Source organism: Pyrgilauda ruficollis, unplaced genomic scaffold (genome assembly GCF_017590135.1).
Source record: "Pyrgilauda ruficollis isolate IOZ18807 unplaced genomic scaffold, ASM1759013v1 scaffold23, whole genome shotgun sequence".
Lineage (NCBI taxonomy): Eukaryota > Metazoa > Chordata > Aves > Passeriformes > Passeridae > Pyrgilauda > Pyrgilauda ruficollis.
The window spans coordinates 11,100,200-11,171,471 of record NW_024522539.1 but is presented as its reverse complement, the minus strand read 5'-3'; the positions used below and the strand labels follow the sequence as shown (position 1 = coordinate 11,171,471).

General features: G+C 43.7%; 2 protein-coding genes across 6 annotated transcripts; both read right to left on the bottom strand.

Moving 5' to 3' along the window:
* Positions 1 to 30,781: 30,781 nt before the first annotated feature.
* Positions 30,782 to 41,234, bottom strand: LEO1 (LEO1 homolog, Paf1/RNA polymerase II complex component). Of its 2 annotated transcripts, XR_005955253.1 has the most exons (13): positions 41,085 to 41,234; positions 39,562 to 40,287; positions 39,223 to 39,327; positions 38,613 to 38,707; positions 37,801 to 37,946; positions 36,306 to 36,390; positions 35,899 to 35,993; positions 35,488 to 35,622; positions 34,669 to 34,804; positions 34,188 to 34,374; positions 33,818 to 33,915; positions 32,210 to 32,397; positions 30,926 to 31,067 (listed from the first exon to the last, which is right to left on the bottom strand). XR_005955253.1 is itself a non-coding variant. In XM_041468734.1 (12 exons), exons 1-12 carry the CDS (start codon positions 41,140 to 41,142, stop codon positions 30,963 to 30,965), a joined length of 1,971 nt encoding a protein of 656 aa, XP_041324668.1. In that variant the 5' UTR covers positions 41,143 to 41,234; the 3' UTR covers positions 30,782 to 30,962. The 2 variants fall into 2 exon arrangements, 1 of the variants encoding a protein (XP_041324668.1); XM_041468734.1 differs by lacking the exon at positions 32,210 to 32,397 and having other exon boundaries at positions 30,782 to 31,067.
* A 358-nt stretch (positions 41,235 to 41,592) lies between these two features.
* Positions 41,593 to 66,254, bottom strand: LOC121354278 (tropomodulin-3-like). Of its 4 annotated transcripts, none has more exons than XR_005955255.1 (12): positions 66,195 to 66,254; positions 65,203 to 65,376; positions 59,797 to 59,995; positions 58,291 to 58,447; positions 51,137 to 51,259; positions 50,465 to 50,554; positions 49,822 to 49,952; positions 48,774 to 48,881; positions 47,189 to 47,332; positions 46,707 to 46,851; positions 45,489 to 45,628; positions 41,593 to 44,595 (listed from the first exon to the last, which is right to left on the bottom strand). XR_005955255.1 is itself a non-coding variant. In XM_041468735.1 (11 exons), the coding sequence occupies exons 3-11, from the start codon at positions 59,920 to 59,922 to the stop codon at positions 44,564 to 44,566; spliced, it is 1,056 nt and encodes a 351-aa protein (XP_041324669.1). In that variant the 5' UTR covers positions 59,923 to 59,995; positions 65,203 to 65,376; positions 65,616 to 65,752; the 3' UTR covers positions 41,593 to 44,563. The 4 variants fall into 4 exon arrangements, 1 of the variants encoding a protein (XP_041324669.1); XR_005955254.1 differs by lacking the exon at positions 66,195 to 66,254 and adding an exon at positions 65,616 to 65,752; XR_005955256.1 differs by lacking the exon at positions 65,203 to 65,376 and having other exon boundaries at positions 66,195 to 66,251.
* Positions 66,255 to 71,272: the final 5,018 nt, after the last annotated feature.

The following is a 71,272-nucleotide window of genomic DNA, read 5'->3' as shown; positions in this document are numbered from 1 at the left end:
GTAATTTTTTCCAGTTGTTCAGCACAGGAACCACATGGTCGGGCAAGTCTTCCCAGGCAGTGCTGGCCAGGCTGAATCAGCTCTCCCAGCCAGGCTGCCGGCAGCCAGCTTACTCCAAACTGGACCAAAGTTACTCCTTCTACTCTAGGATTCAAGTCCTTGTGAAAACCAGTCCTTATGACAAGGACTTCCAGCCAACTGAATACTGAAGCCACCCTGGCAATGCAATTCCACCCCCTAGCAGCCCTCTCCAGAGCAGGCTGCTGCCTTTCCATGCCAATGGAGTGCCAAAAGGAGGGAGTTTCTTAATGTGCCCAGCTGGCAGGCTCCAAACATGGTCTGGAAAACAACAGAGGAGGCTGTGAGGCTCTGTGGGGTCCAAGGGGCAGTACAGCTCCTGCACACCATCGTACTCCAGAGCCAGGGCAGACACATTAACTCGACTTTTCCCCCTCTGTATCATGTCTTGGACTTTCATCGCCTCACAGACAATTTCACACAAATATTTTCCTTTTGAGACACACTAAGTCATAGTACTAAAAAATTTTCAAATGCTTGTAAAACCTACAGCTGGTGGAACAGCTCTGAAATGTGTTCTCCTTGATGACTGCTGAGCTTTTTGCTGTCCATGAAATGATGCAGTCTCCAGCCAGCACGTGGTTTGTGCCATTCTGCATCTATGTCATCCAGAGGAGATGCTAGACAGAAACAGTCATCAGCTGGGAGATTTCAAGCAGGACTTCTTAAGAAAAGAACATATTTTTAACACATTTCCCTAGGAATTCAAAGACCACAAGTAAATTAGGAATTGAATTCCCATCAGAAAGGATAGGTGATAGGAACTGCGCCTTTGGCAGACTGGCTGCCTTTGAAAATGTGTCCTTTAGTCATGTAGCTCAAGGCACAGTTGCTTTTAATTTAGCTTGGGAGGATTTGACTGGCAATTACTACTGACGTATATACTGCTCTCTGAACTGAGGCACACTGAATTGTGAGTTTTGGTAACAATAGGATAAACATTAACTGGGTAACCATTTTGCAATTGTTAAGCAAAGTCTAGAGATATGGGAGTTTGCTTAATGAAACTGCTCAGAGGAGTTTGCCATAGCCCTGGACATACTTTTACTTAAAAGTCATTACCAGATTGCACTGGAATCACATGAAGATGATGATGGTAGAATTACCAAACTGTTTGAGGATTTGACCTCTGAAGCAGACTGATGAATGGTTGTGGATTGAAAAAGAAGGCTTTTCTGCCCTGTGAAACACCTACGTGCTGGAAACATGAGGAGTCGTGTATCTGATAGTGCCAAATCTGATAGAGAGTGCAGAGCTGATGCAGACACTGGCACATGCAGGGTGATTTCTGTGCTCTGACACAGCTTCAAATGTTAACCATGAAGCTCTGGATGACCCTTGGGTGTTGGGCCAACTACAAACCTTTAGAGCAGCCCAAAATGTCCCTCTCACTTTCATGGGGCTCAGCCTCCATACCTACAGATTTCTGCTGCTTTTTTTTTTTTTTTTCTATTTTCTTTCACATTTGAGAGTTACCAAAAACACCCATGTGACAAACGCCACAGGCATTTCTGTACTGCTTACACAGTTCCCTGAAAGCACCAGCCCTGGCCCGATGCTGCACTTCTGCTCGTGTGCTCAGGTGTTGTTTCCTTCCCTGGCAACTGTGCAGTTCCCATGCCAGAGAAAAAACTTAAACACTGTGTTTGGGTGCATTTTGTTTTTGCCAGATTATGATGTTTTGAATGTGGATAGTATCACGTTACAGAACAGTGTCTGATCTAGATAATCTGAAGCCAGAGCAGTGCTAATCTTGCACAGATCCATGTCAACATGCTTATTCATGTCTGCTGGGTTAAGGAATGAGGCACTTTCCCTTCAGCCTGAGGCTGCACCAAAAATACCAAAGGGGCGCAGGCAGAAACTGCAATTATAAATGAAGACGTCAAAAAAGCAGCACTGCATAAAACCAAGATCATGCTCCAGGGTTGAGCTGACTGCTGCATTTAGAATTACTGAATAAAACAAGTACAAAATTTCCCAATTTATCACTGGGAGATATTAGCCCTACCACAAGACATTATAACAAAGCTATAAAGTGTTACAGTATGTGGAAGACCATGACACAGTTTAAAAAAAACCAACAAACCAAAATAAAGAAAACTTCAAAAAGTCATACACACCCAGGATTTTTTACTGAAAGAAATTGAAAACTTGGTTTTACCAATTTTCTGGAAGAGGATAGGAAGTTTTTAGCCCATGTGAAAATGCACATTTAAAATTTTAGCTATGAACTACATAACATTTAAAAACTGACATAAAAAGTGAATAATCTCAGATATTTTTTTTCCTTCAAACTAAGTATGTATTTTGGAGATGGGCCACTGGCTATCCAGTAAACAGTGTACTTCAGTAAATGACCCATTTCCTCAGCCAGACCATTTAGAGGAGATATTCATTTGCTTCCTGTAAGTAACACTTGTGGAAGAATTTTCCACTGTGAAGCAGGTCAAGAGCCAGCAAACAGCCCTGAAGCTCTGTGCAAAACTCACAGGACAGAGAATGCTTGCACTGAAGCAGCAGAAATGGGAAAGCTGGAGTGGCACAGCCTCCCCTGGCTGGATCCATCTTTTCTGACAGGAGGCAGGAGGAGAAGTGTGACAGAAGGGTGTTGAGAGAAGCCAGTTTTTCCCCAAAGCTCAGAGGGTTGCGTGACTGCAGAGACTCTCCTGCAGCAGCAGGCTCTGACTCAGGCACAGGCAGGGTGTGCTGCACGGTGCTGTCCCACCAGGACACCTCCTGCTCCTGCTCCTGCTCCTGCTCCTCGCAGAGCCCTCACACTCTGCTCTCTCCATGGGGCCATCGGCACCCTTCAGTTCCTGTGGGGTTAGGTTCACCTTAAAGACAAAACCAACAAAAAGCCAACCTCAAATCCTTCCAGCTCTCCAGTGTTACAGTACTGATGAGCAAGGACTCCCAGCACAGGAGCAAGAGCTGCAGTCTTCACAGCACTGCGAGGAGAACCACTGCTGCGGGTCAGGCTGGATCAGAGCAGCAGCCAGTCTACCCCAGCCCTGCCCCTGACACTGGCCAGCACAGGAGAGCAAGGAAAGAGCAGGAGAAGGGGGTGAAATCAGGAGGAATTCAGTTTCATGTTTCTTCATTTCCTTGGAGATGTAGAGAAGAGCAGGAGTGGGCACAGATGAAGGTACATGACAGAACTCTCTCTGCTGTCATGTCAAATTTCCATTTCCACTTTGCCTATATCCAGTGTTCTTTCTGCCACAGACAGCAAGGCTCCTGCAGCTCACTGTCCTTGGCCCCTGAAACACTGAAACCCTGGGGAGCCCTCGCACGTCCTGGATTTCCAGACATTCCAGATTCCCAACAAATGTGCAGTGTCCAGCTTGCCCTTGGCTAAGACCTATAGGTGGAAGAATGGATACACCTAGAGGGAGATCTACTTAGAGCAGGGTGGAATCTTGCTGTTGGACCTGACTGAAAAATGCACAGCAGACATTGAACAATATCACCTCAGAGCCCATTTATGGAAAAGTTTTGACAAAATAATATGGCACAAGACTTTTAGCCAATCTCAGGTATAGGGAAAAGTGACAAGTGGGTGCTACTCTGAGAAAGCTTAGGAACACTGTGAAATTCAATAGTACTCCTAAACTGCAGATGAAATTGGACAATTACAGCTTTCTACTTTCAGCCAAGGACTCTGTAGACTTTTCAGAGTGCTTTCTTCTGTCCCCAAAAAGCTGGTTTTCCTCCATAAGCTGATCTCATGCAAGCTGTAACCTCACCGGGGTGGTGATGCGGTTAAAAATAATGAAAAACAGCCACAGAAGGCTCTCACTGTGATCCCACTGGCATTTGGGTGAAGATGTCCATGCCAGTCCAGCTAGTGGCTGATGGGAAAGCTAAAAAGTAATAGCTTCTAGAGTCATTGTTGTGAGAAGGAGCTGGCAGGTACCTTTACAACATTTTGAAGCCATATATGCTGACTGTTAAAGTTTCTTTTTAAAAGAAACATATCATAAAAAAAAGAGATAAGCAGTCATTAATGGCAATCCCCACAGCAAGGAATTGGAACTAGATGATCACTAAGGTGCCTTACAACCCAAATCATTCTATGATTCTATGAAAATAAAAGAGAAGAAAGCTTTTAAAAACTGCTTGTATTCCACTGTAGTTAGTGCTGAAGACCAGAGCTCTTTCACAGCTTTGTTGTTTCAAACCCAACGAGGTAAAGGTTATGCTGTGCTGTGTTTGTTCTTTGGGACATTATACTTTCTTTGAAAGATATAATCTTGAATGCTTATGAGGTGTTACTTACTTAAGAGGAGAAAGCACATATAGTAGAGGCAGTCATGTGTTACAAATAATAAATAAAGGAGATAGAGCTGAAGTGTTAGCAAAGACTTTCAGTACTACAGGAAAAAGGGCTTAAGTATTAAAGTAATTTCTGAAAGACTCCTAGAAGTATGCCTATGGAAAAATCATTCAGGAATCTTATTCTCTGACTGTTTCCTTAGATTTTGCTTCTAACCTCCTCTTTACTGCCTTTTCCAAGTATGTTTTCTATCTAAAGTGTATTTCTGGGCAGTCTCCTTCTATATTTCTTTAAAATCAAACTTCAGGTAACCATTCAAAGCCTCTGAAAGATCTATGATTTGGAGATAATCCATCTTTTTTGATCATCACAGGAGCAGTTCTAGTCAAAAGAAAATAGAAACAGAGCCCACCAATGTCTGACTGAAGTAAGATCCAGAGTCACATTCACTGCACAGATGAGTTTTATCACTTTTCTATGTAGACCATTGTTGCCTGGTTTATTCACTCATATTGCCTTCTGGAACAGGACTAATCTGGAATATTTTTACAAAAATGCAGTGTTTACATAGGGCTTCTTGATAGAGTCTTTGAAGCCAGAGGATGGAGCTGGAAGTGTGCTGTGTGTGACATTTGCCATCCGTGGTTTGAGAGCCCCACACCAGGGACAATAACCTGCAGCTCCCAGCATCTCGTGTGGCCCTGGCTGAGCTGAAGGGCTCTGTCAGCTGGCAGGGCTTCAAAGCACTGCTTGAGCAGCTTTATAGCAAAACTAGCTAATTACCACAGCCTGCAGCCAAGATGGGCTCTCATATATTATTATATTGTCAAGTAAGAAACTGTGGCATCCCTAAAGATCTGAAGAAATTCCCGAACTAATCACTGTTGTATATACCCAGTTACATAGCAGAACATTAAAACACTATGATATTTCAAAGCTGGGGAAAAAAAATTTAAAAAAAGAGAACCACTAAATACCTGACATCACAAAAATTCATTATAAGGGATCAAAAGCAGCTTTCAATTTGACACCACTTCACTGTCCTCCCACACACCCACCAAGCAGGAGCAGCCCCTCCACTGCCACCCATTGCTCCAGATCCCATCCACCAACATTTCCAGCCCCCTTTGTCCTGTGGCCAAGGCTTTGCTGAGGGAACACACTGCCAGCTGTGGGGTGTAGCATTTGCCCCAAGGTAATTCCCTTTTGGGGAGTTATTGAGTTATTCCATTTATGGCAGTAGTGAGAACAGCACTGGGGGAAGACATCCTCACCTCAGCCCTGACCATGCACAATCCAGAATCAAACTTGAGCTGGCAGTTTGGGTGATGACCCAGCTCCATGGAAGCACAGAGCCTCTCTGCTGCTCTGTCACCATCGAGCACACACAGTACACACATCAACAGGACCCAACAAATCCTTCCCACCAACGTGCCCCAGTTTTTGTGTGCTGATGGCTGTTAGGGTCCTACTTCACAAGTTCTGTTTCAACTTTCTCAGTGGGCAGTGCCATCCAGCCCACCAGGGATTCTCAGGAACCACAGCAGTAACAGTGCCCCAGCATTAACAGAAGGAAGCAGAGACAGCAGAAACTCAATTTAGATAAAGTGATGAAACAAATTGACATCAAGCAGGGCCAGCACATTTGCGACTTGGTTCCTTGGTAAATACTTTTAAGCCAACATGTTCCTTGCCCTAATTTCCATCTTTCTGAAAATATTAATTTATTGTTGCTTTCAAATCAACTTTCATGTGAGATTTTGAAGCACTTGGCAATAATTCCTAATGAAATTAATTTAATATGGTGCAAATCCTGGAGTATACACCAGGTTACAGAATGAGTTATCTGCCAGTACCTGAAAGCACCTAGCTCAGCACAACTTAAAATGGGACACATGCAGCTGGGCAGACAGCACACAGCCGAGTGTGAACTCCTGCACACTCAGCCTTAGAAGAGTGCAGAGCTGAAGCCATGGAGCCAGCTCATCTGGCAGAGGATGGCAAGGAAAATGCTGCCCAGACCTGATGACCCAGAGCTGCCTGGGAGAAGGCTGGTGGTGCTGCAGACACGCAGGTTTCTTCTTGCTTTTTCAATTTCATTCACAAGGTTAAGGATGCTTGGTACTCGTATTTACTGAGAATTTTGCCCAATCACTCCCTACCCAAGTGGTGAAATGTTATTCTGTATATCCAAATCAATCCTTCTTAGGAAGAAGCTGGAACAAGTTTGTTATGTAAGGGACTTGCATTGCTACTTGCATTTCATGTAAAATGGGGCAAATTTATTTATGCTTTTAAAAAGAAACAGAAAATGCCCCATAGTCCCAGTCTAAAAGCAAAGCAATACCAAATTGAAAAATTTGCTGTGCAGATTAGGGAATCCCCATAACTTATTCTACTGGAGAGCAGAGTCAGGGATTTGCATAGAGACCCAGCAAAGTCACAGAGCTAGGAAGAAATACTCCCTCTTTCACTGGAAGAAATACCAGCTATCGGTGCATACCTGTGAGATGCAAATGAGTCCTGAAGGACTGTGAGCCCTGTGGGACAATTCAAGGTACCCTGTGCAGGAAGGGACTTGCAGCAGCATTTGCTCTTCTGAGGTGAAGAACAACTCACAGTACAACCATGTAATAACAGTTATTTCTTCAATATTCCTTCAAAACAAACCCAGTCCCCCACCAGGCTCAGACCTGCAGTGAAAGGGCTCTAATCTCACCTGTGCATGCCAGAGAAGGCTGGGACACAAACAGGGCACCAGTTGGTTCCAGCACAGTACTTGGTGGGGTACAGCTTCTTTTGGAAGGAACTCGGAACACTCTGGCAGCTTTCACATGGCAAATACAGCACCAAGCCCAAGGACAATGGGACAATGGGATATTAATTTACATCCTGACATGCTGCAGCCAAGCAAGAAGGGCAGTGAAAGCAGGCAGAGGGAAGAGCTGCACAAGGATGACTTGGAGATGTTAAGACTTGAAAGTCCAGAGAGAGCCTCACCACTGAGTGGCCATTCCCATCTGCACAGGGAACTGGAGGAGAAACAAACCCTGGGAGTTAACCCAGGGTACCCTGGGTACAGGGGTAAGGCAGAGAACTGAAACAAGCTGCCTACAGCAGAAACCAGTCTGCCCAATTAAAGCCCAGACGAGGCTGAGTCTTGGCTTTAAACTAAGATTTACACAGCTTTTCCTCGTGTTTCTGAGCCTATGGAAATCTTACCCCATTGCATTCTGTTATTTCTTTATAAAGTGATTAATACAGCTTAGCTTGCCTGAAAGTAGGGAGGAAGACCAGTCTAGTTAGTTCAGAGAACATGAAGGCTGATGCAAGGCCAAATCACATCAGCATTTCTCTCCTCAATTCTCTCATAAAATACTGGAAAGCTGCGTTGACTTTAACAGCCACGGGCTTTTATCTTGGCCACAGCTGTATCAGGTTGCTAAGGCCACAGGAGAGTGAGGAGGAAGGCAACGTGATGCCTGGTGTCACATTGTGCTGCAGTTCAAAGAAAATCAGCTTCTGTACAGGAGAAAGCAATTAGCTGGGAACAATGTGGATGTCTGTAATTGTGGTGTGGGGTAGGAGCCTTGGGCTGCACCCAGTTGTGGCTGGGAGGGCTGACTGAGCAGGCTATTGCTAGGACAGGAAAAACAAACTGCCTCATTTTGTACTTCTACCTCTCACAGTGTCTAAATAACCTGTCTGCTCATCTGTTTTCTGCTTAAACACAGATAAAATAAGAAGAAAAAAAAAAAAGTAAAACAGCTACCAGAAAAAAACCCATAGTGAATGAATCAGAATTGTTCAAGAATATTTTCAGGCACCCATTTAACTGGATGCCAAGACAAGTGCAAGAGCAGCAATCTCAAAATAGCAATGTTTTACAGGTCATGATGCAGTAGAGCTCACTTACACGGCTGTCACCTCTCAGTGAAGCACAGCTGCTGGGGTTACAGCACAAATTCACCTGCACAATGTAAGGTCTTACCATGGGCTAAGTGTGTGTGTCCATTTCTCCAGCTGCCGTGGGCTGTGCAGCCCCGCTGGACCGGGGTGCTGTCTTACCTGCACTAACCAGCACAGAGCTGCCTGAGGTATGCCTGACATACCTACCTGCCAGGCTTCACATCTGCTGGCTTCCCAGAATACCAGTCCTTTTTTTTTCTTTTGCCTGCTCAGACATGTTTTAAGCAACTCGCTGCATTTCGTACCACTTTGTACTTCTACCTCTCACAGTGTCTAAATAACCTGTCTGCTCATCTGTTTTCTGCTTAAACACAGATAAAATAAGAAGAAAAAAAAAAGTAAAACAGCTACCAGAAAAAAACCCATAGTGAATGAATCAGAATTGTTCAAGAATATTTTCAGGCACCCATTTAACTGGATGCCAAGACAAGTGCAAGAGCAGCAATCTCAAAATAGCAATGTTTTACAGGTCATGATGCAGTAGAGCTCACTTACACGGCTGTCACCTCTCAGTGAAGCACAGCTGCTGGGGTTACAGCACAAATTTACCTGCACAATGTAAGGTCTTACCATGGACTAAGTGTGTGTGTCCATTTCTCCAGCTGCCGTGGGCTGTGCAGCCCCGCTGGACCGGGGTGCTGTCTTACCTGCACTAACCAGCACAGAGCTGCCTGAGGTATGCCTGACATACCTACCTGCCAGGCTTCACATCTGCTGGCTTCCCAGAATACCAGTCCTTTTTTTTTCTTTTGCCTGCTCAGACATGTTTTAAGGCTGCATTTCATACCATTTCAGATGGGTCTATAACAGCAGAAGGAAGAACTTGAGTAATACCTGGGAGCAAAGACTACTCTGTAATCTCAGCGCAAAACTCCTTGCCTCATGTATTATCTAAAAAGGTTGTTCACAATGGAGGAGTGAGAGATGAAGTGATTTTCCTTTTCTTTCCATTTTTCTGAAGAGCTTCATGTGACTGCATCCCACAATGACAGTCTGTGCTCTGTGCGTCATCCTCTCCCAGATGGATGCGGTGCCACAGCGAGGGAGGCATCACCAACCATGGTTTAGGGAAAGGCAAACCAGAACATGGAGTCATAAGGTCCCTTCCCCAAGGCCATCTACTGAAACCAGCGGCTGCTCTCCTGGCAGGAGTGGAGCTCCCAGCACACGCTGAGTCCCAGAGACAGCACAGGAAAAGCCACGCTGACAGCCCTGCTCTCAGACGGGACAACTCCCTCAACAAACGTTTTGTCAGAAAGCCTCTCCCCTCTGCTCTGTCCCTGAGGATGCTGCCCTGCAGATGGCTGCAGCAGGGAGCTGGGTGCCAGGGCTGGGCTCCTGAGCAGCACCAGCAGGGCTTGGGGCTCAAGGCTGGCTTTGATCAGCAGGTCAAACACAAGCTCTGATTGTTCCTGCAGCACCGAGCAGGAAACCTCACTCCAGCAGCCAGAAACCAGACATTAAAGCACAGATTACAAAACCTGTTGCCACAGGAGAGGCCTCCAACATGTGGCCCTCCAAGCTGTGATATGATTAGAGGGCTGTGAAACACTTGTCAAGGGTTGGTCTTTGTTAGAAAAGCTTGCAAGCAACATTTATAGCAAAACAGCTGCTGTAAGCTTTGCAAGTCCAGCTGCACACGAAAGATATAGGTATGAAGATATAAACAGTAGCTCTAATACCAATTCATTTTGACTGGAGGAGGTTGTGCAGCTGCAGTGGCAGATCTGAGGCAGCTCTGGAAAAGCAGATGGTTCTGCTATGAAGGCAGGAGCTGGAAGAAGGCATTTGTCCAAGCCCCTCCCAGGAGGAGCCAAACACAGCTATACCAGTTCCCAACAGATGAGCAGCCAGAGAGGATTGGTGCTCTATTGGTTTAAAACCCATTCTTTGGCTGCACTGGTGCAAAGCTGTTTGCAGGTCAAGCCTCAGAAAAAACATTCCTGAAGTGCAGTTTCACTGGGAGAGCCAGAAAACGGACACAACTCGCTGCTCTCACTTGGAAGGTGGTACTCCTAACCCCTGAATCTCTGCTGCCTTATTTCTGTTATCCAGAGCTGCCAAGCAGCCCCTGGGCTGCCGCTCCTCCACAGCAGCTCCCCCAAAGGCAGCCAGGGCTGTGTGACACCGTGCAGGGACAGAGCTGGCACAGGACCGTGGCTCCTGCCCGGAGCTCAGGCGCACCACGGAACTCATCCAGACTCACGAGGGTGAACTCATCCAGACTCTGCCTGCCTCCACTGCCAGGATTTCTTCTAATCTCAGACATCTGAATACCTGTGTCAAGCACATATGTGCAAGACAATGAACAAGACAAGCAGTTGTTGCTGATGTCAAGGTCATCCCAAGCCGCATGATTTACGTCTGTTAGCTAGAAAGCCTGCAGGTCATGTTTGCCCGGGGAGAAAAAGAGGCAAGAATGAGGATGCATTGTGGGAAGGATTGCTGGCCTGGCAGAGAAGAAAGTGCAATTCAGTGCTAAAAATAATGGAGATCTTTGGAAAGGTTCTCCTGTTATGCCAGTGGACACCAGAGAGGTGTCAGGAGACAGATTCCTACAGGAGCAAAGCATGTCAGCACATTATAGAAATTGATCCTATGGGCACAAACACAGCTACTAAATGCAAAATGTTTGCAAAAACACAAGCTGTGGCCCACAGGCTGACCACAACCTGTGCCAGACCTACCCAGGGTGTCACCCGGCACTGCCAGGCTGGTTCACAGGCTGGATTTGTGCTGACAGCCTCAGCAGAGAGGTGACAGGTTAAGGACCTGCCCCACCTGATGTGCTTGGGAGGGCATTCCCTGAAGCATCTCCTCAAACACTGGGAGATCTACAGCTGAAACACACACCTCTGTGGGCTTCTGCTGAAGGTGGAGGAGGCTGAGGAGAGGAACTTCAGTGGAAAGCTGTAACTTTCTGTGATCAGTAGCACTCTTAGTCCAAAAGCAAGAATAAACCTGGACTAGAATATCCTCTTGGACCACCATCTATCACCAGCATCCCTCTGCACCATTCTCTTCTCCAGGTCCCAGTTCATCAGCTGAATTTGCACCTTTACTGAGTCATTTTTCACCCTTTGCATAAAGCAGCACCAGCTCCAGTGGCTCCTTGCTCAGAGGGAGAAGGCCTTTCCTTTTGTAAGGCTCTGCACAATCCTTTCCAGAGCTCAAATAGGTCAGGGTTTTTTCTGAGCTCTAAACAGAAATGAAAACATAGACAAACTGCTATTTGGCCAGCTATGCAAAACAAAACCTCCTTCAGCAGGGTATGATTTGTGGATTAAAGTTTTTTTCCCTGGAGCTCAATACAGCCCAAAAATCTCTTCCGGCAGCTTATCACAGTTTAGCTAACTCCAGTCCTTAAAAGACTTCTCTATCTCAGCACACCAAGGAAGGTCTTTGTCAGGGGCTTTCCAAGAGCCCTTGGCAAACCTGCTGCTCACAGGGCACAGTGCAGGCTACTGAGCTTCACAAAATGTCTGAGATGCCAGAGAGAGAACTCAGGGGGTTGATGTCAGGAACAGAACAAGCCTGGGCATTATTTCACTTTGAAACCCTTTGCCTGTCATCTGGAAACTCAGTGTGTTGTTCCAGAGGCATGGAAAACAGGGGCCTCCAGTTGGAGCATGCTGCTCCTCACATCCAGGCTTTGTGAGGTCCTGGAGAGGTGGCAGCAGCTCCCTTGGGACTGGAACTGGTCAGTGAAACAAAAATGACAGAAAACAACTCATAACATCTCTCCTGATCCAGTTGCTCCTGCACAGACGAGACTTCGTTTACTCTCCAAGACATGCATGAACATGAGACTGAACTGTGTGCTGTGAATTTACTGGGAGAAAGCAGACTACAAGCCTGCAGTAATAAAAGACACAGACATTGCTATTATACACTGTCACAGGCTTTTTTGGTAATTTTTGTCTGTTCATAATAGTGCCATGTCATAACCCTCTTAAAACCCAGAAAATATTTTCATGATGTAATCTTACCAATTTCACAAACAGGAATGAAAATACCCACAAGTCTGGATAGGCAAACAGAATATTTTCATTATAATTAATCTAAAGAAGAAGATAAACTCCACAACCAGCAGAAAATGCATTTACATTAACTTATTTGCAATGGAGCTACACATTGTTAAACAACCCAGAATTAGGAGCTCGAGTTCAATGAAAACATACCTAAAGCTCCTTGAAAAAGCAAAATATCACATAAAAGTACTCATAGCACACACAGAGTTAACATTTGTGTGCTGCCCTCTTAAAGAGAACTGGTTTTGAGATGTATTTGTTTAAACAAGTTAAGAGAAATGTCAGAGGCCATTTCACCAACGGCACATGACGACAGCCTCCTTCCTCCCCTGTCAGCAGAGAACAATCACACACTGGGCACTGAGGGCTCGCTCGTGTTGAGTCAGAGCAGGAAAATCCATCCAGAAAATCCATGCAAATGAAAGAAAGAAAAGACAGACATTGTATTCTGTTTTCCCCCTCTTCCTCCTCTCTTCCAACACGAGCTAAGCAGAGGCTGCCTGTCCTGCTCCTGCTGGAAGAGGCCCATGGCAGAATTTGGCACATCAACAGCCTCCTCAGTTCCCACTGCTCCCATGGGGGTACTGCTGGGGAATCGGATGTGGGGACAAATCCTAGCGAAAGTGAATGGCTCCTGCTTATCTCAGGGCAGAAAATTGTTCTCCAGGAGTGGCAGGAAACTGCTTTCCAGGAGCATCAGGAAACAGCACACCATTCCTAGGACAGGCTTGTGCATAAAGCAGGAAAAGAGCAGAGCACAACAAGGGCCCTTACGTCTATTCCAAGAAGAGATTTCCTCTGAACACATGGACAAAGCATTCTGGTGCTTCCCCCCAGCCACAGGGGACTTGGGAGGCCACCTTTCTTCAGCTCATAGGGGACCTGGGGCCACAGAGCTTGTTTGCTGTACAGCATGATAAGGGCCTGCAGGGAATTAATTTTTTTTTCCACTGCTGCAACTTAGACTCCTGTGGCTTTGCTCCTGTGGCTTTGCTCTGCCATCCCTTCACAGCTGGATCCATTGCCTGCCACAGGGGCTCTGCAGCACCTCTCCAGAGTGCAGATGACAAACCACTCTAAGAACACCACCAGCCTCCTAACTCTCCAGTTTTTAAGAGCAATGCTTACTCAAAACCAGCTAACAAAAGAAACACTACTTTTGAACTTTCTGATTACATGTTTAACTTTTTATTTGCATGACAGGATAAATACCAGGTGAGATGCAATGAGTTATTCTGATGCAGTACCATTTAATTTCTTTCAAAAGACTTAGCCATAAATAACTGAATCCTCCCACCTCTTCCAGGAACACCAGCCTGGCTCGAGCCTCAAGAAGAGATGTCATGGGTAGGTCACTGCTAAAGTCAGGAGAGTTCACCTGTTCTCATTAGGGAGAGTAGAGGGTTCTATTGAGTGGTAATCAGAGAAGCCTATTAAAACATCTTTTTTCTCCCTGCCACTGCAAGACTGTCTCCTGTTAGTCTTTTTTATAGTCAACCCCACTTTCCCATTATTTTTTTTTTTCATTTGCTCTCATAAAATTATCACAGTTATTATTCTTTATGTACAGCTTATATTCCAGAAGGAAACCAGAGGCTGAGCAAGCTGTGTGTGACCCCATCTGTACCATGAAATGAGCCAGGGTGCTTTTCTCAGAACTGTGACCCCACCAACATCCCTGGAACCCTGAGCTGCTTTTCCCTGGTATAAGCACCAGGCACCTGGCAGCTGAAGCCCACTGAATTAGTGTCAGGGCAAGCAAGGGGAAATTTATTAACAAATGAATTCCTGCTATTACAAACCACTTCCACTGCACTACCAGGGCTTTTAAGGGTTCATGACAGGATAAGCCATCTCCATTCCCAAGAGTGCAGTTGAAGGCTGCATTTTCATAACTGCTGAGCTTTTTCTGCAGCTCCGATTAGCTGCAGCAGAAGCTGTGAGTGTTTAGCTCCTCCAAAGCAGCAGCTGGATGAGGGGAGGCAGGGCACACACCCTGGCTCTGGCAGGAGGCTCCAGCTGCAGTCGGTGAGCTTCAAGCTCCTGAAGTGAGGGGCAGCGAGTAAATGCTCAGGGAAACCTATTCCAAAGTGGGCCCTGAGCAGGGACAGGAGCAGGCTGAGAAAAGCAAGGTTGGATCCCAGCTCTTGCCCTGGTACCCGCAGTTAAGGGCAGCCAGGAGTGGGCAGAACATGCCAGGTCTGGCTGCTGTGGGACATGTCTGATCACTGCCTCAGCCTGCACCCGTCCACACACAGCTGCAGCAACAAGCTGATGAGAGGGCTGGACCTCCTGAAACTGCACAGAAGCAGCAATTTCAGACCTACATTTAATTGGCAAGAGGAAGATTTGATAGACATCTTTCAGTTAGAAAGTGCTTTAGAGAGAGAACAAATACTTCAAAGTAACTCTCCTGCATCACCTACAGTTCCTCCTTCTTATCTAAATGCAATATCAGCAACCCAGCTATTGATGCTCCACAGGGGATTAATTATTTGCAAGAAATGACTGTTTGCTGCAGCCAGCAGACAGTGCTGGGTAAAGCCCTCTGGGATCAGACTCCAGGCTGCTTTATGGCTTGACATCAGAGGGAAATCACCTGAAAATAAGTCTTCTTGTACATGATCAGATAAATGCACTTGTCAAGCACAAAGCTGAAAGCTCTTCAGTAAAGAAGAGGCAGTATTATTTATTTTTTTTTTTCAAATGCTGATACAAATTATGAAGTCAAAATGAACCCATGAAGCACTTTTCAAGCTCTAGTGTCTGCCAGACTCATACAGACTTCTGTGGGAGGTCTGTTTTGAACAAGGCTATTTTCAGCTATCCACCTGGGGGGAAAAAACTCAACCAACAAAAAAAAAAAGGGGAGGGGGGGGAAGAGAGGATTTTGTCTCAGTATAATCTAGTCCTACCAGACTGATGTGTGATAAAATTTCCAGAGCTCAGCAGGTGTTTGGGGAGTGACTGCAGCCGCCCATTCCACGTAACAATACACAATCACAAGAGAAAGATCTGAAACAGCAGTCAAGGGAGCAAGAGTGTGGGAAGGTATCTGTGAAGATCAATGATGACAACAGATGAAACTTGTGGCAAACATGATTTAGAGTAGAGAAATTGAATTCTCTTTCTGGGTGAGATTGGCCCCTGTTAGAGGTTCACAGACAGTCAGAGGTCCTCACACACTCAGATACCCTGGGACAGCTGGTTGGCCCCAGGAGTCCAGGCCAGAACACCCCTCAGAGCACACTTTGTCCACTTACTTCTTGCACATCCTTGCAAGTACATTTGGCAAAGGAAAGGGATTTTACTCCTTCTCTTTCAGAGTTCCTATTGTCACAGAGAAGCTGAAGATCAGCATCAGAGTGATGACAGAAATTCAAGCAGAACCAATTCTTTGCTGGGTGTGCAGCCCAAACACTGATGGCACAGGAGAAAGTTCCAGCTCACTGTTGGTACTCAAACAGCAAAGCACCCACAGCCCAGACCTTGTGGCAGTCAGATGTTTCACAGCCATGTACTAAACATAGTCATGACTGTAAATATACCCCATGCACTGTCTGCAGAGCGTGGTGTGCACCAGCTAGAGAGATTTTGGTTAGTACTGGTGTTATGTGCAGGATAACCAATACCTGCTCCTCCCAAACTGCTGCGCTCCTGCACAGGCTGCCGTGCTGCACAAACTCAATTTCAGAGTTAACTACAGAGCAACAGGAGTTAGAGCAACAAGGCTGCTTAGGATAACAAGTACAACCGACATGACATTAAGGAGATAACCTGGGATGGAGTTACCAGGCAGAAAAAAGGATGGAGGAAGAGTCCCTGCAGGTACACTGGCTTCCCCCTCGGAAAACAAGGCAGGCACCATTTCCCACAGCTCCCTCCTGCCTCTCCTGGAGCTGCTTCCCAGCAGGGAGCAGAAAGGCTGGTGCACCCCACATTCCCAGCCAGCCTCCCCCCGCCGTGGGGGCATCTCAGACCAAATCAAACACTCAGCGTTTCCCAGCAAGGCTTGAATACATCAGGAACTCCACGGTCAAAGGAGCAGCACGCTAACCTCAGAGCCTTTCCCACAGAAGGTGGGGATGGTGGGTTTAGGAAAGCTTGGTCCTTTCACTTTCTGTGCCAGCTGGTTTTAGTTCTTGCAAACTCTACCCACTGTATTACTGAAATTGGAGCAGCCTGGTCCAGGAGAAACACATGCTCAGCAGCACCAAGTCTTGCTCCTATAAAGAGAAAGAGCAAAACCAAATCAAATTCATCTACTACACAAAGATGCACTTTTTCTCTGTATAGTTATTAACTGTTTTGGAGGATGTCTCTGTAAATTGGTGTGGGAAACTGGCAGTTGAAAAACACAATAATAATTTTATTACTTTTTTCTGAGTCCTTAAATCTTGCGCACTGCTCTATTCTCTAATACAAGGCAATAAGAAACTTGAAAAACCTCACCACAAACAACCCAAAAGATCTGATGGGCGAGGCTTCTCCAAAGAAATCTGCAACAAGATGGTCTGGCCAGCCTGTACAAGGGCTGCCCTAGTTGCTGCCATGACTTGCACATACAAGGACTTTAAACCTGATTGCTACTGTAATGATGAATCATTGCATAACTGAGGAGCCCTGCAAACGAAGTATCTTTGGCAAAGGGATCACCCTCTACTGGTTTTTCAGTTCCCTGCTCATTTTTTCACTGCTGCAACTCCAGTCCCCAGAGAAGGGCCAGAAACTCCCCAAGGTAATGACCCAGCTAAACATGACTGTATTTATAGCACTATTATTTCCCCTTTAGTACATTTTGGAGTACAGAGAGAGCAATCAGACCCCTCGAGGATTATATTCCAAGATTTGTACTATAAATATTTATCTGACTGACTTAATTTTAGCTTTACCTAGGTCTTTCAGGGACATGGAGTGGGCCTTAGCTTGGGAAACCAGAGAAGTAGCACAACATGACCTTCTCGTGTTGCAGTTTCCCCTTTCCCCAGCTGGGCTCTGTTACCTGTGTGTAACTGCCCTGGAGCGTCACTGCTTTTCCCAGAACCAATCCCAGCACTCTCCGTCCCTGGGGGATGCTGCATTTACTGCTGAGCTTGATGACACAGAAGGTAGCATGTTCCACCTTGCTTAAAACCCTTTGCCATGACATTGAAAACCTGGCACTGCCCAAACTGGTGTCTCTCCAGAGAGGTAACTCCTTTCTGCCTAGTGCAGTACATTCTCGTGAGAGAAAATGTTTGTTCAGCTACTAAAATAAAATAAAACCCCAATCACAGTGGCATCTTGGTAGTAAATTGCGAGTCAGAATGACAACATACTTTCTGGAGCATGACTGCAATGTCTGCAGCGGTGCCTGCCTGTGCCTCACACCTTGTCCTGTAACCCACAGACTCGCAAGCAGGTACCAGGTCCCTCGCCAGGTGCCAGATCCCAGCCAGGAGCCTCCACCCCAGCTCACCTGGCACAGCCGTGCAGCAGGCAGGCTTGTGGGAAGGTGGCCCAGCTTTCCAGAACCATCCCTCCCCAAACTGGGCAGCAGCTGCCCCACCTGACTGTGGCACGCTGAGCTCGGCACGGGTGTGCTCCTGCACTCCCTGCCTCCCCACCTTGGCTTCCAGGCAGCCCTTAGGGCTGGCAGGGACACCCGAATTCAAGGCTGTTGTGAGCAGCAACCAGAAGAGAGTTCCTGCAGAGCCTGCTGCTCTCACTCCACACACTGCCAGCTGCAGGGAGGGAGCTGTGGTGTTTGTGAGGGTCCCAGGACCAGGGAAGAGATGGCTCTGACTCCATGTCCTTAGAAGGCTGATTATTATATTATATTATATTATATTATATTACTTATATCACGTATATTATATTATATTATATTATGCTATGCTAGAGAATAGAGAAAGGATACATCAGAAGGCTTAACAAGAATGGATATTAAAAACCCGTGACTGACTCAGAGAGTCCGACACAGCTGGCTGGGATTGGTCACTAAGTAAAAACAGTTCACATGGAACCAATCAAACATGCACCTGCTGGTAAACAATGTCCGCACCACATTCCAAAGCAGCCAAACAGGGAGAAGCGAATCAGATAATTATTGTCTTAATTCTTTTCTGAGTCTTCTCAGCTCCCCAAGAGAAGGAATCCTGGAGAAGGGATTTTTCAGAAAATATCATGGTGACAGGGAGCCCCAGGACCGCGGGCTGGGACAAGAATTCCTGCCAAGGGGAAGTGCAGCAGCAGCTCCAAAACACCCACCTGAGGAAGCAGGGCATCGCTGCAGCCCTGATGAAGCACCGCGGGGCTCAGCTGAGCCTACCCAGCTCAGTCACCCCCCAGGCTGGCCAGGTATCACCGCTCCTTCTGGATGGTTTTCCCAGCTGCAGTTTCCCTGCTCCATCAGTACCACTGCCCTGAGGATGCTGAGGTGCTCCAGCATGGTCTCCTCAGCTGCTAACAGCAAATTTACCCTAACAATGAATTCAAAGGCTCAGCACACAATGAGACACATTTACACACTGCTTCACTGCCAGGAGGAAGGATCCAGGAGGAGTGTGATAAACTGAAAAAGTGAGCAATATTTAAACAGCCTCAGATCTGCATCCCTGTGCAGCATTGCAAGCTGCCATGAGGCTAGATGAGGAAAAAAGCCCCAAATTAACTGAATCACTCATATTTGGCCATTACAGGCAATTCATCACAGCAGAAAATGTAAATACACAAAGTAACCTGTGCCAAAAATACATTTCCTCCTCTCCTCCCCCTGGTTTCAGGGTGGAGGCAGATTCCTCAGACACACACTTGCAAGGCCGGTGCTCTCTCTACTGCTTTTCAATGTTATCAGATGCTGAGGGACCATGCGGCTCCGGAATGAAGGAGCTTAGTTCAGGAACAAACTTTCCTCTGTTTAAAAAGATTATTATTTTTTTAAACTCAACTCTGACTATTTGAGTACTCCCACTTACACTGTGGCCCCACTGGTGACAAGAGTTAAAACCCAGGCTGTTGGAGCAGGAACAGTTTTGTCAAGTGGCTTTGGCTTGTTTTGTCAGAAGGTTTTGTTGCTAAAGAAAACACGGCACTGAGCTGCACCTTGAGTCACGTTCTGGTACACGAAATACTCCCGCAGGCTGCAGCTCCCACTTGCTCTCCCTACGCAGGCCGATGATGAGGAGCTGGTGACTCCCACTCCTCCAGAGCCAGGAGGCACATGAGCGGTGGTGACTGCAGGCACCGAGGTGACGCCAGGAGACATCTGGCTCTTGCCTTGTGACTTTAAATCCTTCCTTCTCCAGACCATTTGCTGAATTTTCAGTGCTCAGGGTGGTATGAGCCGCACAAATTGCCACAGAAACTCTCACTGGGAGTTCCACCTCCCCTAGGGATGGTCATTCTCCAGGGTGGTGAAGTCCTGCCTGGTTCTGCAGCAAGGTGTGGTTAACCTCACCTGGGCAGCAGAAGTGGCTGGTACATCCCCACCTCTCAGCAAATTTTTGTGGGGCTTCACTAACTCAGGAACAGATCTGTGCCTTAAAATTAGTAGTGTTAAAAACAAGTAGCATAAAATCAGCGTTGTGTTTCCTTTAAACACAGACCCGCAGAACCCCAACCTGCAGTTGTGTCACCACAAAGGGACGTTCACTCAGTTCCAGAGCCCAGGACGAGAAGCCGAGGGCGGACGGAGGGTATTGTCACCAAAGCACCCACACCATGAAACTAGAGCCACACCAAGCCCTGTCCCACTGGCAGCACAGCCTGTCCCGCTGGCACAGGCTCCGTGGAGCAGCAGCACTGAGCAGGCTGAGCAGCAGGAGCTGCTTCACACCTCCACCAGGCAGGGCACAGAGCCTTCAGAGCTCAGCACATCCCTGACCCCTTCAAGGGGAGGCACCTCTCCCCTCCCTGCTCTTCCATGTGAAACAGGGGCCATGGAAATGAGCAGCATAGCGGGAGGTGATGCTGGTGGTGGTGCCCCTGATCTCCGAACACTGACAGTGTCCTGCAGCACAGCCAGGATCACATCACAGCTTCACAGGCTGCTTGCCACAGCCTTCCTGGACCTAAGGGAGCAAACACAGCCTTAGGGCTGCTTCAAACGGGATGCAAGAGTGGATTTCTCTAAAATACCACAGCAAACAACCACCAGACACTGTGTAGGCATCTCAACACCAAGGGAAGGGCGCTGGGCTGGCAGGGCAGGGGTTAATTGGCTGCTTTGGCCACTCACCCCAGCAAGCCCTGGGTTAGAATACTGCAGAGGCTGCTGGAGAGGCTGCTTGAGGGACAAGGTAGTGCCCAACAGACAAGGATGGGTGTGGGATGCCTGGGGAGAACAGCCTGCCTTCATCCCCTGGCTCCTGAGGAAACATCTGCAATGCAAATTGACCATGCACAGGCAAGTTACAGCCCCTGACAGGCCTGCAGGCCTGATCTTCTCTCACTGCTGACAGGGAAACTGGGGTCTTCACCACTGATGTTCATACTGTAAATGCACTGCCAGCAGCCCACTAGTACAGGAGGGATCAGCCAACTATTTTAAATGCAATTAAAAAAATAAAGTAAAATAAAATAAAATTAAATTAAAATAAAATATCCAAAGTCTTGGGGGTGCCCCTGCCACTCCCTACCTGTCAACACCATAAAAGGATGTTTTGATGTTGCATATCCACAATAAGTAGACTCTAGCCCTGTGGATGGGAAAAGTCTGCTCCTGGGGTGAGACCCAGTCAAATCAAGCAGGTGACAGGGACAACCACTGATGGAAGATAACAAAGGATGTTTCTTAGGTGCAGTTTTACACAGTGCCCTCAGTACTTGACACCTAAACCACTTACCTGTATCCTAGAAGGTTTGTACTTGTGCAGTGAACCCAAGCATTACGTGACTGATGCCACTGCCACCCCATCAGCTCCTGCACACCCAACTTTGGGCACGGGCACTTGGGTTACCCCAGGTCACAACCCGGGGCATGTTCCATTATCCCTTTTACTGGAATAACTGTGGAAGTGTTGAACTGTGGGGCACAGTCTTTAGCACACAGAGCTAGCAGCTCTCAGAGGCTCCGTCTGGCCTCACTCCAACTGGGAATTGTTTGAAGAAGACTTCAAGCCTTTACCAGACCTTCCAGACTCCCACTTCCCCTCTTGTATCACCCACAAAGAGCACAGGAAACCTTTGTAGCTGCAGCAGAGGCGAGCGAAGCAGAAAAGCCCCCTCAGCAATCGTGAGCACCGAAGCACACCAACCTCCAAGTGGTCAAACACATTATGCGATAAGAAACCCCAACAGCCGCTGAATAATTCATGTGATAAACTATTTCTGGAGCATTTGACCAGCTCTATTGGCTGCCATAGCTTCTGCTGAATGAACAGCCCCCATCAGGGCAGATGCAGAGCTGTGGCAGGTTAGGAGGACACGTAGGGAACGGAGCGCTGGCTCGGCTGAGCGGCGCGGCCATGGAAACCCAGCAGTGCCTGAGCACACCCTGCACGGCCCCCTCGGCACCAGCACCACACGTGTGCAGCTGTAAATCAAACCGGGGCAGAGCAGAGCCGCCTGGCACAAGAGCAACAGAAAGAAAACGCGTTGCAGGCTATTTTGCGAAAGGTGGCGATTGGCCAAACCTGTCCATTGTCAAAGCAGCCGCAGGAGAACAACTCTGCACCCCGGCAGCCTGGGGGGCTGGCGGGAAACGAGGGCTTCACTGGCCCCTGAAAATGGAAACAAACGTGACAACATTGTTTTTTAAAGATAATAAAACCATTGCTAAATACACACCGCGTTTCAGAATTTACCACAAGCAGAATGAAGCTAGCGGTCCCGAGTCCTGCAGAGGAGTGAGAGGAGCCAAAGCCACGGGGGAAATGCAGTGGGGAAGCACAGAAAGGGCCCTGGGGAGAGGCCACTCTGCACAGCCACCCTGGTACCTCCCAAAGGCCACTCAAAAAGCTGCTGTGCTGTGGCACAAGGGCTGCCCACATCCGCACAGGGTGGAATTTCCATGAGCCACCCCTCCAGGAAACAGTGCCTGGGATTTGCAGAGGGCAAAATGACCTGGTTTTACTACAAACATTCTCCAGGGACACCCCTCACTCCTGAAAAATCTGAAATCCTTTCCTGCCACTGCCTTTGTCTATAAATGGCAGCTGGGAACCACACTTGTGGTTGTACAGGGCGGGCAGATTTTCAGAAAAAGAAAGAAAACCAGCCATGAAGTGCTGCCTTTGGACAGGTGACAACCTGATCAGCGCTGGGGCTGGAAACTTCTCTTGGAAGTGAAAGAGCACACAGGCCCCGTGCTTGCACCCAAATCCATGGAAGCACCTGTGGGATCACCTCGGTGGGTCTGGCAAGAAAACAGCCACTGCCTGCTCCCCAGGGGTGGAGAAGAGGAATGCCAGCGTGTGCTCAGAGCGTGAATCCCCTCGGTGTTTGGTATGAACAGGGCACAGCACTCAGCACGGAGCCTCCTTGTGTCCCGTGGTCGCGCTGGGGCTCACCAGAGCAGCCTGGCCCAGCAGGTTATTTTGGGCTGGTGAATCAGCCCAGGAGCTCCTGCCAGCACACATGACGAGGCAGCAGAGCTGCCAGCTGCCCTTCAGCTGCTGGAGCAGCTCCTCTCTGCACAAACACCCTGGCACAGCACCCACTCTCTCGCTGGGAACAGGAGCTTTGACGCTGCTGTGAAGAGCAGGAATCATCCGGAGCACAGCAAAGGCACACGTAACAGGTTTAACCAAAGCTGCCTATTTTCCTGCTATGGAAACCAGTCACAAGAACCAAAAAGCTGCCCAATGACAAGAGTTTTCTGTGCTGCTCTCTCCTAATCCGTCCTGCTCCCTTCTGAAACCCTAAAACTGATGAACAACATGAACTAGTTGCAGCTGGCCCAAAGCAGCAATCTCAGCTTTTCACATCAAAGCTCTGCCAATGCATTATCAAGGTCACACTAAAGCACAAGGATATTTCATCTCCCACCTCCAAATGACCTCATGCAATGTGCAGCCTTTCTTCATCTTCACAAAACAGACTCCCCACATACAGACAGACAACAGAACTTCCAGCTGTAAGGCCTAAAGGCACCTTTTTTATTTTTTTCCAGAAGCTGGAATAATCCAGGGGTGTGAGCAAATGGGAGCTGACAAGCACTTGGTGGTCCACAACTGAATGACAGAGATGCCACCACATTTAGGAAATGCTCAAAAAGCAGCCATGTAAATTGCAGCCCTGCCTTGTTTATGAAACGTAGAAAATGCACAGACTGAAGCCATAGCAAAAGGTGAGCTGGGGCTCAGAAAACCTCTGGGAAACTGGAGACAGCTAAGCAGCACAATCAGCACTGTGAAATCACAGGTTAAAATCTGTCAGAAAAGGTTACATCAAGTTTATCCTGTCTCAGAGGACAGAGGTCCATGTGCAAACCTATTTTTCTATGAACTTAAACCCACTGGTGTTTCGTGCCAAGCGAGGCACTCAGTGCTCTGTACTGCAGAGTTCTGGCTTCAGAGGTTTGCTACTCTCTACATCTCAGCAAACATTTCCCTGCTTTCTAAACCTTTAAAGGGTTTGTAAGGAAAGCTGCCATGCCACATCATGGCCCCAAAGCCAGCACCTGAGCCTCAGAGAGCTTCCACACACCGGCCAAACCCCAGCTCTGTGCACAGCTCTCAGGACCCTTCCCCTAAACCACCTCGGAGCAGAATAAAATTACACCTAGCCTGAGAAACGCTGAACACACCGTAACTCGGGCAACAGGCAAACACTTGAGAGCAGAAGTGCAGCCCTGCCTCGCGGGAGCAGCAGCACAGGGCGGGCACACAGCCCGGGTGGAAGGATGAACCCCGAGCAATGGGAGGGCAGGCACGTGTTGGAGCTGCACGGGCCCAGCAGCTCCTGAGCCAGCTGGGCTCCAGCAGGAGCTGCCTGGGGCTGCTCCACTCCCTCCCCGAGCTCAGGGCTGTGGGACGGGCAGAGACCTCACGCCTTCGTTGCTGAATGCAGATTTTTTTTTTCAGCTTAAATTGCATTAGTATGTATTCTTCTTCTTTTTAAAATTATTTTTAATTTTTTAATTTTAATATATAATGCAGTTTTACAGTTTATTTTATAGCTTTCTTTGTTGCCAGTTTTAAAACACATATATTTATATGGCTTGGAAAGAACCATCTGGAATAACGACTTGAAAAACACATCCTTCTGGCAGGCAACTTGTGTACTTCTGGGTAATTAGGGTGTTTATGGAAAGCTGGGGCCTGCCTGGGTTTTTTATTTGTGAGCCCACTCTTCATTAATTGCCACATTTCCCAAAGAGCAAGAAATAGCATCCTGCCTCTGTGAGCCTTGGCTGCAGCGCGCCCCAGGTGCGAGGCCAGGGTCTGACACCTCCAAAGCAGGGGCTGCCCCCCCTGCACCCCAACTCTGCCCAGGGCAGGGGGCCCTGCAGAGGCAGCTGCACCTTGAGACAGACCCAGCTTCGCCCAACAGAGCCCCTCTGTGAGAGCAAACACCCCCAGCAGCTCTGCCCTTCCCTGCTCCCAAAGCAACAAGACTTTCCCCCTCTTTCTGATGTCAGATTTCCTTTAATCTTAAAGCTTTTCAGGTTTTGGAAACAACGCGGTGTAAGAAAAACCTAAAAGCTGGACTTCTTCAAGGCCAAAGTCTGTGGCATTCACATTCTCTGGAAAATCCCTTCGCCCAGGATTTTTCTCCTGGGAAGCTGAGAAGCCTCAGAGAAAGGAAAACAATCCTTATCTCGTTTGCTTCTCCTGTGTTTTGCTGCTTTGGAATGTGTTTGGAGCTTGTTTACCCACAGGTGATTGTTTCATTGGGTTCTGCTGTGAGTTGTTTTCACTCTTTGGCCAACCAGTGCCAAGCTGTGTCACGAGAGAGTCACGGGTTTTCATTATTATCTCTTTAGCATTCTGCAAGTATCCTTTCTGTATTCTTTAGTATAATATAGTATAGTATTCTTTAATATAATATAGTATCATAAAATAATAAATTAACCTTCTGAGAACATGGAGTCAGATTCATCATTCATCCCTGCCACGAGGATCCCGGCAAGTACATTAAAAGTTCTTCAAAAAGCCAATCTACCTAAAATCTGTAGTAACTTTGGAAAGGCTATATACTCTTCTAAAATTTTACAGTCACAGTCTGCTGGGGAGAAAAAAACCCAAAAAACTTTTGCTCAGAGTTCAGCCCCAGAGCATGCAGAACACCAGTCCTAAACCACTGCCAGAGATCCTCTTACACAGCTCAAATGTGACATTTTAACTGTGTCAAAAAGCTGGAGATCTCATTTCTAGATCCCTAGCAATAGAGCTGATCTGCCAGCACACCTTGGATGATGTTGTGTAACAGCAGAAACCTGTTTGGCCCAGGAAAGTCTGAAGAGATTTAATAAATTGTGAAAGGAAGGCAAGAAGGTAAAGAGAGGCTCAAAAGGAGTCCATGACACTCAAAATAATTTATTTCCCTAAACAAGCTTCCTTCCAGCTTGTCTGGGAATTGTATTTTGTGCAGGAAAGTGAGTGTCAGATGTGAGCTACTGTCATACCCAGTGCTATATCCAAACTATGCACTGTCCCAAACATCCAGGTCAGCACTCTCAACCTTTTCCAACCCACAGCCTCAGTTCTTGACAGCAGCATGAGCTCATCTGCTTTTCCAACAGAAGCCTCTTCCCAGCCTTTCAGCAAGTCTGGATCTCTGGTGAGTAACTTCAGAGCCAAAAATCAGACTTTAAAATGCTGCTCCACACAGTGTGGGACTTATGCAGAGGCGTAAGTATTTGTAAGAACACACTGCAATCACAATGCTTTGCACATTTATGCAATTCCCATCATGTAAATCCAGCATGTCCCTAATAAATGTCATTGCACTTGTATTAAGGACATTTAAACGGCTTCAAAAATCTCAGATAATCCAGCTTACTAAAAAAATTTTGCTGGCTAACTGAAGGGAAAGTTGTCCCAAGAAAAAAACAGGAGCAGAGGCAGTAAATAACTGAGGAAAACAGCAGCCCTGATGTCCACCAAAGTGCCAAATTACAAAGTGACTGAAGTCTTCAAACTGGCAGCGCAGCATTCAGAAATTTATTTTCCCCAGTATCTAGCAATGTTGTGCTGTGGCAGGACTAAATCTTCGACAGACAACCACATACATGGTGCTGCCTGCTGCATGCCAGCAGCTACTGAAGTTTAGTGTTTGAGAAAGTCTGAGAGCCAGAATAATCCTATTTATTTCTGAGAGATCAAACAGGATTTGCAAAAGGGTAACATATCCACAGATTAGTGAAATGTTCTCAGTTTAAATGTGGTCACTTTGCAATCATGTCCAGTAAGTATTTTCATCTGTAGACTTAAAGGGAGTTTTGGCCATAAGAGACATGAGACGTGGAAAATACACATTCCATATATATAAATATATATAGTATATATAAATACATAGCCATATATATGTGGATATATGTATTTTAATATATATTATATATGTGAAAAAAACCTGGGAATATGTGAAAAAAAACCCTGGGAATGGTATTCATAAAACACCAATCCCTCCTTATGTACCCCTCATGAATTTTGGCTCACTCCTACAGGAAGGTTCTGCTGTGAGGAAAGGGAACACACCAACAGCTCAGAGCATCTCCTTAGCACGGAAAGAATCAGCATTCTCTAGTGACTGACTTTTCTAAACAAGGTTTTCTTTGGGAGAAGGAACTTCAGGACACTGTCAAAGCAGCAGTTTTTTTACAAAGATACAGTCCAAGCTGGTATCATCTACAATTAATTGAGGATGAATCTGAAGTGATGCCCAGCTGCAAGTGGCCCACAGGCAGCAGAGCCATGGAGGGGAGCACTCTGCAGCCTCCCCCTGCCTCGAGATCCCCCGGGATTCCCTGTGCCCAAGCCTACCTGCAGCCACAAGTCCCTGCTCTGAAGAGCTTCCCAGAGCTCACTGTCAACAAGGGTCTTAACAAGGGCTCAGGTGTGAAACTTCCACATCTTTGCTCTTAATTCCTTGTGCCCTGACACTACTGTGCAAACAGCAGTAACACTCACTCAGCTCACAGCAGAAAAGCCTTCAGCCAGGACAAGTGCAAACCCACTGCTTCCAAAAGAAACTGCAGCCCTTGGATGAGGGGAAAACACAGTGCAGTGGACTGAGCTGACTGCAGCACCAAGCCCCTGATGTGAGCAGGAAGGAACCCTTCTGAAGGAGCTCTCTACAACACTCTTATTCTAAAACAAAAACCAGCCATTTGCAAGTGGAGATCCTGGGAACACATTACCTAACCAGCCGCAGCAGACACAAACCTAATTATCAACCAGACAAGCACCATAAATAACCTAAATAGATGCACAGATGTTACCTCTGTGATAAGAACAGGGGCAGTTAGAGCTGCAGAAAACTCTGGAGCTCATTCAGTCACTACAGGACAACACCTGGTATCTTTGAATATTCATTCCCCTGCCCCATATTTTTTTCATCTCACTGGAATTAAGGATATTTAAAATTAGATGTGGCTATTTTAATACCCAGCAAACACTTTTATTCACAGCAACATCCTACCCAGCATGTCTACAGTAAGGGCAGCCAGATCAAATTAGCTGGCTGTCAAGATAAAAGTCAATATATTCCTTGTATATTCCCACTATCCATGACTGCAAGAGAAGGAAGTGCCCTTGGGTTTATTTGAAGATGTAATTCCATAATGGAATACTTTGGGTCAGTGGGTAGCAATGCCTTCAGGGTGCTGTGCTCTTCCCTGCCTGAAGGCTACACAAACTCCCAGGATATCCCAGTGCCAGGGCTGCTCCCTGTGACCCTCCCTGGGCTCTGACAGCCCCTATTCAAACCTGCCCTGTGGCAGCTGTGTTGCTGCTTCCTGGCTTGTTTGGCAAATTTCTGGAAAGGTTCAATCCAGACCTGAAATGAACACGGACAGACCAGGCACAGCCTGTAACTGCACGCTGCACTGAGTGCTGAAATAAAGACCATTTTGTCCTGATAACTTTAGAGAACAACTAGCAATAAATCCCTGTACTTTCCACTGGAGATACTTGTCTTTCTTCCCAAGATAGCTTCATTTGCACATCCTACTTAGGAAGGAGAAAACTTATTTCCTCAGGGAATCTGCCCCCCTCCTACCTGAGCAGGAGTATTTTGCTTTCACAGCAGTGCCCACTCAGGCAGTGAGAGGTCAGGGCTGAGTCTCTTGGCACTGTGCAACACACCTGAATCTTTTACCAACCCAGCACAAGTACTCACCAGGCACTAAAACAGGATTTATGAACCCTCATTCCATCAACAGACAGACTGGGAGGCTGGGTAAAGGGAGAGCAAAAACTGTCTTCGAGTTAAATAAAACCATACATTGGACCCACAACTGAAAAAATACTGGGGATAAGGCTAAGTTCATTCAAGTGACTTTAATTACAGGATGATTGTTAAACCAATTTAAGCTGAGAAAACACTTTCTAAAAGTCCACATATTTAAATAAGACTTTAAAGGAGCAATTTACAAAAGACGACAGTGTAAAAAATTACTTCTTTTCATCTTTGTAATCCACAAAAAGCCTCATTTTTGGAAGCTAAAGTGGACCACTTACTTAGTAAAGGCTTAGTCAGCATCAAACTTACGAAAGTGATTAAAGCATTTTCACTCTGAGGAGTGCAGTAAAAATAAAAATAGCCAACATTTCCATTAAACTGTTATAAAAGTAAACACATTACCAGTGAAATGATGCTGTGTTTCCATATGCCAAATTTGTTCTTTTAGAGGTATCTGGGAGGCTTTTTTGTGAAAGTACAGCATGTTACATTGATATAGAATGAGTCCCTTCCTAAACAGCTGGCTTCTTCCTGAGAAGGTGGAGAGCAGGTAACCTCATGTAAGGAACCAGCCTCCCAGCAGAGGTCTAAACTAAGAGGATTACAGGGTCAAAATTCCAGCAGCTGGGGGACTTTATCTGCACATTAAAGAGGCACAGACATTCTCAGATAAGTATTTAAGTATAAAAAAGTTTCTCAGGCACTCAGACTTCCAAGCTGAAAATTTTCACTTTTTCTTACTCGCAGTCTCCACTGCAGTCAGCTGCTCAGCAGAAAATATTAACACATGCAGAGCTGTGTGCTCTGCAGCCAGAAGGCTCCTGTGCCTTCCAGACAGGAGAGGTGGAGGCAGAGCATTGTGACAAACAACCATCCCAGTTAAAGGTGACAAAAGCAAGATGTCCAGGCTGAAAGCTCAAACTCAAGGAGCCAGGGAATGTCGCAAAGAAAATGCTCATTATGAAGCACTTTCTCCCTTCTGTTTTAGAAAAAAAGCTAAATTCATTTTGGCAGGAGAGAGATGGGGACCAGTCCCTCTTCAATAGCTACCAGCTACTTTATTTCGGCTTATGTAACACAAATCCACATCATAAACTTTGCACAGCATCGCACAATGATTTTGTTTGTAGGGGAGCTCAGCTGCTTCTGCTTTCTCAGCCTCAAGTCACATTCAGGCTCTGCAGGACTGTGTGAGAAGTCAGCCAAAAGAACAGCACAGAAAACATATCCATGCTCTCTCATCAGTGAGAAAAACTGCACATGGTATTTCATCTCTGAAAGAGTGGAAAAGTTCAGCTATTTCATCTGCTGTTTTACAGCTGGTATTGTATTGTCAAATAAGGTGGTTTAAAAAAGTGTAAGCACAGCAATGGTTCTGTCTAGAACATTCTCCTCCGGTGATGTCCCAGCTAAACAAAACCATTCATAAAACCTACCAGAAACAAGAGGAAATGGCATCATAAGAATTACATGAGATTGTGAGACACAACTGTCATGTTGCATTTTTTGCACTGTGATTAATTTCACCTTTTAAAGGAGACTTTCAGCTCTGCTGGCAGAAATGTCAGTTTTGTTGAAGTAAGTGCTTTTACTCTGACATTTACATCACTAGCACACGACTATTATTATTGTTGTTATTATTATTACTGCTCTGGCAAGATGCAGGTATTCATTTTGGACTTCAATGATGAGAAAGAAATGTCTTATGTGATCAGTTAACTGTGAAGTTCATGCAGTTAAAATGATTTACTCAAACATGGCAAGAAATATTTCTAGTCAGCAAATTATACCAGCATAGTAATGTACTGTCCAGTAAACAGGAAATAAGGAATATCTAGGGAAGAAACAGAGTTGCATTGTACCACTGTATGTTCTTAGCAAGCTCTGTCATCACACCCTTGTCGGGCAAACTTCTCATTTAAGCATTCCACAGAGGTTAGCACGGCTTCTTCTAATGAACTCACTAAGTTAATGACCAATTCACTTGGTAAACAGCTACTACAGTTCTCAAAACTGAAATGCACTGTGCAAGATTAAAATCAGCACTGTGATGATCCCCGGTGCAACATTTGCAGCAATGAGACAAAACTCTTAAGAGTCAAAGGAAGTCGAAAAAACTTTATTCACACCAGAAACGCAGACTTAGGAATTTTCCTTTATCAAAATAAGCCCCTTATGGTTACTTACATCTGTGCTCTAACAGAACTGTACAATATATATAAACATATATATAGAAAAAAACAACAAGAAAAAAAATCAACTGCTGCGCTTCCTTAATATTAATCATCATCTTCTTCCTCTTCATCACTGATCACGTATTTCTTAGGCTTCTTACTTGCTTTGTCATCATCATCTGCTTTTCTCTTTCCAGAAGGTTCACCTTCCTAAAGGCAAAAAAAAGCACAAAAATAAACCACCCTATTTTCAGCTAAAGTAGAAAAAACACAGAACAACAACAAAAAGACCTCGAAGTCTTTGTTGTAAGAAAAGCAAAATTACTACTTCCAGTTTTTCCATTCTGTGCTACTGTGAAGCAGGGCTGGTTCTGTGCCAGTCCTCACCCTCAGCACAGAGTGGCTGCTCCCAGTGCCACACCCCAGAGCAGGAGGGCCCGGGCAGCTGCAGCTCCATCCCCTTGCTGGCCCTGCATCCACACCTGCTCTGCCTGAGCATGGCATGCACAGAGTCTCTGCAATATCTGCATTTACAGCATGTAAGGGGCACTCTCAGAGGCCTCATGAGCATGGACACCTCCTGGAATTTGCAGTGAGCTCTCCAGCATACACACACACTCCCTTCAGCAGCCCCTGCAGCTTTGCTAAGTTTTCTGACTATTTATACCTGTATGGCCTGAATCAGAGCTACTCAAGCAAAGATGGGATTCAGGAAGCGGGCAGGCATTTTGCTCATCAGAAAGACAAAACTAAACTAACTGCTCTCTAGCATAAAGAAAAAAAATCAGGAGGAATCACTGGCACTCACAATCAACACCAGTTAACAGTCCAAGATATGTAACAGTTTATAGTTTATGAGGCTGCAAAAAGCTGGTCAAAGGAACTCAAATCACTGAGTTAATTACCTGCTTACAAGCAATACCATAAAGACTTTTATAGGGTTGATCTTCAGTTTTTAGGTCATGGAGTCAACAGGTTGATTTTTGCTCCATGTACATTTCCACGAGTTCAGTTTGAATCATCCATCCAAACAACATTTTAAATCATGAGTTGTTCATGCAAAACTCATCAATGGTGACATGAGGAACAACTGGTAACTCAACTATGGCTAAAAAAGAAGTGTATCTTTAAAAATACTCTCAGGCCTAAGTAACCTCATCCCTTTTTCCATTTGTTGGTTTTGGAAGTGGGGGTGTGGTTTTTTTTGTTGGTTTTTTTTTTTTTTTTAAAGCAACTTGCTTGGATTTTAAGGAGGAAGGACTGAGTTCTAGAACTTTAAGTGTTTCAGAACTCCGAGGAATATTTATTTATCCAAAAGCATTTGATTCTATATTAACGTGTTCAGTACGTACCGGGAGAATCGCAGTTACGAAGGAATTTTAAGCAGGGAAAACAGAAATTAACAAGGGTGGGAATCTCAATGATAGCTTCTTCCTCAGAACAAACATTCTCTTGTAATCTAGCTGGGCTATTGTTCAGTGAGTCATCTTCCTGTTCAGCAGAATATCCCCATTAACTGCAGCAACAGTGAAACTACTTGCTGTGTGGTGATAAAGTATATTATTAATAACAGACTGACATTTGCAGTAACGGTAACAAATTGTTATCAGCACAAAGATTTGTGCTGTGCTGTTGACTGACAGCAGGTAAAAGCAAGTGAGTGTAGAAGGAAGCCAGAGCTCCACGTGTGTGGGTGTGCACTGAACACCACACTCCCCCTGTGGGACTGAGCACAGGAACTCGAGCACCACCGGGGTTTTCTGTGACACTGCAGCACCACTGCAAGGCCCCGGAGCAGCATTACCTTCCAGTCTCTCTTTAAAATGGAGGCTGCTGCTCCTCCAGCAGCAGAGCAGTGCTGCTGATTAGACCTTTTCTTCTGAGAGAATGGAACTGACAAGTCCTCACATTGCTGTTTCATGAACTAACGCATCTACTAAGAGTCTTAAAAATAATTCCATTTCTACTAACAAATGCTCACAGGGCTCACAAAATTAGAGATTTGTCTACATTTGGCTCACTATGGCTGTTATATTCCCTGATATATTAAATTTTTCTGATGTATAATAAACATCCAGGAATCTATGTCTTTAGAAGACAGAACTAATTTTTACTAATTCCACTTCACATTACAGTGCCTGTTAGTGCAAATAACTCAGCTGACTGTAAGAGCAGAACCCAAGAACCTGCATTCAGCACACAGAAAACACCCAAGGGGTTGGGGAATGGGGCCTCCCAGGGACTTTACAGGAAACACAGTACAGAAATGAAAATGAGAGCAGCTTACTCCTTGTATAACACTGCAGTGCTGTATCAGCAGTGACAGACTTGAACTAAACCTCAAATACAATGTTCACAAAAACTCATTTAATAAGACCCAGCAGTCATAAATTACAAACCAATAAAACACCATTTAGATTAGGAAACAGCACTACTGCTGTAGCTAACAGTTAATTTGATCAGGGCCCAATGTTTCAGATGATGCTGGGGTGATGGAAAATGTATGTTTAGCAATGGACAGTAAGTCTTTTTAACTCAGTTTTTTTAACTCTTCTATTTAAAAAGAGCAGAAATACTATGTGAAAATGCTTCCACGATTTCCATAACAAACAGGAGAGGACCGTGTAACTTAGGTAACACTGCACTAGGATTCCAATATCAAGTCTTCTTATTCCTTTCATAATTGTGGTAAATTCATTTTACATAACTCTGCATAAATTTTTCCATCTTTAAATCAGCAACAACAATAGTATCCTCCTTTGGGAATCACTCAGGTTTGTGAACTAATGCAGTGCATAAGAAATTGGTGATTAATTACCATGGAAAGCATGCCAAGTCAAATAACACATTCATCATGGTGTAAATGAAACCACAGAAGCCCCAAGTTTAAACACTAGATTTAGTGAAGGAAATGTTCCTCATTAAAAATGAGCAGCTTGAGAACAAAGTCCTTCTCTTACCTCATCACTATTAAGTTTCTTTGCTTTGAGTAGTCTTTGGGTTTTATCTTCATCTGAGCCTTCGTCACTGTCAGAAGAGTAGATTCTAGCACGTTCCTCTGCACATTCCAGAAAAAAAATAGAAAGCCAAATATGTTTATCTGAAACTGGTGTGGAAGAGAGAATATTAAAAATGTCTTATATTTAGTGCTACACAATGTTTGCAGAACCCAAGTCCAGAGTAAACAAAATAAACTTATACCAACTCAGTTAATGTCTCTTCATGTATCAAATGAACGGGCAAAATCCTATCTCACCAAGGCTCTCCTGTGCCATTACCCTGTCTGAATCACACAGGCCTTAATGACATGCTGTTAAGGTTTATGATTACCTCTGATGCCACCTTTGTATCTGTTTTTGATAGCTGCCAGACTGATTGCATCGTCCCCCTCGTCCTCCTCGTCGTAGCGGTCGGGCTCCAGGTAACTGGCGCTCAGCCCCCGCTGGTGCTGCTTCTCGCGCATCCGCCGCTGCTGCGACTCCCTGCGGATGGAAGCCCTCAGCCTCTCCTCTTCTTTCTGGCCAAACACACAAGCAATGTACTGAGGGATAAAAAACCCCCAAACCACCTCCTATCCTACTGCAGCATCATTATTCTCGTATTCTACTGTAGGTCTTTACACAGCAGTGTAAAGGCTGCAAATATTCTCCTTGTTTTGTCATCTGCAAGCCACACCCAAGGAACTCTTGCCTAAAACTCCAGAACATTACTGTTTTTCATAAATCATAGAATATTCAAAAATGTCCAGCTCTATTACAGTTGTGATAATTAAGATTAAACCAGCAGATTGGAGAGTTCCATGCCACAATACCTTGATCATTTCTGTGCGCTGAGACTCTGGATCACGGCCTGCCATTGGCAAAATACGAATTTTCTGGGTCTTTGAACATCTGTCTGCTAGAGACAGAGTCATCTTCCTGTGAGTGGCACTGTCTGTAGAGTGTGGCCTGGTAAAAAATTGCTAGGAGTTAAAAACTTTTTTAAGGAACATATCCATTCTCAAAAGACAATGGTAGGGCCAGCACACTTGAGAATTCAGAGATTCATCTGAACAAAAGTAAAAGCATCAACCCTTTCAATACAGTATTTATGTGCACTGTAACAGCTACTGGAGACAGCAAGTCTTCTCTCAGTAAAATCACCAGTCCAGCCATTAACAGCTGGACTCAAAGATCTCTAAGGCCTTTTCTACCCTTAATGATGCTAGAATCCTACAACCTTTGACCCTTATCAACCTAAACATACATCCTCCTCACAGTTCACATCAGTATCTCAAGAAGCAGTTGCCATCTTGATAGCAACTGTACCTCAGAAAAAAAGATTAATTTCAGGGAATAGTAATATTTTTTTGGACTCAAATGAGGACTTGCATGTAAAAATGCAAATTAAAACATGTATACAAAAAACCTATATGTAGCCGACATAATGCAGGAAATGGCACATAAACATTCCCAACTTAGACACCTAATGTAGGACAAATCTTACTGAAAAACTGAATTTGGAAAACAGCACATTCTTACTAACCCGTGAAGCTCTGAAGCTTTACAAACTTATATCTAATCTTTATATAGCAGTTACAACACTTAATTGCAAAAACAGTATCAACATTTGATATAGAACAGCAGCTTACCTGAAGGTTAACTTGGTCTTGAACACAGCCTGTCCTTGCAGGCCTGTCCCTTGTCTGATGAACAAATGATTGTGGTCTCCTTGCAGCGGCGCCTTGTACACGTCAAAGACCTCATTGCCCAAGTGGAGGGACATGCTTAAAAGAGATTCCCACATCAGTTACTTGATAAAACCACTGCAGTCTATTTTTTTTGCCTCATTTCTAAAGGGAGAAAGCCTTCATGTTTCCTTTTTATATCTAGCCAATAATTAAATGTCAATCTAAACTAAGCAGAGCATAAACCTTTCAAAGCACTGGGACTCAAATAATTGGTACTGTGCAGAACTGATGTCAAAGTTTGCTGACCTTCCAATTTTGCATGCCACAGCAAGAACAACTGCATTACTTCAGTAACAAAGGGTGCAAACTAACCTTCCATCTGACCATTTAACTATCCGTGCATTACTCTCTCTGATCTCATTCCCTTCCTCATCTCGTCGCATCCGCCATCGTATTGTGTTTTCTACCTGTAGGAGGAAAAAACAAAGCAGTTTTTCTAGCTCATAAGGAATACTGTGATAAAATACACTCTATATAGGTCAAGAATTGCAGTTAGGCTTGATAATTTGTGGCATAATGCAAAGAAATTAAGGTGAAAAGTATTGCTTTTATAGGTGAAATGCAGCTATCAAGCTTTTAAAAAATTTATTACTAAAATAGTCAGTGCCCACACTTTCCTAATCTGAAAACTCAAAACATCATTCCAAAAGATGTGAAACAGACTTTGAAGGAAAGTGCCTAGGTGAGTGTAAAAGACAAAAGGAAAATTCATACTATACCTTGAGTTTTAACCTAGTTCTACCTTCTTCATCAAGCATTTCCTCATCTTCAAATTCATCTTCATAGTACTGGGGATCAAAAGGTCTGCAACGAATTTTACAACACATTCTTTATTCTTCTAAGAAAATTAATGCAGATTATTGCAGAGTTATGCAAGTTAACAGGTGCTTGAGAAGTTTAGATTATTCCCTGCCCACAACAGCAGGCACTGCAGTGTGGGACAGCCCTTCCTGCAGCCAGGGAATTCACTGCACTAATTCCCAGCCTGGGGGCCTGACCCAAGGGCCCTCTCTACCATCAGCTACAGGGTAACATTCACACTCTCTGAATGTGCCAGCTGAAGAAAACAAGTCTGCCTCAGAAAATTCTGTTTCCTTATGTCAGCATGATGAGGTCAGGGTTAAGCATGGAACAAAAAATATAGGAGATCATACAGGGAAAACAAAATGAAAGAAATATCTCATAAATTAGGTGAATTGAAAATTTTCTAAGAGTGCAATCTTTGTTGATTTTTTCTTTGTTTTTATTTCAATCTCAAAACCAACCACAGAGAAAGGAAGATGAGATTGTTTTTCCTCTCTTCCACCAAAAAATCTGATGACTGTGCCACAAAATGTTTGCAGAACCAAGTGAGTGAGTGGGGGGAACCCTTTCCCTAACCTCCTTCCCCACAGTTCCTAGGCTGCTCAAGGGAAAAGCGATGGACTCTGCTACTGTACCATTCTGTTTTCAGCCCTGTCTGACCTCCAGAGATCACCAGGAGCTCTCTCACTGGTAGCAGCCACTACCCAGATTTGGAACAGTTCTCCCTGAAACAGCCTGGAGCCCCAGCCCAGGAGAAAGACTGAGCTGAGGTGTGACCCCAACAAGGCTGTGCTGCCAGCTCAAGCTGCACCTTGGGGACAAGGCAAGAAAGCTGCTCAGCAGAACAATCAGACCCAACAGCACTGTGCTGCAAGTGCTGAAGGAGGCCTTTAGGGCCAAACCTAACATCACAAACAGCTCTAATAATAGATTTTGCTGCTCCTTAGTCATTCCAGTAAATGTTTTCAGTTTGGGTCAGATGAATAGGAAAACGAGTAACCAGCCTCTTCATAAACAGTACATCTAACATACACAAATAAAAATGGCCTTATTCTGAAATTCAAAATGATGTTTTTAATCACTGGAAAGTGCATAAAGGTTGGTGCATTTGCCTTTCACATCTCTGAGAGCCTAAACTTATGCTTACAATTCAACTGATTGCATGTGCTTTCAATTAAACCACATTTTTGTCTGGTTTTTACAGACAATAAGTTATTCAATCAAGCTGAAACCCACCTTCATAATAAAATTACCTGATTAGAAAACAACAGCCATTACTATTGACTAATCACAACCAAAAATATGCATCTTAATGTCAACAAATTTAAATAGGGTAAACACATACTGAACAAAAGCAATATAGGGAAACACTAAAAGACTTTACCAATCTTGTATTTAATGTGCAATTACCTGGGCTCCACACTGAGGAAGTTGGGCAGCTTCACAAAATACAAATCATTACCCAAGTCTGTGTTTACTTTTGGTATTTCTACCTCTATTCTGGTCTCTGGAATAGGCTCCTCTTCCTGCTGCTCTTGACTCAGCCCATTCTCATCCTATTGAAAAAAAAGAACAGGAGCCTAAATGAAAAAATCTGGCTACTGCTGCTCTAATAATTACATTTTTGCTTAAAGAAAAGTTATTCATAGGCACAGAGAGATCAGGAAGACTTGGATAAAAGAATTCAGGCATTTTCATTGAGAGGAATTCAACTCAGCATTGTCAAGTGGCACTTTAAGTGACTTCAAGCACAGTGCAAACTCAAGAGACCAAAGACAATAAAGAACAGCAAAGGAGCCAACAGAGTTTTCAGCTGAGCACTGGAGACTGGGGGACACTTTCCAAAAGATTAAAGAAGGTATTTTTATTTATTATCATCAATAAAAGATGAAACATTATCATCAAAATGAAAATATTTCTCAAATAGCTGCAATAAGGTGCCAAAGACAGCTATGGCTTTGTATTTAATTTGGTAGCAGTCAAACTATTCTTTATATTTTTTTAAAGTTCAGAAAGTGGAGCAGGGATGGGGGAAGGCAGATTAAATCTGATATTGTTATTTATAAAATTTTAATAATTCTTTCAGCTGGGACAAAATAATCTGTAATGCTACCTAATGCCACTACTCTTTTTTTTCACTAGAATATTACCCAATTCAATTGGTGTTCTGCATTTCAGAGTGCAATGGTATGTTAATTATCTCCAAAGTCAAATCCACTCACAATGGGCTGTCCTGGGGTTGGTGGCTTGTCTTCTCCATCACTCCCTGAGGAAATGTCATCGGCACCTCCAAACAGATCCATGACATCTGCATGCTCTTCAGCAGAAAAATTACAATTTTAAACCACACATATATATGCACACACAGCCCTAATGCAAGATTACTTATCAAATAAGGAAATCAAGTTGAAAAATGGCAACAGAACAGTGTAAGATAATCCTTATTCAAGTAACTGAACAGAAGTAAAGAAATTTCATTATGCATTTTGGAGGTTTTACTTCTCAGAAAATAAATGCCTCTTCCTCAGCCAGCTAAACCAAAACCACAAAGCACAGTACAGGTTCCCTGGGCTGCTCAGATTAAAGGAACCATTTTTCAAATCTTTCAGTAAAAATGCATGGAAGAGTATTTGCAGAAGAGAAAACTTGACAGAGCTATGTGGAGAGGATCAGCATGTGCATCCCACACAGAATTCCTGATGCCTGTTTGCTTATTTCCATGGCACTGTACAGCAAACACTACCAATTCTATCAAGACCTGTAGCTGATGAAAGGCAGGCTCAGAAGGAGGATTAAAGGACCCAAAACCCCACAAACCTCCCCAGCATTTACCTTTCTGCCCTTCTGTGTCACTCTCTGCTTCTGAATCTGATGCAATTGGTTTCTTCCGCTTCATTCGCAGAACTTCATCCTCGCTATCGCTGCCCCTTGCAGACTCTAAGGAGCATAATTATTCTCAGCAAATTAAAAATTTTGATCCACAAATTTAAAAATTCCTCTCTCTTAATAAGCTCTCAAAGAGCTGCACCAAAAAAATTGCAAAGATGACTATAGTTAAAAACTATGAAATCAATGCCCTTACATTGAAGTTTCAATCTTTTCAGGCCAACATGACCAAAACAACAAAGACCCAAACCAGCAGCAAATCTTTATTTCTGTATTCATTCCTACCAGATTTGTGCTCTTGCTCTTCCTCATCAGAGTGCTGGGCCCTTTCCTCATCATCAGAGTTCTGAATCTTCTCCTCCTCAGACCGCTGGGCCCTTTCATCATCGTCAGAGTTCTGCATCTTCTCCTCATCCGAGGCCTGTGGCCTTTCCTCATCATCAGAGTTCTGCATTTTCTCTTCATCCGAGTTCTGGAGTCTTTCCTCATCATCAGACACCTGTGGCCTTTCATCTTCATCCGAGTTCTGCACCTTCTCCTCATCGTCAGAGTTCTGCTGCCTCTCCTCATCGTCAGAGTTCTGCTGCCTCTCCTCATCATCTGACTGATCGCTTTTGTCCTCCTTGCCCCACTTCTCGTCCTCGGAGTGCGCCTTGTCAGAGCCATCTCCCTCGGAGCGATGGCTGCCCTCCTCGGAGCCGTGCTCGCGCTCGTCCTCGTCCTCGTCGTGCGCGGCCTCGGAGGCACTGTGCTGCTCCCCGTCCGACTGCTCGTTGTCCTCGTTGTCCTCGTGCCCCGAGCCCTCGGAGCGGTTGTAGGATCTCTCGGAGTGGTTGTCGCTCCCCGAGCGGTGGGACGCCCCGTCGTCCTCGCTGTCGTCTCCGAACAGCTCCTTGTTGCTGGGTTTGATGGCCTCCCTGTCGTCGTCCTGGTCGCTGTCGCTGCCAGAGGCGTTGCTCCCAGAGCCAGCGTGCTCCTGCTCGGAATCGGAATCAGAGCCAGAGTCGGAGTCTGCAAAACAAACACCGCCCCTTCAGGAGTCAGGATGCTCCTCTGAGGATGAACGTGAGGTGATGGGCATTGCTTTCACAAGAACCCCGAAAACAGAACCCAGCCCCCAGAGAGAACCCACAGAGAGCGGCCAGCAAGGTCGGCAAAGTGAGCGAGAATAGTGAAATACAATGGCTGCTAAAAGTAAAAGCACAGCCAAAGAAAGGCATAATCAAAAATGATCGATGGCCCAAAAAGTTTCAAACCACAAGCTGTGGTCTAAGATTCTAAAACTGTATAAAGAATAAAGAATTACACAAACGAACGTAACAATTAAAATAGTGAGGGCTTAAACAAGTAACTATATAAACGCGGCTTATAAGACCCTACAAATCCAAAACTGTCACTCTGTATCTAATCCAAGTCATCTACCCAGGGAGGTTTATGACAATGGAGCTACTCCTCACTGCCGAGGCTGGTAAATGCGGTTTCCAACAGGAAAATAAAAGAACACCTGCCTTGAAAAATAATTTACAAGAACGCGTACAAGAATTTTTAAAACGCCAGGGACCTAAACCAGGTGTCCCGCTGTTTCCAGAGCTCGGCTGCGGCCGAACAACCTTCCCTGCAACCTTCCCGCGCCGCTCGCCCGCTCCTTCCCTCCCTCCGTCCCTGCCGCCCGCGCTCGGGGCCGCGGCAGAGGCGAGGCGGGGCGGGCGGCACAGCCCGAGGCGGGGGCACCCGGGCGGAGGGGGAGAGAGAGGGAGGGAGGGAGAGAGAGCGAACGAGAGAGAGAGAGCGCGAGAAGCCGCCCACACCTTTGTGCTCCGGCTCCGAGTCCGCGTCGCTGCCGAACAGATCCGCCATGTCGGCCATGGCGGCAGAGCGGCCCCACGGCGCCGCGCAGTGACGTCACACCGAGCGCCGCTCGCGCAGGCCGCCGGCCGCCTTCAAAGGGGGCACCTCCTCTTAAAGGGGCCGCGCCCGCGGCCGTGAGGGGACATGGCCCGGACGGGGAGCGGCACCGCGGGGCCGGGGCCAAGGCTGTCGGTGCCCGGCTGCACCTCCGCACGCTCCCGGCGTGCCCGCAGCGCCCCGCACGGAGCAGCCGCCCTCCCCTCCCCGCGGCGCTCGGCCGGGCCCCGCAGGTGCCGCCCCCGCGCTCTCACCGCCCGCCCCGGCTGAGGGAAAGCCTCCCCTCCCCGCAGCGGCACCGCGCCGCTCCCCGCCCCGCGGGACAGCGAAAGGCGCTGCTCTCATGGAAACACGAGGGCTTCAGGCAACTCAGTACAGACCTAAAATAAAGCAAACAAACAAAAGCCCGAAGCCACAAGAATACAGTACTTTAATCATCCAAAGATTAGTAGCTGTTTTACAATCTGACCCAGCATATAGTGCTGATATACTAAAATACTCAATACCTGCTTCCCCAATGGAAATTTAAATCGAACAGTTGCTCGTTTGTAGCTTACAAACGCGGGATTACTCAAGTTACAGAGAGAGTGAGGTTATTTCTTTAAAATACAAGAGTAAATAGGTAATTGCTCTGAAATATTGGTTATGTTTCCATGCTTAGCTTGGAACCAACACAATCAACATATGCAGTCATTTGATTTCTACATTAAGCTGGAAAAATAATCAGTAAGAAAACAGTATCTCTTTCGGAAAAAGACCTTGTGTTAATGTAACTGGCTATCACAGTAACACCACTCCTGCAATCACAACCAGTGAAATCACAGGCAGGATCTCACCCCACTCGATGGCATTACAGCAGTGTTCACTTTGTTGAGACTGCTGAAAAATCCTGGCTACAGATTGAATTTCTTCATTTATTCCAAAAAGGATACACACTGCAGGCACAAAAGTGATTGCTGTTAACTCTTCCATGCACCACACCAAAAGGCTTGCAACAATTTGGATGATTAAACACTTCTGGTTGAAAAAAATTGTTTTCCATGCCCAGCCTGTCAGATATCTGTCCTGAAAGTCACAAGTAGTAAAATTTTTAGCTGTTGTCTACAGAGTTAAACCATTTAACTATCATTTGTGACAGGACACCTGAGAGCAGAAACGATTGGAATATAAAAAATTAAACAGCCAAACTTGATTAAGTAAAAGCAAGAAAGGAATTTGGGCTATTATTTCCATAATCCAGCCTTTCCATTTTCTCCTTCATTTTCAAGTAGGAGATAACTGCCTAATCTTTTTAGGTAGTGATAAAACAACTCATCACAGAATCCCAATACATGAACAGATTCTGTGAACACACAGCCCTTCAACAATTGAAGGAAGACCTTACAGCCTGCTTTTTGACACAAAATGATTATGGTGCCTAGCAAATCAAAAGTAACGTACAGCTTTAGGCAACTCAGCACATGACATGCTTTGGCCATGTTTGTACAGCAGTGTCTGTCTATAAAAATACACTGAACTTCTGACTGTATGCATATTGTATGAGAACTATTTCAAAGTTTATTTCAAAATCTAAAAAGTTCTTGAAAATTTACAAAAGCCCAAACCAAAAGAAGCCCTTTTTGTTACTCATCAGAACACTTCTGGTGTTGTTGTGAGGTTACAGTAAGTGTAGTCTTTGGTTTTAACTGAATTAATTCCAACTTGGTTTTTGGAGCACACATTTATTTGTAATTCTAATAAAACGCCGATCTAGAAGTAGGGGGGAAAAGGTTCTTTCACGAGTATAAACCAGTTATATACATCCCCACTGAAGGCACTACAGTTGAAAATTCTCTGTACAGTTGCAGGAAAATTTGAAGCCACTTCCAGAATAAAGGCTGTCTTTAAAGATCCAAACGAAGACTTGCAGCAAATTACAACATGGGCACAGTGTCAGAGACTGGCTCTGTTTTTATAGTATATACAACCTGATCCAAAATTCTCAGTCCAATATGTTTTCTACACATAAATGCTCATCACATTATGATCTTTGGATGAAAACAGTTGTCAGTTGAATTCTCTGTTGCTCTAAATACAGCTAAGCAGTCCTGTAGAACATTTCTGTGATCTCAAAGCAAACCAGTACAAGACAGTCCAAACAGACCTACACCAAAAAGCTGCTAGATATTCATATTTCAAAGTGTACTGTGATTATCTGCAGAAGTTGAAGTGATTCTTGTTGCCTTATTAGTTTGCTTATAGAACTTTAAACACTTGGACTATGCCCTAGAGATCTGACATGACATTGGTTTGGTTCTGCATGTCTTAGGTAGTGTTTCAACATCAAGACAGATAGAGAATGGAAAAATTCATTCTTAAAAGTGTTACTTCATTATTGAAAACTGTTAGATTTGTATGAAGTACAAATAGCTTAATGTAATGCAACTTAGGCCAGTGGTTTTACAGTTAAGGCTGCTTTTCCTGTATAGTTATGCAGAATTTTAAATATGAATGTCCACTACTTCTAGAAAAATTGATACTTATGAATGTAGATAACAATTTTTAAACAAAGAATATAAACTAAATAATGCTGATGAACACATGAAATCAGTCTAGACATGTATCCAGTTCAGATACAGAGCAAGACACAGTTATGGGACCTTTTGAAAAAGACTTTCAGGATTTAGGTGTAACAGAAGACCTGTCATTTTGTAAGGCTCCCGAATTTTTTCCTTGTTTTCCAAGGCTTCCATTCTTATATTAGTCCCTCTAATTCCTTGGGAGAAGTCCTTAGCCAATTTATTTTTGTTTGGCTTAAAATGATATCTTTGAACTTGATTACAGTATCAAGAACAAATAAAAAATAAACCAGTAGAATTACAAATAACATTGCTGTGAAAGATTTCTCTTCAGTGCAGATGAGCAAAGCTGAGCAGCTGTACACAAGTGCAGCTGCTGGGTGAAGAATCCCTTTTCTCTAGCACATTGTTGTCAGGAATATACACACTCCTCCTGGTAAATACACAGATTTTCTTATAAACATTTCAGTTGGGCCAGCATCTGCCCAATCATCTTAAAAGTCCCATTCTTTGACTACAGACAATTATACCATTGATTTGCAATTACATTTTTAGTAGAAAGCACAGCCAAAGTCTTGAAATAAAAAAAAAAAAAGTTCTTAAAAAAAAACCCAATCAAAACCTATGGTACAGAGACTGGCACAGTTACTGTGTCTCCATCCATCCCAAAACCGTGCTGCACACCAGCAGAGGATTCTATTGCTTTGCTTTAAAAGGAATGGGGTTTCCAGTCTTTTCCCTTCTAACCCAGGTCAATGTAGTCCAAGAGAGCCGAAGCCCACGGTGCTGCCCGTGCTGACTCCACAGTTCTGCCATCAGCTTCGCTAATTGTCTCCTTCAACCCTTCTCTTCCGAACTGCAGCAAGGGACACAAGAAAGAGAAGTTTTACTGTATTAGCACTTTACATATTTTTGTGTTTCTGTAACAGGAACAGTCACTTTGTCACATGAAGTACCACAAATTAAGGTAGCTAACACTTAGCATTAAACAGCACTTTCAGCAAATAAGCCGAGCTTATCGCCTTATTCACAAAAAGTTGCAAATATTTCCAAGGAAGGACTTGTGGGAAACATTAATCATCTTTTGTCTGATAAGCAGATTTAGCCAGGATTCTTTTTTTACAGTTTTTGCAGTTTTTTACAGGTGAATTTAATTTACATGGCTTCAAAAGAAACACTACAAGAGTTTCACGGTATATTTAACACAATTTATACACACACAGATGTTACAATCGACAGCCTAAAACCTTCTATTTATTAGAACATTCAATTGTCAGAAAATGCAAGAGCAATAAAAAATTTATAATTAACTATGAGCTCACGTTATTAAGATTTGAAAATATGCAATATTGACTGAATGACTGGAGTTTTCCTCAACATCTGTATTACTTTTGATGTTTTCACACTATCATATTATATTTTTCTTTTCTGTGCCGACAAAGCAAATGGCACAAAAGGTCTTCTAGGACACATAAAGGACATCTCCATTTTGTTTAAAAAAGTGAAGCAAGCACATCTATATAAGAAGAAAGTAAATGTGTTCTCAAATTCACTCAATGGAAAGTAGGTGGCAGAAGTTATTCATACCTGCTTTCATCAAACTGCAAGAACAGATGAAAAGAATTTCCAGCCCTAGACTTCTCCAATCATGCAGTTAAAAGTACACAGACAAAGAACAGGGAAGTGGTACAACACAGTGCGAGCAAGGAAAAAGAAAAACATGTAGACTTTTTTTTAGAAGGAACGTACAAAGGGAGAAATTAGAGACTTCAAACATCTCGGTTTCAGGGCTCAATACCCAAGTGGGTATTCAGAGTAACCTTCTCTGTAGCTTCAGGGCTGGAGAGATGAAAAGGTATTTGCAGAAACTTTTACTCCCATACTCCAGACTAAGAAAGCAAAGGAAAAAAGGCAAGATATCAACAGAAGCATAGATTTTGAACAGTCAAGCACTAGTAAGAGAACTAGTGAGAGAGGAAACCTTAGAAAGCTGAGACACCTGAAGCATTATGATAAAAAACCCAACTGGTTTAGAATCTGTTTTGAGAAACAGATATGCAGTGTCTGAGTGCCTTTCTTATCTCTCTGTGCTCTATTCTAGTTACTCATCTATATCTTTCAGAGCTGTTCTCCTCCACTTTAACCTTTATTCAGAGTGGAATCAGATCTTTAAAGCAAATTCCAATTTCCTGTGTCATTCCCCCTAATATATTCCTTAAGTACTGCTAGCCCCTGGTAGCCCCTTTTCACACTGATGAGAGGTCACCACAAAGCATCTAAACCAAAAAGATTTAATTATATAGAGTTTTAAAATGAAGCTATACTTGAATAGATGGACATTATTTTGTAGTGAGTGACTCAAGTATCTGATATTATTATACAAATCATTTCTGTTCATGTGCTATGTTATTAACCAATTCTCTGCTGATCCATTTAATTAGGATTCTAACTGATGAACTCCAACAAACCTGACTGCAGCAAATAAAGATGCCACTGCTATCAGCTGCTTGTACATGAACAGAACCACCAAGAGAGAGATTACCCAGTCCCAGCCTCTGTACATGACAGTATGTTCAGTTTCCTTGCTCAAGCAATCCCAGTGACACTGGGATAGTGGCATTGAATAGGGCAACCTACACTGTTAATTTCAAGTACTGCTTTTAAAGAGGAAATTAATCTTATCTGAATACAACTGGGTGATCAAAACTATTGCTTTCACTCCCTTTGCCACAAGTCACATGAAATTTGAATGCTCTTGTTCTAGACTATGCTAAAAATTCTCCCCTCATGAACACCCTGTAACAAAACAGAAAACATCAAGCAGCAACAAAAAAGGAGTAAAACACAGGAGAAACCTGAAACTGATCTACTAATCTTGTGCTATCCTGGTTTTGTCAAGAGAGAAGGGGAATAACCCCTTTAAAGCCTGTGCCACACACCCAGTCAATTAATAATGACAGGTCTTACCCAAATCATTGTTTTTTGTGATAGCTGCAGCTGCCCTGGCTCGAGGTCCCTGTTGTGTGAAATGGTATCCAAATTTGAGGATCTTGTTGTTTTCTTCAAGCATCTTGGCAATTTCTACTTCTGCAGCTGTGCCCAGCTGCTGCCTCTGTTAAAATTAAAGGTACACAAAGACAACAGAGCTTAGGTGTGTTCCTTGAAAGAGATCAAAATACTTTCCCCAGATCAGTCAATAAACACTCAGCTTCATTCTAGTTAATCAAATAGGCAGAAGGTCCTAAAATATATTTGTACATTTTAAAGCACAAGGAAGCACAGAAATCAACATCAGCTGGATGCTTTTGACAATCTCAAGGGCAATTGTTGATGGTGTTAAGATAATTAAACATAAAATATTTGAGGAGTTTATCACAAGCTGTCTTGTAAAAATATTCAGTCAGTTAGGACTGGCTGTTTAGCTATGGTATCACCACCACCTCACTTACCTGGTTATCAATTTTGATCTCTGTCAAGGTTTCATTGTCTTTCAGCGCATCAACCAATGCCATAACTCCAACTCCAGTGATGAAGTTTGATTCTATGTTCAAACTTTTTAATTTTGTGTTTACTCTCAGCATATCTGCAAGAGCCTTTGAATATAAGAAAGCATCATTAAACTTTTGAATTTTGCTGCAGTACCTCAAAGGACACAGCAGTAACCACTTCCACTAACTAGTACCATGGAACCAGCAAGTTCAGAGATGCAAGGTGTAACTTTGCAAGCTTTCACTTACTGACACTGAGATGACTCTTTAGCCAGGCATTATCTACATTCCCTTCTTAAGTAGCATTCAGTCAAGAGAAGGCCTGTCTTTCTCTTGTTACAAACTAAAAAGCTACACAGAATATAAATGGTCTGAAATTAGCATATTGGACCAATTCCATTTTGTAAGCCTTCACAGCACACAACGAGCAATGTAGGCTGTTAAGCAAAGGCCAAAGAAAGGGCATTAGTCAACTGAGAGGAGAATTAGATATGGTTAATTTGTAAACAGGAGATCTGCTTTGAAAATGCTTTTGTCTACAGATTTGGTAGGAAGAGGTAAAATTCAAAGCTCTAAGCACAGTAGCAGGATGTAGCTAAAGGCACTTTTATACCTGATGTTATTTCTGAGAAAGGAAGAAAACAGGAATGGCTAACTGCTGAGTTTACTGGCAGAAAAACTGTACCCTTTGAATTTTTTTTCTATCAAGTCACAATAAAAAAAATATAACAAAACCACACCTGAGAAAAGAAGCCTTTATAGATTTTTATTAAACGTTTTAGTCCTGCTGAAAAGAAACTTTTTAATTGACCCAAACCCAAAGCTTTCAAATGCTCATTTGTTCATTCAGTGGAGTCTTTCAAACTAGTTGCTTTTTTTCTAACTTGAATTTAAAACAATTGCAAAGGATTGTCCTGGCAAAACATTTAGCTTTGTTTTCTTACCTCTTTATTTGTAATTAAATAAGGTACTGCTTTAATTCAACATAGAAAAAAACAACTTAACAATAAATTATATTTAAGTTTCAATTGTATCAAGCTTGATACTTCGACTACTATTATGCTTTATAGACCAATATTTTAAGCCAATCTTTGGTAGCAGGGAGGTAAATACGTATTTTACAACTTCAACTAAAACTCTAGTTAGTTGAAAAATATTATGGGTGTTTTTAAGTCCTCAAATATGCTTCTTGCAAATTAAATATGAATGAACTCTTGGCTACTGGAATGAACAGCAGGAACTAAACAATTAGGAAAGAAAGAAAAAAAGGAAGGAGGTTAGCAAAATGAAAAACTAGGGAAAGGGACTGGAAAAAAGAATTCTCCCTCACACATCTGAAGCATTGCTGCATATTAAGTTACTAGTAATCGTTTACCAACTTAGATACAACAAAGGTTTGTTAAAGAAAACACAATTTACAGTGTAGCAGAATGGAAACATTTTCATCCCTGAGCATTTAAACTGGATTAAATTCAATCCCTTACCACTGCCTTTTCATCCTAACTTCCCTTGCACCCCACTCAAAGCTGTTTTCATGAGTACTTACAACAGCAACAGGATCATTGCTTCGGGTGGCTGCCAGGCTGAAATTCTTCACATGTGTGTTGGTTTCTAAGGCTTTTGCAAATTCTTTCAGCGTTGGAATTGGTATGTTCTTGAATTAAAAATAGCATTTCACTCTCTTGAGATACACAAGTTTATCCCCTCCCCCCAACTTCTCCTACTATTTTATTCCCTTTACAGCAAAATGCCCTACAATATTTACTACCACTGGTCTCCAGCAGTCCCACAGTGAAGACCTACCCTAAGATGCAAAGGCTGTAAGAGTCACCAATTCTATAAAGCAATCATTTCTACAGAATAGTAGCAACCAAGCTTAAAAGGAATAATTGTAAAGAATTAATTAGGGTAGCAAATGTCTCAGTTCATTGTATCAGAAACTTTGATCTGTTGCCTTTTTAGGCAGTTATTTTGGCTAGCATGTACCTGTTACATGGTATTCTTAAACCACGGATTTTATTTCCCCTCTTAGTAAGGGGAATAAGCAGCCCTGGTTGCTGGCAAGGCTGTCTCTGGTGTCTGCACTGCAAGTCAGGGGTGCTGCAGTTCTGGTTTCTTTCAAGCAAATATACAAAAGCTTGTCATGTGTAAAACCACAACTGTTACACTTAGGAGCACAATCTGCCCTAACTTCCACCAACCCTTTTGTACAAGAATCAGAAGGATGAAAGGCACAAATATCCCTTTGCTTGCAATAGAAACTGAGCTCACATTGCTTCATCAAGGACAAAGGATTCAACACAGTAGTTAACTCCATGATAATGAGCTGCTGGAACTGCTGTCAGCTTGGCAGCAACAGAAATCTGGGCTGGCACTGAGAAAGCCTAAGACTTTTTAAATACACATTTGGCAAAAGAAACCAAGATGGCTTATTGGTTTAGCTGCAGGTTCTGAGCTTATACACACTACAACATTCAGCAGAAAGATTGCTGCACTTAGAACAAGCCTATCATGCTCTCTTAGAGAGTTTTGCAGCTAGAAGTGTCTTCTACTGAGAAAAAGCAGCATATTTACTGCAGCCTTCAGGTAATTACCTTAATGTTATTTAGATTAACTTCAACAAGACGAGAATCATTATCTTTAATCCTCTGCAGTGTCTCCTCCACGTTTGTGGGATTTGGTGGTTCATCAAAAACAGGCAACATTTTTTCACCTTTTACTATATCTGAAAAGTAAGGCATTTAAATGTCTTCAAACAGGTTGCACACATTCATTGTGAATAAATTATACACATACTAAATATTTACTGTATTTGAAGATCATTTCATCAGCATTTACATCTCTTCCCCAACAAAAAAGCATACCATCCTCTCCTGACCATATTTTCATAAAGTTCAATTCTTCTGACTTTCAGAAGTCATCACAGCCTTTCTGCTTTTTTTTTTTTTTTCAGAAAGCACATAGGAGTTTAATTACAAACACAAATATAAAACCTAAGAACCAACACACACAATGCATGCTTATGCCTATTTTGTCACCAAAAAATGACTTAAATGCAGAGGACACTTTAGTGTATGTATATTTCAATTCCACTCTTGCCAGAGCTCAATTAGCGATGTTACAGGCATACACATTTCCAGACTAAGACTGAAGAGTCTAAAAAAATGTTGGTGAATGCTATAGTAACTGTGTGCAGTACAGAGAATTGATTTTTCTAGCACTTGTGTACACACTTACTTGAGAAGCTGTCTTTGTCAATCCCATTACTGCTTCCTACTACATCACAGAACTGATTGTTTGTTATCAAGTTGGACATTCCCAGTATTGCTGAAAAAGGAAAAAACAGTTTTTACTGATCCTGACTAATTCAGGTCAGATGCAGAGCTCCTTTAAATAACAAAACTTGATGTTGGTACAATACTTATCAGTACAAAAAGCCATTCAATATCTTAATTATTTGAAAAAAAGTAGAAAAAATAATTAATTATAGACATTTTAGTTAACTTTCACATCTTAGAAAGTTCTGACCTCACCAGGTTCAAGCACCAACACTAAAAAGTGCAGCTCAATCACAAAAATGAAGCTTTAAGAACACAGGCACATACAAACACCTTGTTATACTCAAGAAAAAGCAGTTACATACACATCAAAAACCAGCCAGTCTGAGGAATGGATGTAAAGGTTTTGAGTCTGAAAATCAGGTATCTTTTGCAGGCCAAAATAATTAACTTCCTCACAAATTATCACAAATCAACAAAGTGAAACACTTCAAGCAAACTGGCAAACAACATAATCTGGCTTCTATCACAACTAGAACATCCTGTAGTTAGATCAATACACCACCACATTAATTATAGATCTTTCTTCTCTAAATATGTACCAGCCCATCCATCCTTCAAAAAACCTCACCTGCGAGGTCACCCAATTCTGTGTCTGTGGCACTGGTCAAGGCTTCCTCCAGTTCTGGATCAAGAGAGAATTTTTCTTCTGTGAAAGATTGTACAGGCTTTTGCTTGGGGATAAATATTTTCCCTGGAGTAAACAAAATGGAAAGTCTGATGTTACTTTGTATTATATTGCTACTTATGTTTCAAATACTATGTACTTAAAGAACACACATTTAGTGAATACTAGGAGAACCACAGACAACATAAAGGGTTCTTCTGCTGTTGCAAGTCAGGGATGAGGAAAGAGTATAAACAAGAATAAATTTTCAGGAGTCTGGATCATGATTCCAACCTTATTTGCTTCTCCTAAGGATTAGAAAATAACATAAAGACTTTCATTATATATTTTGAACAGATTAGAAAGACTGTAAGAAAGATTTAGTATCACTAGAGAATGCTGAGTTTCCTCTCAAGGGAAAAAGGGACCCAGGCAGAACTGTAATGGGAATGTGTCAGAGAGAGAATGTCACAGAGTTATCTGGAATCACCTGACTATTCACTGCAGTTTTTACACCATACAAAATATTTCTGATTTCAGATGTTAACTCAGTTCTGAAGCAAAAAACTAAAGCTGAGTGAGAAAACCATGGCTTGTGAACTGTACAAAATATGATAACAGATTTCTCCATTAGTGACACTGTTTTCTAAAATGATACTTAGAAAGGTCATTGAAGATTCAATGGCAAAAGAACCAGGAGTAATATTACATTCTGCACCAATCTTTAAGTTATTACAGGCAGATAATGGGAAAACTTATTTTAGAATACATAAATTAGGTAAAGGTTTGTGTAGTTACCATAATTCCTGCATACGCCTTTAGCTGGAAAGTCAGGGTAGGAAATCAGAATATGAGAAAGTCTAACAGTTCAGTCACCTGTGAATGGTTTGGAACTGGTCCTTCAGAACAAAGAAGTCTTCCACTGGGTAAGAGCCAGGACAGGCAAGGGGTGCTTCGGTTCAGGACAAACTAACATGGCAAACAAAAGCTCTTGTACTGATCTATTTCAGAGAAATCATTCCCAACTACACAACGGTGAATCAAATCTTAACAGCTATTTAAGGTTCAAGTTTTTTCAAACTTCCCAAGTTGCCTGAGCTGTCTGCAGAAAGAGCAATGGAAACATAGTTCCAGCTTCCTTTTGTTATTTCCTGGGGTAGGAAGTGGTGTTGATAATCATCCTATGAAGCTTCAGTCCTAATTCAGGAGCCCACCCTCTGCCATATCCATAGCTATAAAAAGTATTTCCACAGAGGAATCATCATTGTCCCAATGCCCCAGTTACAGTGATAGTAGGTGGTTTAGCATCACTAACCCCAAAATCATGTATTCCACATCTTCTCTAGATTACAGTAGTTTGTGGTCACTTTCCTTTTAAAGGAAGTTAATGCATTCCCACTAGCACAGATTACAGAGAAGCACATCAGGTTTTTCTCTGACAACACAGTCTGATGACCAAGAGCTGTTGCTAGCAACACGGTATCTTTGTTCCTGGGTTGCTATCTCTTTGGAAACTTGTATAAATGGTCATTATCCATATTTAGAAGCAGAAAACAAACCTCCTTACATAACTGTACTCATTCCAAACAGTAGTGAAGTGCAGCAGACATGCATTACCTCAGCTTTGATGGACAGTGCAAAAGAAACTGTTGGTGATTCAGGATTAAAAGAAAACCCTCAGAAATTACACAGTTCTTCATAAATTGAAGGCTTATGTAGCAATTGTTTCAGGTTGTTTTGATATAAATGATGCAATACATTTCTTATAATTTTATTTTTCCAGCATCACCTACTGGGGCGAGATTAACCTTTAACTTAAACTGCAGCTTACAGAAGAGAATGTCTGACAAGCTTTTTCATCAATCCATGAAACACTCTGAGCAGCATACACATGATCTAAAGCCTTTCAGCAGCTATGTTTGTGTTATTTTCCCTCAGTAATACGGGCTAGCAAAAAGGTGAGGATTTTTGGAGTACAAGGAAGGAGGACAGCGGGATTCGAGCACCTGAGCCTTAGTTCAGCCATCCTATTTGCAGCATCAATGCAGCAGGAAGAGACCAGGAAAAAGAAATTAATCTCAATTAAAAGCAACTTAGCAAAAATGTATTTTAACTTAATTCAGCCTTCTGTCTGGTTCACCCCACAGTGCTCACAAAAAAAGAACTACTTTTCCTGATGTTGCTTTTCAGCAATTCTGAAATTCATAGGTTAGAAACATCTGGTTCAAACATTTGCTTCCTAAGAGTAATACTAAACTTATCCATACGTGCCTGACTCTTTAGAAAACCTAAAGAAAGTGAGAAGTATAATCAGTTTTTAATAAAGTAAAAATGTTAAAAGCTACTGCCCTCCAGAAAAGTTCACTGCAGCCAACTCCAGTCACATGAGTGGGGTCAGGAGCAGTTTTTGCTATAAAACAAGTCACACCCTTGTGTACATAATTTCTCATTCATTGGCTTCATCTTGTCCTAGAACAGAAATCAGAGGTTTACAATGCACATACAAAAGTAGATCCTTCCCCACTCCCTTCTAGCAACGAATTTACTTCCAGAAGGGTAAGACCCCTGTGTCTCTGGGGACAATGATCTCACTCAAGGCCTGCTGCCAATACAGTTCAGCAAGTCCCTTCCCCCCTCCTAATGCAAGCTTTAAATAAAACCAAAAACCACTACACATCTGTGCAGCCCATGAGATGTGCAGCTTGCCTGGCCCTCAAGTGGAACATTTCCAAATAGCAGGGATTTGATTACATGAAGGAACATGACAGTTCCCTTACAGCCAGCCAGGATAATGCAAAGATGAAGCAATACAACGTGAAGAGGCAAATTTCAGGGACGTTCACATCATATTTGTAATAATTATATAGGCAGGTGTTCCATGCCTTTAAGCTAACATATTAGATGATGCACATCCAGGATTAAGTCACAGACCTCCTCTGCTACAGAATGAACTTTCAGCTCCAAGTTCCACCCAGCTGTATTGCTCTAAAGGCAGGAACACTGGATGGTGTTTATGGAAGTGCCCTGGACATTTCCCACAGATTCACAGTATTTAAGGTGGGTCTCAGTACCTTGCAGAAATCGGGTCTGTTCAGTGGGGCCATGCACTGCACATTGCTGGTACTGTTCTCACACGCCCCACACTAATAGGCAGCAGGCAGCCACACCTTGCACAGCAGAAGAAAGTCTAAATTCCACTTTTGGGGCACTCCATTTGGGAAAACAAATCAAGTGCTACATGAGAACAACTGAATACAAGCTTTTCTCATCACTGAGTTCATGAAGAAGTGAGCAACATCTGATGTATTCCTTGCATTTTATGCTCTTTATGCTTTCCTTAGTTCAGAAATGCATATAATCCACACTTCATCAATCTCCAGTTCTTACCATGTAACAGATTTAAGTTTATCAATTCCCTTGTAAGAACAATTAAATACTAATGTTTTTAATTCAACTTACAAGTGAGTTCCTCAATGTCTTAGTGCAGAAGCAGAGCTGTTATCTGCTATCTGATCTGATTACAGGCCACATAGCAGTAAATTAGAAAACTGTTTTACATTAAGGCTGGAGTATCACATGTTATTTTGTTCTAGTGCTCTTGTATGGAGAATATCAATTTGACAAGCTGTTTCTGCAAAGCTCCTACAGGATATTAGTTTAACTTCACAACATGTAACACACTTCCTTTAAAGACTTTAAAGTGATTCAATGCCAAACAGATAACACAGCATCCCAAATCCTGCTGCAACAGAAGGCAATGGTGATCTGGAGCAGCAACTGAGCAGGGTGCCAACAAAAGAGCTTTAGCCAGGTGGCTACAGTTTCACTCTGTTTTCTGGGTGACAGAGAAGGGGAAAACCAAACCAAACCAAGCCTAAAGCAGAAGTTACATGAACTGTAAATCTAGACAGAACAAACACACCCTGGCAGGAATGCAAAGGGAAGAGAGAGCCGCAATGAGAAGAGTGCAAAGGCTAGAAATGCAGAGCTTAGTTTACACAACACTTTGCTAATGCCTTGCACTATACAGCACAAAGTACATTACTATCTCAGATACGTTTTTATCTCAGCAGCAATAATTGTCTTCTGCTGTTCCAAGAGAAGGGAGAAGGAGGAGGAGCATTGGTCAGACTCAGATGAGTGGAACACACTTGAGGGCAACAGCCTTCAATGCTGAAGCCTTGCTTTACTGCTCGGATGAGAGCCCCTTCTCCTTGCAGTATACCCTGTAAAACCTTTATGACTTACATACACACATCGAGACAAAGCTAGTTCTGTTGCAATTATTACCACATTGGTCTCATGAACAATGGTTTACTGTATGGTTCAACACTTAATTGGAACAGAATGTGACTTAAATCATCAAATCGTTTTTTAAAACAAAGTAAGTTTTTAAGGATGCTTTTAGAAACAAAACCAAGGCCCTGGGAAAATTAAATACAGTATAATTTAGGGATTAAACTTTACATTTCTTTAGCATTGTTCATTTCACCACAGCAGGATATTACATTATTTCAGATCTTCCACATGCCATAGTACAAAACAGAAGAGGTTCCAAAGATCTGGAGAAATTACATCATCTATCACTGAAAGAGTAGCAACACTATTTTAATAACATGTTACCCCAAAATTAGCTACTTGGGGCATCTGGAAGAGAGTCTTTTCCTTCACACTCTAATAGGAAAACAAGGTTATCAGAACCAGCAGCAAGACAGGATATTTAAAATTAACCTAGGGTAAGCTTCTTTGATAAATCTGCAGACCAAATCACCATGCAGGACATCAGTTCTACTAAAATAGAAAAAGGAAAGAGAAGGGTAGATTTTCCCTCTTCTTGCTCCATGAAATGAATAATTGGAACAAGTTAGAGCAATGAGACCGGTCAGAGACACAGGAATATTTTAGCAAATTCTGACCCAAAAAATGGCACCAAAAAAACCAGCTGCAGTTCCAATCCCTCCCTCTCCTCCCAAAACCTCTGGAACTGCAGATTATATTTATCACATTTCTCCTAAATGAACAGGAGAATCAAGCAAGATTTTTCACCTACCCTTATTCCACAACCTGCTAGTGTTTCTCCATAACACGTATTTCTAGATGAAGTGAAAAATTATAACCCAGCTTAGTTGTCTGTTGGTCTGTTTCCATACTAATAAAAAACACATTAGGATACAAGCTCTCTATATAAAAAAAAAAAATCCTACTCAAGTATTAAGTTGCACCCCATGCCCTTTCCAAGTTCTATATCTAGATCAATATAATAATTTCTTGATTTAGAAGATTAAAATATTTACATTTGCCATTTTTGTGCAAAATGGTAACAAATGTGGCAGCAAGTCAAATTTGAACCATAATACTTTCAGGAGGGGAAAAGAAAAGGTTATCCCTCACCTACTACAACATGAATTTGACCTTCTTGCCTCCTGCCCACTCAACAGAGCATCAATTTGGATACTAAACATTTGTTTTAATCAATGTTTAGTTTTAATGAAAGTAATCAACATTTAATTTTTTATATTATTTTCTCTTCTCCTATAGCACTAAAAAAATGACAGAAGTTAGTAAATAGCAACTTTTTTTTATGAGATACAGGAAATTTTATTACACTGGTATGACTCATTGCAACATGCAGACAGACTATTTAGTAATACTTTATTACATAAAGGAAATGACATTTGATCTTTCTTAACCAAGCTCTGCATTACAGCTGGACCCTTCTGTTTCCCTGCAAGATTCTCACAGATTTTATCTACCCAAGCAAATACTTTTATGTGTGCATGTAGACGTAAGCTGACTTTAGAGAGCCATCTATGTGAAAGAAGCGCTAGCAGTCAACAGAAATGTAGTGTTAGAGCACATCCTCCTTGCCCAGCTCACTCCCTGATGGAGCAGAGCACAGGATTCAAGGATTCCCCCATCACCTGTGAGCCCCAAACATACTGAACTCAATCACACTTAATCATCAGTCTGTCTCCAACACAGACTGGCAGATGTGTCAGGAGAGCAGCAGAAGCCAGGCACAGCTGAACACAGCATGAGCAGGTACTTGGCAGCAGCAGGGGTACCACGAAGGCACTGCTGCTATGGGTGCCTCTGCCTCCTACAATCTACTACAATCTTCTACATTGCATGGTCCTGCACTTGATTACTCCTACAGGTTCAGTCACCAACTCCCATTCTGCTGTCAGCAAAGAGTGCCACAGTTATCTCTCAACACAAAGGGAGCTGAGCTACAAAATAAAAGAAAAAAAAACACTCTGTGAAGGAAGTCCCTCATACACAGTGCAGCACACTGTAAAGCCACAATCTCTCTATTACTTCAAGAAAAAAAGGGAGGCACCAGCATTGTCAGGTAAAGCTATCTGGCACAGGAAGAGAAAATGCAAATACCCCAAACAATATTTTCACCAAATAGACTTCACAATCATATACACAAACTCAGTGGATGAATGAAGACTCAATTCTGAAATAAGCAATGATTCACACCAGAGAATTAAGTACAATTAAAGAGTTTCAAACCCTTAAGAAAAGACCACAAACCACTGACAGATTTCAAAACTTGTGATGTTAACTATATAATTAGTCAGGAGTAACTATGCAATCTTCCTAACCCTTTCAGTAAGGATGCTAGAAAAACACCATGACTGCACACACCACTTGTATGGCCTTGTCAGCCTACACCATCTTCAAACATTACTGTCTACCACAACATCAGTCAACTGCTATTTCTCTAATCCAATGCAGTGTTACAAAGGTTGCTGTCTGTATTCAACACAAGGCATAAGCCACAGGCACCATGACAGCATTTGTCATTATTGACATAAATCAGAGTTAGCTCTTACTCTGAGGATACCATGCCCATCAGAACTTTGCAATCTATGATAAAATCTCTGAGTCTTATTTCCTTCCTGTGCTACACACAAAGTGCACACCAGCCCCAGCAGCACAAATGCCTGAACAGGAAACCTGCTGGCCCTGCACCATAGCAGCCATTTGGAAATGCTGCGAGTTAGAAGCATCACAGCTGCCAGTGCTTCAATCAAATTTGCTTCACGGTAGTTCTGGCTCCTCCACTTCAGAGATTTCATAAGCACTCCTACAGGAAGGGGTGGTGTTACCTTTCTTTTCTCTTGTAAAAGGCACATAGTCTTCCCTGTCCTTGTACTCCAGCGCCTGCTTCTCCAAGTAGGCCAGGAGCCGTTCCCTGTCGAAGGGACCCGAGGCCTTCTTGGCAGTCTGGTCTTTCTGCCGGAAGCCTGCAGGCAGCAGCGCGTTCTGCAAAACAAATGGAGCAGAGAACAACAGCTTAGAAAGTCTGGGTGAGCACCTGTTTAGTTTCATTTCCCACTTCCTTCTCTCTCTCTGCAAGGTTCAGCCCTGATGCATCATCTTTTGTAGGCAATCTTTGATCCCCCTGCTAATTTCCTTTTTTTGGGGCAGGGAAGGACACAAGGTAATCTAGACATGGAGAATATAATAAAAATACAGCACACTCTGCTCTCAGTAGGATAGGAGCAATTCCTTAAGTGCAATAGCTCCCAGCATTCAATTTGCCAGCTACTTTGCATTTCTAGAATCAGCACTGTTTAAATGAGCAGTACTAAATAAAACTCAGCTATTTACAGTTTAGACATTCAGCAAGAGACTATTTCCTCTGTCACTTACATCCACGTGATTTTAACTCTTTAAGACAACTGACTCCACTATTATTTTAACACAGTATTTCTGGTTTTGACCTGACTCAAGGTGAGATGTTTCTTTGATAATATCAACATATTTCAACTAAAGAGGAAAAAAAAAAGGATATTAGTACAGAATGACCAAAATGCCATGAAAGACAACCAGTCCCTTTTGCCAGTTTTCCTCTGTTAAAACATCCATAAAGCCAAAGGAATTTAAAATATCAGCGATATCTTGCAGTGCAACAAAACAGATGATCATAATATTCTGAACCGATCCCTGAACATCATTATTAAACTAATCCTGGTTTTATTAAAGCAAAACCAGAGAGAACCATGAGGTGAGAAGACAAGTCTTGAAGTCTGAAATTAGCTTCAATATCTGTAGAGGACAACTCAGCTCTTTGTAGGAGAAAGCTGTAATATTCTTTTTTCAGTACCCCATGCTGACATAATCATTCAGGAGCTTAGCAATTACTTGTCTTCTCTTCACAAAGTCAGCATGAGGACAGGAATAGATATAAGCTACCAGATACAGGACCAGGAATCATTAGAAGAGGTTGGCATCCTCCACTCCCATCAAATTCCACAGCAGAAATAATAAAACAAACATGGATGTAAAAGGGCTGTTTACCAGACAGCACTGGAAACAGGAAAGTTAAACAGGCCTTTCTAAATAAACTTTCTTTTCAAGAACATGAACAACAGCAATTCTTATTTATAAATCAAACCCGGAAAGCTCCTCCCAGCTATCCCTTCTTATCCTCTCCTTTGCTGCAGTTGTGTCCACCTTGCAAACAGGAAATAAGCATTACATACACATATATATCTGTGAGATCATCAGCAGGCTATGGAAAAGACTCTGTCCAAAAAAATGTCTCAATTTATTTTAGACTAGTAATGGAACAAATGAAAAAAATAAAACTTCTCTTGGCTACTGCCTACCTCAGGGTCAAGATCATCCAAAACAGTTTCCAGTTGTTTCAGTTCTTCTTCCGAAAGTTTGCCAAGAATTTCATCCTCATCGAGATCTTTGTACTTGTCCAAGTCCTTTCGAAATGGAAGCGTCATGACTTGGGCAGTAGCAAGTTCCTCAAGCACTTCAAAACCAAGTCTTAATTCTTATCCAGATCTATGAAAAACTCTTAAAAAGAAATAAGCAAAGTTAAGGTAAATATCCCAACCACAAAGCATCTTCAGCCTCCACGTACACCTGTGAAAGGAAAGCTTTGTCACCCAGGGCTGGTATCTGCTGCTCTACAGCTGACAAGGAGCACCTGGAAGCTGTGCTTCTTCACTGATGAGAATCCTGTCCCACCATGTCTCTGTCCATCAGTAATTAAACTATATCTAATTAAGCTGTATCTATTTTCAAATCAAACTCAATACCCAGTACTCCTGACAAGAACACCAAAGCCATAATTCCCACAGAGCAGGGCAGGCTGTAGGGCAGGAGAGAGGAGATCCTACTATTTATGAGTCCAGTTTAACACTTTCATTTTTTATACAGAATGAAGCCAAAAGAAGAGTTAAGATGCTCCACATTTATTGTTGCTACAGCAGCTCAAGGGCACTTAAGGATAACTTCCTCTAAACAAGGTAATTGGTTATTACTGACTCATACCCTTGCATATTACCTACAGAGGAAACAAAGGAAGTTTGCCTCCAAGTTAATTATAGCACTACCATTGAAACAACATTCTGTTCTGTCCAAGGAAAATTACAATAGCTTGATGAAAAGCATAGGAAATACAGCTTCTAAGTGGCAGCACTCCAGTCAATCCTATGACCATAAAAAATTAAATTTAAAAAAATTAAAAAATTTTTAAAAAATAATAAACTGGTCACTAAACGTTCTATTTAGAGGAAACCAGGGTCCCTCAAAATGTACAGTCTCTATAGCACTTCTCACAGACAAGGAGAGGGCAGGGAACATCTTTTCTAACACCCACAATTTTTGAGCATTTGTCTTGGAAAAACCAGTTAATCCCATCAGTGTTCAAGAAGACAAGTTGTTTCCTCTCATTTTTCTGAAACAAGTTCTAGGACTCTCATTTTGTTCAGCCAAATTCTTGCTTCAAGCTGACCACACAGACAAAGAAAAGGTAATTGTGATGACTCTCTGCAAATAAGCAAGAGAGTCCACAAGGTGTTTGGGAAGCAAAAGCTAAATGTATACATTCCTGTTCATTAGTCTCCTTAAACCCTTTTTTTGGCTCTATAGAAATAACACAGACCAGGCACGCAGTAAAAATCATTTTTTCTCCAGTAGCCCCTATCCAAGGACAGATGCTCACACCATAAATACAACTGCATTACTTCAAATCCACACTTACACTGTCCTTCAAAACCAGAACAATTTAGTCATTGCCTCTTAAGTAGCAGGAAAAGGCAGGCTGTATATACACACATGCTATACCATGGAATCCTTCACACAGGATTCCTCCACCTCAGCTGTTTATATCCAGAAAGGTCTCCCTGGCTGCCACAGTTACAAATGGTGACATTTTAATTCAGAGACACTAAACAGACTGAGCACACAGAGGTTCATCCACACCATTCAGTCAAGTGTACCTGTAAAATTAATCTGGTTTTAACAAGTGTCTTTGCAAGAGCAGTGAATTTCCAGGTCCTATCAACATTTACACCTGAATGAGGAATATATTCAGCTATTTTCAGGATGTCTGCTGTTAAAAAGGTATTGCTGATATAAACAGAAGGGCTTTATTGTGAACTGCAGTTGACACCGATGGGACCGCAGCTGACCTTTGCAAAGCCCTCTCAAAAATAAGGAGGAATTCTCATTTTTGTGGTAAACTACATCAAAAGAACTCTGGCTTCCTCTGAACTAAACCAAATCATGCTGGAAGAACCCAGACCTTTTGCAAGAGGCTACAGAGCTAGGGACATCCAATTTATTGGCTGCAAAAAATGCAGAGGGTAGCACACCTATGTTTTCCTAAGTTCCAAAAGTAATTGAAGGAGTGACTCTGTGGCCCAGAGAGCCACCTCCTACAGTTTTCAGAGTCTGGCAGTATTTGTTTCTCCAGGTGCAAGCAGCTGATGGACAATTAGCTGATGCCACACAATCTGCATGTGAACTTCTCATTCCTGGAGCCTTAATGTTCTGCCCTTCCTTACAGTTCAAGCCATTACACAGGATCACAGGAGAAAAACATTTCCTGCAGCTCATTACACATCATTCTTTGTGACCAGGCTGCACCATCCGAGCCCTACACCAAGACACTACTATTTACCACATTTCTGCATGTCCATTTGCATTCAAATATTAAAAGGTGCAGTTCTAACAGGTAATTACAAGGAGCAGAATGGTTAGTAAGCTGCAGAATAATGCTGCCCTTACTCTGAAAGAGAGTTGCACTGCATAACCATACATTATCTTCATCAACATCATCTGTATTTCCTCTCCATTAATTGCCACAAAATGCTGTCATCCAGAATTAATTACCTTTTATTTACTGCATTGGGATGTTTCATATTGGAAAACTACTCATCCTTTGTAATATATTAATTAATTTTCAGGTCACAACCCTTAGTCGCACTTGTTTGTATACAACAAAAGAAGTCAAGTCAAATCCTCAGGTACAGTGCTCACACACACATACAAAAAAACAAAAGTGAAAAATAAAGCAGCAGAACAAAAAAAAAAAAAACAGTTTCTGTAACTGAGGCTTCACTTCAGCAAGAAGAGAATCACATGTGGCCTGGCAAATACAAATTTAAAGGGTTTTGGACATATTTTCTAATACCGATCAGGAATATTCTTTTAAAATATGAAAGCATCCTTAATGTGAGACACCTTGAAATTGTATGATGGTAGCACTGGTGAGCACACTGAGGTTGCTTGGCAATGACTCTCAGAAACATTCCCTACAAAAGAAAACACAGCATATACAACACTTGCATACAACATGCTAAAAATCAGGTTTTAAAACATAGTGTAAGGAATTCTCATTGCCTAAAAAGGGCATAAAGGCCAGCTAAAGCCCTAATCTAATCAAACAAGCCTTTCACCTCCCATTAAACACACTCAGTGCTCTATTTGCTTTCCATCACTCGCTGCAGCAGCTCAGCATAGAGACACAGGCATAACAAACTACAAGCTTTTAGAAGGAGCAGTTACTTGGCCTGTGAATACTTGTGGCACATTTTATATATATATACACACACACACATATATATATATGGATACGTGTGTGCTTAATGCAAAATCATGGGGAAAAACCCGTAACCATCAATTTTGGCTTTGCAAATACTTTGCCCTTTTTTCATGAGCAGAGCTAGTTTACTTTTAAGTATCCTTCTTAGCTTTACCATGAAAATATTGTATAAAAGTCCAAAGAGTTAATATTCTTTCTCAGATATATAACTGTAACATGAAGTTCTTCACTCCAGCAACTTCATAGTCACATTTAGAGAAATGGAAATAAAGCCATCACTTCCAGTCTATCAAATATCAAGTCCCTGATTGTTAAGCAGAAGAAAAGCTGAAAAACCAGAAAGGAAGAAATTCTGCTGGACATCACAGAGAAAAACATCTTGCCATTATTCCCACGCCTGGGAAATCAATGAAGAACTAAAGAAATGAGAAAACAGCAGTAACTTTATGTCATTTTATATACCATTATCTGAATAATCACTTAAAACGCTGTCAAACAACTTTCACACACTTCTTATGCACAAGTCAAAACTTTTTTTTCTCCCCTCCTCTCTGAAAGTATATTTTTAAAAACCAGAAGATTCTAAAAATAGCAAGCTTCCAATTATCTTTCAAAACTCCACTCTTTTCCCCCCCTGAAATTTGTCATATTCAAGAACATAATTTCTTGGGACACAAACAGGAGAAAGTCTTTAGATATAACTTGCCCACAGGAAACGTCAGTGTTGTTAAAGCCCACTGTAAATGGCTTCCATGACTTGAATTTTAAAATAGAAGCAACATCATGAAAAACAAACTCAGCTGGGTTTGGCCAGCACATTCAGAGCTCACTTTAATCTCATTTGTCCCTCATGAGCCTCCTTCCCCCCAGCCTCTGGGTGACCCCGGTGGAGCAGGGGGTCTGGAGCAGGGGGGTCTGCAGGGCTGTCAGCATTCCTGCACCCCTCAGGGCCCCAGACCCTCCCAGCTGCTTGGAGGAGCCTAATCTGAGCATTTCCCCAGGGAACCCCTATGATGGCAACAATTCTATTTTCCAGTGTGCAAGATTATACAGAACTGTTTATGAAGACTGTACTGCACTTGAAAGAGCTATCTTTACTTACTAAAGGAGAAAAATCAGTAAATATAAATATTACCATAATCCCAGCAGGTTCCTTAGGATATTTTTGTAATGCCTTTTAAGTCTGCTGAACAGCCCAATACTATCTTTCTTAGCAGAAAGCTTTCAGAAAGCCACCTGAGGCTTCCAAACCCCCAGCCTGGTGTAGGGCACAGGATCCGGGCTGTCCTGCCCCGGGAAGGAGCAGACACCCCCAGCCCAGAGCCTCCTGGAGCCAGCAGGTGGCAGCTCGCCTTTGCCTACACCCCTCCTCAGCGTAAACTGTGTTTCCCAGGCAGAAGACACAACTATTCTGGGCTATTTTCCTAGAAAAGCAAGCCCAAGGCTTCCTTCTGTTCAAAGAAGCAATTTACTAAGCTTTATACATGGCAAACTGAGCTTCTCTAATTTCACATTTGTCCACAGAGTGACCCAGGGAGTGGAGGGGGACAGGCAGTTACTGCAGAGTAACTACACAGACCATGAAGACGCTTCCATAATGAAGGAAATCTGAACACATCTGTGTTTCCAGCTCCTGCAAGCTCCTCCTCTGTATCAGAGGGCATCTGCGACCAAAGCCCACTTTGCTCTTTTATATATATATCCTGTGTTGACACAGAACTGGGATACAGCTCTCTTGCAGACAGGGTGCTCCAAGTGATGGCTAAGCTGCCATCAAGTTGGCATTGTCCCATAAAAACTTATTCCTGTGTGCCTGTTCCTGAATACTGGTCACCCACACGGCAGGGCTAAACACACATACCCAGTCAGCCCAGGCAAAGGCAGGGGTGACAGGGCCAGGAGCCCCAAAGCCAAGCTTTGGCAAGCTGCACAGGGCATGGAAGTGGCAGCAGTTCAGCACACCCATGGCATGCTCACCAAACTTGCTGCAGGGCAGGTTTTACAATCCCAAATAAATACAAGGCTGGGATAAGATAAAAATCCCAGGTGCCCCAAGAAGCTCCTCAGTCAGGAATCACCACTCCAGCTGTCCATTCTCCCTCCTAACATGCAGGAAGCTACTGACTGGCCAGGATGAGGGATGTTTAGCATAATTTTTTTCAGAAAATACCTGGATGTTCTTCGATAGAAACCTGCTGCCCGTTAATATACAGTGTCTGCTCCTGGAGGAATTGCCTGCTGGTGTCTTAGTCAAAAAGAAACTTCAGATGCAAGCTACCTGAATGTTTATTGACACATTCAGTTATCTTTCATCCATTGCAGAAAAGCGGCAAAACTTACAAGCCTGGAACAGAATAGCAGAAGAAATTTAATTCATTTCCATTCTATTACTTCAGGAAAACTTCTGAGTACAAGTCAGTTTCAGGTCCTCCCTTACATCACTGGCTGCCTCTCAAGCTCTCTACACCTGACACCTAATAACCAAACTTTAGTTATGAGGATTGATCCAATACATTGCAGCAAACTTAAAGTACACAGCAACCTCCCTAGAACATGACTTATTTCAACACAACTTTTGCCTACCCGCAGAGCGCCAGGCTCTCAGAACAGCACCCCAAGCTCCGTGCGCAGCTCCCGGGACAAGCCCTGTGCCGGGGCGAACGGGAGGCTCCGGAGCCGCCGGGCCCGGTGCACGGAGCGCACCCCGCCCCGGAAAGGCATCCCTCCGTCACCGACCGCGGGGACCCAGCGCTGAGAGCCGTGGCAAACACATGCAGCAAACTGAAGGAATTACGGGCACCAGCTCTACAGGCGAAGTTTCCGAAGTCTCCGTGAGCGGGGCGCTGGCTGAACACCCAGCCCAGCCCCGCAGCCGGGCGCGCCGCGCAGCTCCCCCGGCCCCTCAGCCCCGCGCCCACCGCCCGGGAGGCTGCCCGGGCAGGACCCCGCTGTCGGGCCCACCGCCGCCCCGGCCGGACCTCCCCGTTCCGCAGCACCAGCGGGGCTTCGGGCCCCCTGAGCCGCCGGGGTCCGGCCGGGCGGGCGTCAACCCAGCTCCGTCTTCCTCCTCCCACTGGGCTCCCGCCGCGGCGGGCGGAGGGCTTGCCCACCCGAGCCCAGTCCGGCCCGGCTCCCCCGTCCCACCGGAGCCGCTCCCCTCACCCGGGCGGCCGCCGCTCCCCGCTCGCCCAGCCCGACCAGCAGCGCCGCGCCTGCGCCCCGCGCACGCCGGGAGACACGGACCCGCCCGCGCCTGCGCGCGGACGAGGGCGGGGTCCCTGGGAGCGGCGGGGCCTGGACGGGGCTGGTGGTGGTCCCGGCCCGGGCCCCGGCCACGGCTCTTGTCCCTGTCCCTGTCCAGGGGCCGGCCATGGAGGTGCTCAAGGCCGGGTTGGACTCTGCTCAGCGGCGGCGGGGCCTGGACGGGGCTGGCCCCGGCCCCGGCCCCGGCCCCGGCCCCGGCCCCGGCTCTGGCTCTGGCTCTGGTCCCTGTCCAGGGGCCGGCCATGGAGGTGCTCAAGGCCGGGTTGGACTCTGCTCAGCGCTCTGAGCAGGCTGGGCTGTGCAAGGTGCCGCTGTCCGGCAGGGCGTTGGATCGAGGTGATCCGCGAGGTCCCTCTGAGCCCAGCCGTGGGGCGTGTGGCGGCCCCTCCGGACGGGCACGCCGCGTGGGCTGCCCGCGGGACAGAGCGCCGGGCCGCCCAGCTCACGGAGCTTTCGGCGCTCCACATCTCTCTTGTAGCTTCTTTCTTCCTTTGGCCACTTCAGGCTCCTCGTCTTCACGTCTGCCCTCATTTTGTTGCTTCTCTGTTCAAAACGCGCAGCCTCCCGCTGAGGGCTGTCGGGTCACCGCGCAGAGGCCTCCAGTGCCCCGTCACTCCCTGGCCCGCAAAGGGAGCAAGGACGGGGACACAGCGGCTGCTCCTGGCAGGCTCCGGGCCAGAGCTCCTGCAGCGCTCCTGCTGACACGGGGCAGGTGGAATCCCAGCACCAAGGTGCCCTGTGTGCTGGTGCGTGCGTAATCATCAGGATTTTGAGGATGTTTCAGCTGCCTACTAAGCACCACGTGTTAGTAAACAATATTCTGTATACAATTTTTTAAAGGCTTATAATGTGACTAGAAGACCTGGACAGCAGTGGAAGTTCCACTGGTGCTGAAACAATGCACATGCACAGCAAGAGCAGATGCAGCACGGAGCTCCTCGCTGCTGGTCACTGAGCTGAGCACAGCAGGAAAAGAAGCCTCCAACATAATCCTAAGCTGATTAAAACGTAATATACTTACTCTCTACAGTGCTGATGTGGTAAAAATGAAGAATATTGGTTCAAAGTATGTGGCTTGAGAAAGAGCTATCTTCCTGCCGAGGGAATTCACACGGGATGTAGACAGGAAGGATATTGTCAGTAAATTAGATGATAATAAAAAGTGATGCCTGACCCTCTATCCTATATATCTTTTTTTAAATGAGTCAGATTAAAACAAATTATGTGTGATGAATCATATTTCTTCCAGCAGCAGCAAAGACGACATGGTTCACTCCTAGTTCTCTTGAGACACAACTCTAACACTTTGAGAACTTTATGTTCTGATGCAAAGAGTTAAGAGAAGCACATTCCGTGAGCTTGCACAGCCTTTGATAGGAGGCCACAGGGGCAGCTACCTGTGTGTGTGGGAATTTCTCCCTTCTCTTGTGGATGGCTGCCTTGTGGCCAGCCCAGGGCCCACTTGCTGAGCCACGTCTGCAGAGAGCTCAAGCACTGACCATCAGACTCAAGCATTCTCAGCCCCATCTGCAGGAGCCCACACTGTCTGACATGCTCTGCCCCGCATCTGGGACCATCCTCACAGACCTTTGTTTCTCAAGTAGACCATTAAGACAGTTTAGATGTATTTGCCCCCAAATGATGCAATTCCCGGGGGACTGACTGTATGAAAGAAAAAAGTGGTACAAGAAACATGCCCCATGTATACTGGTCAGCTCCAGAAGGCCTTTGTCTGACCTTGGGCCTCTGACTCTTTAGATAAAGAGAGAAATGCGGTGCTGAAGGAGTTGTCCTGCAGATCCATTCATTGAGAAGGAAGTGGAACAGAAAGGTCTTCACCATTAGCAGACCCTGCAAAGACAGGAGCACAGTATCTCTTTTCTCCTGCTCCTATCTGAGGTGCAAACCACTTTAAATGGGACAATGTAAAAAAGGTGGGGACTTGGCCAAAATCTCCTCATTCTCATCCCAGAACAGACAGCAGAGCTGGGGTGGGTGGAGGAGGAATCACATCTCTGCGGGTGCAGCAGAGTCATGTTGCCTTTACTCCAGGGTGTCTCCAGGGCAGTGGGAAGCAGCCTGAGCAGGCTGCCTGGATGCAGAGTGGGGATGCAGAGCTCTGCAAGGGGACACAGACGATGGTGAGGTGCTGGGGTCTGCCCCCAGGCTCAGTGGTGGTCATCTTGTGTCCTTTGGCAATCCCTTCCACCTTTCAGCCCGTTCCTGTTCCCAGCGGCATGCCTGCCAGGTGGGCCCCAGGCTTCAAATACCATCTGTTCTGTGTCTCACCTTCCACACCCACAAAATGAAAAGTATGGTTCAGTTGGATATCTGCTCCAAATTAACTGGCACAGATAAGATATTTATTATTAGTGTTGCTACCATAGCAAATGCAGAGTCTAAATTGAAATGCATTTATTCAGGATTTATTGTGCTAAGGATGTAGAAGGGTTCACAGGAAGCAAGTTTGGATGAAATAACAGAGGACTTGACAATAGTGTTATTTAATGTTTTACTGTACCTCACCTTATAAAACAGTCCAAGAAAATCCTATTATCTATCAAAGCAATGCACCTACAAAATTTCCAATCCAAATATAGTTGGGGATTGACCAATTGAAATGCTGCTGGCCAACATTTTTAAGGCTTGAACCATCAAGATCTTATGAATGGAGGCTGCTTACATAGATTGGTTTTCTTTTGAGGCCATTTCAGAAGTATCTCCCCAATTCAGTAATTTTACATGTGGGCAAGAGTCAATTATTTTCTCTACCCTAGGTACCCTGGAATTTGCAGATCAGGAATTGAACCAGGGGGTTTTATGTACAAGTCACTGAATTTGATAAATATCTGGTCTTTAAGGGAAGAAATCAAAACATGCAGCACACAGTAATCAAGTCCAGATGTTGTCTAGAAGACAAGCTCCAGTTCTAGCAGGAATTAATTAAGCAAAGTCTTACAATCTGTGTCATAAGGAAACCAGATGAAAACAACAGCCCCTGTGGCTTTTTATTTTAAAAATGCAACAAACATTTTGAAACAACTGACCACATTTTGGCTACAAATAGTTCAGCGAAATAAAACTTGCTTTTGGGTGCCCCAGTTAATGATTTACTGGTACAACCTGCTGGCAGTAAGCCCAGTTTAGACAGAGTTGGAAAAATGCCAAACATCTACCCTGCATTCACCACAGAGCCTCTGAAACAAACTGTCACTGGGTGTAGGGAAAGCTGAGCCAGGAAATGCATTGTTTTGGGATCCACAGGATCCCACCTCTCAAAGGCATTCCCCAGAGTGGAGTACATTTTTTTCTAGAGTAGTTGTCCCCTTTTATGTTATATCCTTAGGGTGTTTACTCTGCCACTGCACTTCTTTCAACAGGTCAAATACATAAATAAAAATAAAATAAAATTAAAAGGCTAGGTGGGCAAAATGGTATGCAAAGGTTCTGCCAGGGAAAAAAAGGACTTACCCTGCCCTCTCAGATGTGCCAGCCTGGGAAATCCCACACATGGGAAATATGGTCAGTGCAGGTGGCCACAGGCATTTGATGTAAATGTATCACAGCAGGCATAGCCCATAAATGGGATCTCCTGCAGCCCAGGCATGGGATGGAGCTCAGATTCATGAATTGTATTGAATACATATGTCTTCTAATGTTGCAGTTTGGGAAGAATGAAAGATTATCTAGTACATCTGCATTTGATCTATTTACTGTGTATGGTCTTGTTGGTATGCCTCGTAAATACAGGTGACCTGCACCTTTTCTTAAACAGAAACTGATCATATTTCTGATTTCTTGATTGCAAATTCCATGCATGAGGTATAAGGAAGAAAGAAACATGAAACCACAGCCAAAGAAGAGCAGAATCCTGACTTCAGCCAAACTCTATCCTCATTGCAGAGGATTGTTACATTTTTAACAGAAAGTAATATGTAGTGAATTTGTCATCAGATATAAAGCATGCAGATGGGAAAGTCAGCATGGGAGGATTTATTTTCCTTCATATCAACTTAATAAATACATTTTAAGGCGTGACAGGAAAATCTGAGTGAAAAAAACTTGTAGGAGTTTATCAAAAAACAAATACCCTAATGTTAACTTTCACTCTGTGTAGATAGCACACATTTCCCTTTCCCAGTATTTGTATAATTATGAGTGACTCATTCAAGCCCTGATCCTACAGACCAAGATTAAATCCCAAAAGAGGGTTTGATCTGTGTCAATAATTAAATCCACATTTCTGTCTCATGGCGGAATGAGACCCGTTTGCAGGGAAGCTTCAACCCCACCACCAAACCAAAAAATTGCTCTTCAGCATGAGCCACCAGAGCAGAAGATTTCAAAGCAATTTGGTTCAGCTTCCCTGATGCTTCTGGGACTGAACAAACAAAACCACAGATGCAAACCCTGTTTTCTTTGAATGCATGGAAGGAAAGGGAAAGACTGTGGAATAAATGGATCTGATTATTTCCCATTTCTGTTGCTCTGATAACATTTTAGATGTTTGGGAAAAAAACTGTGAACTTATGGCTGGATATCCCATTTTATGAGAAGTTTGAGGCAAGGATGTTCCAAGCAGGTAACTGCAGCTTTGGAGGATTTTTTGCAGCTTTGGAGGGTTTTTCTACACTCTGCACACTGTTGTGGATACAGGTGTTTTCCTTAGCAGCAGTGGCAGAACACCCATGGTAACCCTTCAGCCCTCATATTGGCCTGAGGTTTCTGCTCTAAGTCTTGCTACAGACACCTGAGGTGTTTGGCAGGGTTTGGTGTTTCTTACCTGTACTTTTCTTCCGTAGGAAAATTAAACTCTAGTGCAGCATCTGCTTCTTAACAAGGCAATGTCTTCTTTTCCTGCCAATGTGAAATGAAACTTAAAGACATCCCAATCATTGGATTGGGAGCAGCTTTTCTGCTGCTTGTGACTCATCACTTAGTGCTCAGAACCAAGGGCCTCTGTTCAACTAAATCAC

What these genes read in the sequence shown, in the direction of transcription:
- LEO1 (XM_041468734.1), bottom strand. Translation starts at nt 41,142, where the DNA reads ATGGCCGACATGGCGGATCTGTTCGGCAGCGACGCGGACTCGGAGCCG. An exon ending in AAGACCAAGTTAACCTTCAG is followed by an intron (nt 34,805 to 35,487) that starts GTAAGCTGCTGT and finishes ATTTTTTACCAG; the next exon opens with GCCACACTCTACAGACAGTG. An exon ending in AGCGCACAGAAATGATCAAG is followed by an intron (nt 34,375 to 34,668) that starts GTATTGTGGCAT and finishes GTGTTTGGCCAG; the next exon opens with AAAGAAGAGGAGAGGCTGAG.
- LOC121354278 (XM_041468735.1), bottom strand. Translation starts at nt 59,922, where the DNA reads ATGACGCTTCCATTTCGAAAGGACTTGGACAAGTACAAAGATCTCGAT. An exon ending in TGGATGATCTTGACCCTGAG is followed by an intron (nt 58,448 to 59,796) that starts GTAGGCAGTAGC and finishes TTTGTTTTGCAG; the next exon opens with AACGCGCTGCTGCCTGCAGG. An exon ending in CACAAAAAACAATGATTTGG is followed by an intron (nt 44,596 to 46,706) that starts GTAAGACCTGTC and finishes CCCTTGCTGCAG; the next exon opens with TTCGGAAGAGAAGGGTTGAA.